Source organism: Fundulus heteroclitus, chromosome 14, assembly GCF_011125445.2.
Source record: "Fundulus heteroclitus isolate FHET01 chromosome 14, MU-UCD_Fhet_4.1, whole genome shotgun sequence".
In the NCBI taxonomy this organism is placed as follows: Eukaryota; Metazoa; Chordata; class Actinopteri; order Cyprinodontiformes; family Fundulidae; genus Fundulus; species Fundulus heteroclitus.
Window position 1 is genome coordinate 979376 of NC_046374.1, and position 70620 is coordinate 1049995.

General features: G+C 40.5%; 5 protein-coding genes and 1 long non-coding RNA gene across 9 annotated transcripts in view; 4 read left to right on the forward strand and 2 right to left on the reverse strand.

Moving 5' to 3' along the window:
• LOC118565603 (E3 ubiquitin-protein ligase TRIM39-like) overlaps positions 1-5640 on the forward strand; it is a 6020-nt gene extending 380 nt beyond the window's left edge. The window contains exons 2-7 of one of the 2 annotated variants that reach the window (XM_036146000.1): positions 2237-2808; positions 2920-3015; positions 4326-4559; positions 4679-4826; positions 4902-4928; positions 5018-5640. In XM_036146000.1, coding sequence (XP_036001893.1) covers positions 2242-2808; positions 2920-3015; positions 4326-4559; positions 4679-4826; positions 4902-4928; positions 5018-5607 — 1662 coding nt within the window. In that variant the 5' untranslated portion in view covers positions 2237-2241 and the 3' untranslated portion in view covers positions 5608-5640. The remainder of the gene's footprint in view (positions 1-2236; positions 2809-2919; positions 3016-4325; positions 4560-4678; positions 4827-4901; positions 4929-5017) is intronic. The other variant, XM_036146001.1, reaches the window with a different exon arrangement.
• Positions 5641-7418: 1778 nt separating this feature from the next.
• On the forward strand, positions 7419-13185 carry LOC110366680 (pyrin). The gene is made up of 7 exons (XM_021309195.2): positions 7419-7430; positions 9128-9556; positions 9689-9784; positions 11439-11666; positions 11779-11926; positions 12000-12026; positions 12119-13185. The coding sequence occupies exons 1-7, from the start codon at positions 7419-7421 to the stop codon at positions 12670-12672; spliced, it is 1494 nt and encodes a 497-aa protein (XP_021164870.2). The 3' UTR covers positions 12673-13185.
• Positions 13186-18944: 5759 nt separating this feature from the next.
• Positions 18945-30774, forward strand: LOC110366678 (neurofilament heavy polypeptide). 3 transcript variants are annotated; one of them, XM_036146002.1, is made up of 21 exons: positions 18945-19287; positions 19409-19611; positions 19705-19795; positions 19875-19927; positions 20352-20433; positions 20540-20625; positions 20727-20990; positions 21433-21600; positions 23661-23709; positions 23803-23867; positions 23973-24119; positions 24259-24348; positions 24440-24523; positions 25106-25273; positions 26841-26910; positions 27092-27132; positions 27205-27291; positions 27461-27556; positions 29458-29539; positions 29631-29674; positions 29806-30774. In XM_036146002.1, the coding sequence occupies exons 1-21, from the start codon at positions 19071-19073 to the stop codon at positions 29845-29847; spliced, it is 2229 nt and encodes a 742-aa protein (XP_036001895.1). In that variant the 5' UTR covers positions 18945-19070; the 3' UTR covers positions 29848-30774. The 3 variants fall into 3 exon arrangements, 2 of the variants coding, with proteins under 2 accessions (XP_036001895.1, XP_036001896.1); XM_036146003.1 differs by having other exon boundaries at positions 29634-29674; XR_004932472.1 differs by lacking the exons at positions 29631-29674; positions 29806-30774 and having other exon boundaries at positions 27461-28845.
• A 4459-nt stretch (positions 30775-35233) lies between these two features.
• On the forward strand, positions 35234-43653 carry LOC118565898 (E3 ubiquitin-protein ligase TRIM39-like). Its single transcript, XM_036146960.1, has 13 exons — positions 35234-35267; positions 35344-35583; positions 35971-36131; positions 36340-36421; positions 36520-36602; positions 36702-36795; positions 36868-36956; positions 38082-38174; positions 39795-39890; positions 39977-40080; positions 40356-40464; positions 40599-40743; positions 41512-43653. The coding sequence occupies exons 2-13, from the start codon at positions 35373-35375 to the stop codon at positions 42045-42047; spliced, it is 1803 nt and encodes a 600-aa protein (XP_036002853.1). The 5' UTR covers positions 35234-35267; positions 35344-35372; the 3' UTR covers positions 42048-43653.
• A 983-nt stretch (positions 43654-44636) lies between these two features.
• Positions 44637-50083, reverse strand: LOC105915712 (complement C1q tumor necrosis factor-related protein 3). The gene is made up of 3 exons (XM_012849904.3): positions 49831-50083; positions 49611-49739; positions 44637-45007 (listed from the first exon to the last, which is right to left on the reverse strand). The coding sequence occupies exons 1-3, from the start codon at positions 50042-50044 to the stop codon at positions 44727-44729; spliced, it is 624 nt and encodes a 207-aa protein (XP_012705358.2). The 5' UTR covers positions 50045-50083; the 3' UTR covers positions 44637-44726.
• A 14136-nt stretch (positions 50084-64219) lies between these two features.
• LOC118556529 lies at positions 64220-69143 on the reverse strand. The gene is made up of 3 exons (XR_004932682.1): positions 69027-69143; positions 66627-66804; positions 64220-65174 (listed from the first exon to the last, which is right to left on the reverse strand). It is a non-coding gene; the product is annotated as an uncharacterized LOC118556529 (long non-coding RNA).
• Positions 69144-70620: the final 1477 nt, after the last annotated feature.

Genomic DNA, 70620 nt, shown 5'->3' on the forward strand with positions numbered 1-70620 from the left:
CAAAAACACAAAAGGCACAGTTTCAAATGAGAGTTGTATATCACAAACTCAGAGCAAGAGGTCCAATATAAAGTTGCACAGCAAATGTATTGCTGGCCTTTGAATGGAGATCAGTAACCTTTGAGACTTCTTTGTTTACTCTTGCTGCCAGTTCCCCAGCTTTTCAGGTTAAGTCTGCACACACAAAACGCTTTCATATTGCACCACAGCAATTATTCAACATCTAATGATTTTAAATGTGCAACTTTCAAAGGAGGAAATTTACTTCATTTTTAATGTGGGTTAATAAATATTAGCAACTTAACATAACTTTCCTTTTCATGGATTTTGAAAAACACCGTAAGCTAAAAGATCCCACAAATCTTCCTACAGAAATGTACAGTTAAAAATAAATAACCGTATACATTGCCTTATAGTCAGTTTATTATTCAAACTGGTAGAAAGTACAACCATAGTCAGAACTGAGATGTGTACCTTACAAATGTTCTAACACCCATTGAATCGTTACACATTTTCTCACGTTACAAGCAAAAACATGTATATTTGTTTTATTGGGGTGTTATGATTGGTCAACAGAAATGGGTCCATAACTGTGAAGTGTTACAGTTATTATTTAAACGTAAAAGTGTGGCCTGCGTTTGTGCTTGGCACCTTTTACTCAAAGACACCCAAATAAAATCCAATGAAATCAATCCGAGTTGAGCAAAATGCGAGAACCATGGTTACTCCTCCAAAGTAACCATGGTTACTTTGGAGGAGCTGCGGAGAACACCAGCACAGATAAGGGTATCTATTGATGGGATAATTAGTAGTGCATTCTGCCTTTAGTCAAAAATGTCAAGAAGAAAGCCAGAGTTGAATAAGGGGTCTTTTCTGCAGTTTGCCCTGCAGCTGTATGAGGGAAACCCCTGAATATATTAAAGGAAAGCTAGCACATTACCCTGAACACATCGTCAAACTTGGTGGTGGCAGCATCATACCATGGGATTGTTTTTTTTCTTCTGCAGCAACAGGAAAGCTGGTCAGAGTTGATCAGAATAAAATAAGGCTAATTCCAAGGCACTGATAACAGTAAACGTGAAGCCTGAGGCTGAAAAAAGTCTAAATTGAGGTGGAAGTTCCCTTTCCAGCAAGATTATCACTCAGTTTACAAAATAAACCAAAATGTAATAAACATAAAACAAAAAAAGTCTGAATAAACCAACATTTCATTGGTTCCACTTCACAGTTAAGGAACACATTGAGGTTTATTGCATAAAATACCAACAAATTACATTAATGTTTGAGTCCAACATTAATACCATTGCAAGGCATCACACATGCAAAAGATAAAGCTGGTGAAGATTCTCAGTCATCCAGGTCATGGTCTTTCCAAAAATGTTTAAAGGGGGTGGACCTGTTTTGGTTCAATATGCATGTAATCTATACCATTACAAGGCCTTTGTTGGGCAGTACTATAAAGCTTGCAACTCCATACTACTCCAGACAATTGAGAAAGCTTTATGGATAGGAAGCAAAACATCTTCAAACTTCGGAAAGAAAGTCCAGTTTTTTTTTTTTTTACTTTTTTGGAAAAAGCTAAAGCCCCCCTACATATGTTCCAGCTAGAGCTGGGTCTAATTTTCCCTTTGCTACATTAGAGCACAGGCGACCAGCTCCAGTCAAGGTCCGGTGTCCTGCAACCTGGAGATGTCGTCCAGGCCCAACACATATGAATCTAATGGCTGAATTGGCTCCTCAGTATAAAATTCAAGTTCTCCAGAGTCCTGCTAATGACCTGATGATTAACTTAGGTGTATTGAAGCAGAGACACACATAGAAGTTGCAGGGCACCAGCCATGAGGACTGGCGCTGAAGACCTCTGTTTTATTGGGATAAATATGAGCTTTCTTAAAGTTATGGTTTAAAAAAGCACATAAGCGAATCAAACTTTAAACAGTAAAAACGCAAAAGAGGATCTCAAGAACTGTGAATGCAGTAGGCATTCACAGTAATAAACTAATGTTGAGGGTTGGGGAGGTGCCTTGTCTGGCAATGTACAGTATAAATCATCACTAATCAACATAGAAGAATCTTAACAGAAAATGGTTTAACTGCTGAAAAACGTTTGAAAAAAGTTCTTCTTATTGCTTGTGTTGCATCTAATGTGGGATATTTGTCATTAGCTAAAATAAAAACCAAAAAGAGATTTAAAATGTCAGGAAGCTTTAACTGCAGGTGAAATATTTTCTCGTAGCAGACATGGCCGCCGTCTGTGTCCAGCCCAGGGACTGCTCTCTGGAGAAGAATCTAACCTGCTCCATCTGCTTGGAAATATTCAAAGATCCAGTCACGACGCCTTGTGGTCACTCTTTCTGCAGTAGATGTCTAGAGCTCAGCATCTCCCCATATCGGGTGAACGACATGTGTCCTCTTTGCAAAAAGCACCTCAGCAGAGCTCCTGACGTCAACATTGTGCTGAGAGACATTTCCCAGGAGATGAAAAACTCAATAAGCAACAGGAGTTCGGGCGCAGCCGGGGAAGTAGTCTGTGACGTCTGCACGGAGCCGAAGCAGAAGGCTAAGAAGTCCTGCCTCGTGTGCCTCTCCTCGTATTGTTCCGATCACTTGGAAAACCATTCGGCTCAAAGGCTGAAGGGCCACAAGCTGGTGGAGCCGGTGGAGAACCTGGACGCAAGGGCCTGCCTGGTCCACGGACGCCCGCTTGAGCTGTACAGCAAGAAGCAGCAGATGTGCATCTGTGTTCGGTGCATAGAGGGAGGTCAGGAGGAAGTGGTCTCGACCGAACAGGAATGGCTCATGAGGAAGGTGTTGTAAACCTCATTCATAAGCAGCACTTTATCTATAGAACCACTTTGCTGTTAAAGAAATGGAAGAGTAAGTTCAATTGCACGATAACTATCTTGTTTTCTTTTACAGAATGAACTTGAGGACACCAAGACAGAGCTAGAAAAGAAGATTTCAATGAGAAAGGCAAAGATGGATGAGATTAACAAAGCGTTAAAGGATTGCAAGGTAGGCATACCAGCCATTATGTCTGACACTAGATAGATTCTCTAACAAGACCAGTCTGTCAACTAGAATTAAAGGGCTAGCACCAAAAACACTCCCAGGTTGACCAAAAATCTGATACTTGGTGTAAAAAAATAAAAATAAACTTCAATCAAAGATCAACTAACTCCTTCACTTTCCAAATGTCAACAGATCATTGCCACTTTTTGTATCGTGTTAATTTTTTTTAAAGTTCTCCCCATTCAAGTTAAACGTCTCAGAGGCTTTAAGGGTCAGAAAAAAGAAACCATAAATTGTCACTATAACCAAATAAGTTGCCTATTCTCTGTAAGTTTGAAAATGTGGCCATGAGTCCTGCACCTTAACTTAAAATTTATTCGAGAAGTTTTTACCATCACCATCTAATTTTAAGTATTAATCTTTGGAATATTTTGGGCTTTTAAGTTGCCATATTCAGCCATTGTAGCCCTTATCCCCCCAGAGGATTAGGGTTAGGGTAAATAAAGATTTTTTTTTCAAAACATTGTGGCTCCATAATGTGTTCTTACTAGTTATGGACACAGCAGTATGAAGTTAAAACCATATATTTGCATTCAAAGGCCAAAATCACTCTAACCCCTCTAAAAATCTAGCAGAGCTATGACTGATTTTGGGCTTATCTGTACAGGCTATAAAAAGGTGTCCTTTTTCAGCTGCTGGGATGTCTTTAGTTTTTCTCCCTAAATGCCAGAGTAACCAGGGCACACACCTTTATCACGTCATTATCAGCTTCCCCCTACATCTTCACATCATTTTTAGTATTTACTCTGGGGCTGACACCCATCACACCAGAACAGGTCCACCTCTGGGACACAGAACCCACCATATTTCGGAACCGTACCATCCCTGGACATCCCCATCGTGTTTATGCCCACATATTATGGGGCAAACCAGCCACCCTGCTATATCTGCAAATTGCAGTCAAGGATGAACCAGAACTATGGACTTCCACAAAATTATTTTTTTCCTTAAGGTGCATGAGAAAGCGGAGGTGCCTCAGCAAAATGTGAAAGTCATGACATCACCTGCGCTTTCTCGGTTGTTAAAGGCACAGTAACCTTATAGTGGATTCTCTGGCAGATCTTTAACAGCCTGGCCTAGGAGGAGATCATGGTGTGTGGGCTACTGCATGTGTATTATCTAAAGCCAACACATACCGTACAAAAAGCATTGGCAGATAAAACAATAGTGTGACTGGGATGTGACACCATAATTTGTTAGACAGAAATAAGATAAAGAAAAACAACTTCTGAAATTCTTATTCTCATCTCCAGGACCTGATTGACAATGAGTGGTGGGAAATCGAGTCTGTTTTCACAGCTATGGTTGCCATTGTGGAGGCAGCACAGAAGAAAGTCCTTAAGCCACTAGAAAACAAGAGGCAGATAATGGCTAAAGAAGCCGAAGGTCTTGAGGGTGAGCTGAAAGCAGAAATTGGCAAAATCGAGAAAACAATCTCAGAACTAGACGACATCTCGGCACTTGAAGATCACATCCTTTTCTTACAGGTCAGAGGGAAATCAATGGTTCTCCAAAGTCATCAATAATCTATCCTGGTTGTCTTGGAAGTTTTGAGGTTTTGTGAATGTGTTTGTCATCTCGTTGTCGTTTTTTCCTGGTTTTCCAGAAGTACCCGACTCTTGCTGTCCAGGAGGACATGAAAGACTGGACAGACGTTGAACTTGAAACCTCTCTGTGTTTTGGCTCCATGAGAGAAACCACGACAACAATGGTCAAACAGATTAAGCAGGAGCTGAAGAAGCTGGATGTCATTGGTAAAACCTGACTTTATTATAAGCTTATCATCATTTTTTACTAACATTGCTGAAAAACACATCTTCTCTTTGCAGAACTCAAACGATTCCCAAAGTTTTCAGGTAGGCAACACATTATACTTTCTCCTCAAGGTATCTCCTAAGTAATGCATCGTTGAGCTGATAAAATACTCTTGATTTGACCTCAACAGTGGACATAAAGCTGGACCCAGACACTGCACACCAACGTCTTGTAGTTTCACCTGATGGGAAGGCAGTACAAGATGGAGGAGAAAACCAGGAAGTGGCTGATACTCCTCAGAGGTTTGATGTGTTTGGCAGCGTCCTTGGACTCAACTCTTTGACGACTGGGAAGTCGTACTGGGAGGTGGAGGTCAACAACAAGACTGGATGGGACCTAGGAGTAGCCAGAGGCAGCGCCGACCGTAGGGGAAAGCTCTCACTGAACCCAGATAATGGTTACTGGGTTCTGGTCCATTATGAGGAGGAGAATTACGCAGCCATGACAACACCTCCCATCAGCCTTTCCCTTAAAGAGAAACCCAGGAAGGTTGGAGTGTTTGTGGACTACGAGGACGGTCTCGTCTCCTTTTATGATGTGACGAACCTGTCTCACATCTACTCGTTCACCGAGTGTCCGTTCAAAGACGAGCTTTACCCTTACTTCAGCCCGCACACCAAACAGGATAAGATGAACTCTGAGGCCTTGGTGATCTCTACCGGCAAGAATTTTGAAATGGAGAAAGAATTCAAGCGTTTGTCCTCCATTGAAAATGTGTGATTAGTTTTATTTAGCGATATGTTGTAAAAAAAATAATAATAATCTTAATGATGCATGGCAATAAATAGATTAGCGAGGATGTTCTTCTTGTTAAATTTAGCAAACCGATTTTTAAAGAAAGGTTTGCCATCACTCTTAAACACCACTTGCATGCTATTTCATGTTTAAATAGTTTGTGTCAACTAATCAGTGGAACAAATATTTGAGTGCAAGCTCAATATGTGGCAATGTTCCGTTAGTGTTTTAACGTATCAATTGGAGAGAAGTACATTGTTATTGCTTGTTTTGTTACCAGTAGATAGCACCACCGCAGCTAGTAAATCCCATCGCACCTAAAACTCAGATATGACGTTTCCAAGGTCTGTCTTTCAAAGCAAACGCAGCATTTTCTTCTGTGAGCAGTTTGGGAAGGTGAAAGCCGCTTATTTCAGACTGGGCCGTGGAAGGTGCAGAGTGCATGGTGAGCTCTGTTATTACTTACTATTTTTCATGGCAACTCTCAGAATGTAACAATGAATCATGCGTTTTACAGTTGCATCCTTCCATGAATATTTAGTTAGACTTTTCATTTTAAAATGTGATCATGAAAAAAAATCTAATTTAAAGTAAAAACACCTTTTAAAAATCAGGACATTGAAAAATGCAATGTAAATATTTATTAATGTATGCTGGTCTTAAGCTATATAACTCAGTAATAAAAATAAACAAATGAAACCAAACATTGTTTTCATGTTTTTTTTTTCTTTTTGTACATGCAAACTCATCTTGTTTTCACCTTCTCTTATGGCTTAAATGTACATAATGCAAATTTACGCGCAGTACAAGTCAAACAGGCTTTGAGCAACACACACTGTAAACATAAAACCTCTTTCTGGATCCCATCAACTCCTCTTGCCAAGTCTTGTTCTTTATCTGTGGCTCAACATGCAACACGCCCACCACCTGCAGGCAGATAACTGGGGTATTTATTTGGGTAGCAGCGTCCCTCTCTTAATAAGGTTGATCATCCTGGCTGGTCTTTTGATTAGAAATGAAACCTGCACAGGAAGGAAGTCCAAAAGAAGCACCCAAAAGGTAAAAGCCTGTGAACCTACTGTATTTATGCTCAAATCAGTCTGTTGTGTTTACGTCTTGCAAATATATGGTTAAACTTGACACCTTGCTCCACATTTTCAGTAGCCAAGTAATAGTTTTACACTATAAGGCAGTGTGTCTGTAATAAAGTGTTAAATGACAGCTGAGCTGCTCTTGAGCAAGGCTTTTCTTTTATAAATGTGAGTTATCTATCAGGAACAATTCACACAACAGGTGTGTCACTATAAGCTTAACGTATTAAAGTGTGATAGGTTTTAGGACTGGTTCTTTTAAAAAATAGGTGCGTAATAAATAATGATAATATAATAATAAAAATAATAATAATTATTATTATTATTATTAGTAGTAGTAGTAGTAGTAGTATTAATATAATTAATAATAATACTTATTATTATAATAATCATATTTTTGTAAACAAAATATAGATTCATCTACTTTTAGATTTTCAAGTAAGGGGCCATTATGTATTTGAAAACAGAATTCATAAATCCAATAAAGACTCAGATCTGATGAATAAATAACAGGAATTATAATTCATGCTTCTTCTACATCACACATAAGAGAGACTTGCACCATCACCTTAGCACCAGAAGGAATACAGATAATTGAGAAATGTTACATCACAACAGTACACACTACCATAAACAGATTATAATGGACCCTATCCACAAATGACCTAAATAACCTTCATGATGCATTAAAACTAACTTTCGATCATGGTGTGGAAGGTATTCCACAAACCAGAGCAGCATGTTCTTCCTAGTTTTGTTTTGACACTCGGTGCTTATCAGTATCCACCAGGCGATTGACTTTTTTATATAGTGGTTTGAAAAGGAAGGATCTGATGACCTTTTGAAACTTGCCTTATTTGTAGAAATATAATTTTTGACTTTAATTATTTAAGGTTGCTTGAAGAAGACAGATGTTCCTGCAGAACAACCGAACAGTCGCTATACGTTGCAGCTAATGCTGTGAAATGAATAAATGAATACAAAAAATAAAAAAAGAAAGAATTCCTGGAAACAAAAAAAGAAGTTGATGAAAAGAGGACAAAAAGCATTGTCTTGGATGAGTACAGCCTGCATTAGATCTCAAAATAATTAAGGTTTAGAACACAGAAAGCAAATTATTAATGTAATCTCATTCATTTAATGAGACGATACAATACAAAACTCAGGCTCACAAGAAGATGCAGGAGCGTTATTCTTGGCAAGCTTAGAAACTCCCGTTTCTTTTGTTTTTGCCATTTTTAAAGAAAAATCACAGGGTGTTTTAAATTCTCTTCTTACAAACATTCTGTGTTGGTTAGAGGTGTAGCGAGATCTTGCACCACATGACCTCGCGACAGACCAATTTAAAGCTATTACAAATTGTAGCTTCTCAGAAAATGTTGCTTAGTTGCTTCATTTTGAGTTAGAAATGGTCAAATATAGTCCAGATTCCTTAAAAAAATGGTAGGATTATAAATCAGATGCCATCTTCTGTGTCATTGTCCAGCTGTTGTGGACAACATCTATCCTGCAATAAATCATTTATGTCTTGTTATCATTCTGCTATCAATATTCCAGATTCCAGGCAACCAATCATCTGTCTCGTCACATCAGGACAACTCAAGAACTACTTCTTTTCTAATTTAATCTAATTTCAGAATAAGAGTCTCAGTTCAGGTCACAGGGTGTCAAGCTTAAAGCTCTCCTATTAAAGCTTATACTAATAGCATAAACTTAATTCATCAGATGTTACATGCTGTCAACAACCAATATTGTCATGTTTTAAGATTTCAAATATTAAGTATTCCAAGCACACCTAACATTCACTGGCATGTGGAGTTGGTGGTAGGTCTTCCTAAATAGTGAGAATTCTGAGCAACAGTGTATTTTTTTCTGTTTTTTTTTTTTTGTGGGGTAGCTGTTTTCTAGATATCAATATTCTAACATGTTGCAACACATAAAAAGAAACTAAAGAACACAATGCTCTTCTGAGAGCAGTTACTTTTCTAGTTGTTACTGCCGTCAGTATCAATGTTGGTTGGGAAACTCCAGAACTTTCTGTGATTGTGATCTTTACCAAGTTTGGCACAATCTGAAATTCACACCTGCTTGTTTAATTCTGAACTTTAGTAAACACAGTAACATTCCATAAAACTGCTACACTGCATCATGAATGGTGGTGAAGGACAGACTCCACAGCTTAAATATCTATCAATTAAACACCTGTCTTCTGATGTAACAGTCTAGGAGATTACAAAATATTAACAGACTTTACCTTCACCACGCTGTCTTTTTTAAACAGGCATGCTGTCCACCACTGACCTACTCAATGACCACTTGCTGAGAAGAATCTCACCATCTAACCTGCTCCTTCCACAAGACTGATTTTGCTGATCCGGCCACTACAGCTTGTAACTTCTGCAGAAGATACCTAGTATGCTGCATTTGTTCAGTTCAGATTAAAGCCATGTGTTCTCTTTAAGACAAAATCGCTGTTTTCAATCATTTTGCTGAAAGACATGGCCCAACAGATGAAAAGCCCAAAAAGCAAGAAGTATACTGGGGCAACCGGGGAAGTTGCTTGTGACGTCTGTACCGAGCCGAGGCTAAGGGCTGAGAAGTCCTGTCTTGTGTGCCTGGTCTCATATTGTTCAGCGCACTTGGAGACTCATTTTACAGCTAAAAGGCTGAGGGGCCACAAGCTGGTGGAACCGGTGAACAACCTGGATGCAAGAGCCTGCCTGGCCCATGGACGACCATTCGAGCTGTACAGCAGGAAGCTGCAGATGTGCATTTGTGTGCAATGTATAGAAGGAGGTTGGGAGGAAGTTGTCTCAACTGAAGAGGAATGGCAGAAGAAGAAGGTACTTCCCGATTTAAGAGTGTCCCTCATCTGTTGAGCTCATTGCCGTTTCTTCAACGGGCAGGTCCCAATGAAAGCAAGGATGGAGGATCATGTTTGAGTTTTGAAAATGTTCTATCTTTGTTCTCTGTAGGCTCAACTTGAGAGCACCAAGATGGAGTTACAAAAGAGAATAATGATAAGAAAAACAAAGATGGACGAGGTCAATAAGGCTCTGAAGAGTTGCAAGGTCAGTATGTGACAAAAGAGGCAGAGTCTCAGATCCTAGACGGGAAACCAAGTTACAGCAGTTTGTTAAAATATGCAACTAGAGTCGGTGTCAAAAGCAGACCTACAGTCTGACGTTGATCACATTTCAGAATCAGAATCAGATATACTTTAATAATCCCAGAGGGAAATTGCTTTTTCAGTACCATCACCATAACATAAACATCACAAATATTTCCGGGGGGGAGACGGTTCACTGAGGCCGTGCTGCCAAGGACACTAGTGTGTCCACAAGGTGCTGCCCTTATCTGTTGAAGGAAGAAGACAACAACATGGGGGAAGTGGAGGGAGAAAAAAAACAGATACTTGACAATTTATGCTCTCACAAATAAAGAGTCAAGCAACCGACAAAAAAACCTCATTGCACGAGAAGCACAAATAACACGAGACACATATATGCAGAAGGTCAACATTTGAGACTGGTCGGGTGCAGTTCATCTGTATTTATGAGCATCAGTTGTGTGTCTGTATGGGTGAAAATGTTTATATTTCCGTGGAGCTCTCCAGAGGCCATTTGTCCTTGGTCTTATCCGGCAGCCAACAGTTCAGAAAACATCCACAGATGTCAGCGGGGGGAGGAGGGGGGAGGGGGGTTGTGTGATCTCGCCATAACAACTCAGGGGAGAATTTAGATAGTGGGAAGTCTGATTAAAAACAGAATTTGTTGTGAGAACAAGCTGAACCCAACCTTTCCTTCAGCTTTAGAGTCTTTTCGTTGCTGTCTCCTGGATCCAATTCCAATATTCCAATCGATGGGCTAGTTAACGTTCACACTTCCAGGTTTTATCCCATCTCACCTCTGTGTACCACAACCGCGGTCAGCTTATCCAGCCTACCGTTTTGTTCATTTAACGCCTTAGTGATCACGTCGACTGCCGCCGGCAGTCTGCTCAAGGCCATGTTGACCGCCAGCAGCTTTTGAAGGTGTTGATACATTAAATATCCTCTGAGACCAAAAAAAAAGGAATCCAAGTATCGTAAATCCGAATAAGTAGATATCTTCGACATCCTCAACAGAAAGAATTGAGAGGCACACTGTGGACCATTTCTCCCACGAGTCCAAGATGTATCCCGCAAAAAAAGGTTCCGTCGGGACAGGCACGCTCCCCGGTCCTTTGCTTTCCAGTTGAAAAAATTTGATCAATAGCGTTGAGAGACCAGCTGACGAAATCCATAATTTCCTTAGAGCTTTCGGTTGTTATGAAGAAATGGCACAAAGGACACAAAACGAAGCAAGTAGCAGGAGAGAAGGGGAAGGTTAATAGCAGATAAGGAGCTTTGGAAAGCTGAAGAAAAAACCGACCGCCCTCGAAGAGAGACAGAGACAGAAAATAACATTTATAACATTTATTAGGTAATTGACAAATCACTTTACTCCAATTGCATTTCAGACTGTTATGCATTTTAGTAAATGACACAAACATTTAATTTACCTCAAGGAGTTCCCTGAGGTAGTAATAAAAATAAAGACAAACAATTGAAGTTAAACCTTTTGACTGGTAGTGTATGTCTTAAAAGGGTCTAAATGTTGTTGTTGTTGTGGTGACTGCAGAATACGTGACAGAAAAGAATCCAGTAATCTTCGTAAAGTAATGACTGTTTATACTCACTTTCAGGAGCAGCTTAACTGGTGGGATACTGAGGCTGTGTTCACAGCTGTGATTGCTATAGTGGAGGCAGCCAAGGCAGAAGTAGCGAAGCCACTAAAAATCAGGAGGCACGTACTTGAAAAAGAAGCAAAACACCTCAACGATCAGTTGGAAGCTGAAATCAACAGACTTGAGTCAACAGTTGCCGAAATGGACAACATTTCAGCCCTTGAAGATCACATCTATTTCTTACAGGTCTGGTATCTGAAACCTTGCTTTTTAGCTTTCATGCGGTCTACAATAAGGTCACTTTGGAGATTCTGCTTAGAGCCATGCGCAATGATATGTTTTCTCCTTCTCTTTGCAGAAGTACCCTTCTTTTTCAGTCCAGGATGAAATGAAAAACTGGACTAATGTGGATCTCGACACCTCTCTGTCTTTTGGCTTCACGAGAAAAACCACAGCAACTATGATTAAAAACATTGAGCAGGAGCTGGAGAAGCTGGCGGGCATTGGTAAGAGTTGTCTATATGGTAAGAAAAGTGGAGACTGTGATTACATCATTGATCTTCTGTCTTCTGTTCATAGAACTGAAGAAACTCCCAAAGTTCAGAGGTGTGTTAATAACTTATTTTACTTTTTCATAATATAGCACAACAGTAACAATAGTTTACCTCCTGAAATAAATGTTTATGTTGTTTTAACAGTGGACATAAAGCTGGACCCAGACACTGCACACCAACGCCTCATCGTTTCACCTGATGGGAAGGCAGTACAAGATGGAGGGGAAAACCAGGAAGTGGCTGATACTCCTCAGAGGTTTGATGTGTTTGGCAGCGTCCTTGGACTCAACTCTTTGACGACTGGGAAGTCGTACTGGGAGGTGGAGGTCAACAACAAGACTGGATGGGACCTAGGAGTAGCCAGAGGCAGCGCCGACCGTAGGGGAAAGCTCTCACTGAACCCAGATAATGGTTACTGGGTTCTGGTCCATTATGAGGAGGAGAATTACGCAGCCATGACAGCACCTCCCATCAGACTTTCCCTTGAAGAGAAACCCAGGAAGGTTGGGGTGTTTGTGGACTATGAGGACGGTCTCGTCTCCTTTTATGATGTGACGAACCTGTCTCACATCTACTCGTTCACCGAGTGTTCGTTTAGAGATGAGATCTATCCTTACTTCAGCCCGCACTTTAAACGGGATAAGATGAACTCTGAGGCTTTGGTGATTTCTACTGACAGACATTCCGAAACTGATTAAGGACGGACGAGTTTTTTCTCTTCAGGATATTTGGGGGAAAAACGAAGGAAATCTCCCAAGATCTTAGAGTTTCAGAGTTTGGTTTGTATTGTTTTCTTTTTTTAAGGCAACAAACTTTAGTGGATGTAAAATCACATGGGGCCACTATGTAATATGGATCTGTGGTCTGCCGATAACTCTCCGGTATTGTCAATCCTCTTAAATCAATGTGACTTACAGGTTTCACTTTTTATAGGTTTTTAATCTTAGTTCAGTTAACTTTGTTCCACATGACTTTAACACAGATCAAGTTTGAATTATGCAATGGAGGGTTTTTTATTGCTAGGGTAACTCCTTAATGCAACTATGTATTTACTCTTACTAAAAAGACTATCTTCAGTACAGATTTTGCATATTTTGCAGATGGCAGAAAAGCTGTACCTATACTGCTTATCACTGGTTACCTGAATGGTAATGATCGGGAATAGTATTTTGTCATTAACCTACTATAACCCATCTATTAACCTGTGAAGACTAATAACAGAAGATTACAAGATTACAGCCAATCTATAATACCAGCTACACCCTGAATACTTTATTGCTATACTGTCTCAAAGCGTGGTTTCTCTAATCTAATGCCAACTTGGCACATTTTATGAATTGGCACAGCAGAACAACTAAATGTAAGAAAACTGTGATTCAAGTTGGGTTTTTGTATTTTGGATTGTTATGACTCACGGTTTATAAAACGCCAAAATTGTCCAAGATCAAGTCCAAAATTTTAAATAAAAAATACACAATAGAATCTCTGTGGGGTTATGGTCACATCGGTTTTCTTCACCAAACAAACAGAGTGATACCCCAGCCATTAAAGCAGGTGTTGGTACTTTTGGTAGATGCCATGTCTGGTTGAAAAACGAAATTAGTATCTGCCCAAAGGTTGTCAGGAGAATGAAGCATGAGGTGCTCTAAAGTTTTCTGCGTGGCGGCTGTGCTGACTGTCTGCATATCTCACTTTTTTATATCTTTGCCCTTTTATTTGTGCCACTAAAGCAACAAAATAAAAAATTCCCAAAGCTTAAACCAGATGTGAATTGTTTACAACAAGGTACCTATGCCTTTTTTTCTTTTTCTTTTTACCAGACCAACATGTAGAAATGAAATGTATAGTTTCAAAATTCCCCTCATGTCTTTTCACTAATCATGCTTTGAAGTGTAATCAACCAACAATGAATAGATGTTATGTTGCTGAAAAACAATGCTGATATTTGGACTGTTTTGAGAGAACGAAAAAAAACAACAACAACATTTGTGTTCTTACATTATATAATAATAAAGTATATATAGTATAATCAGACAAAAAGACATACCTCTTTTGTTAGCCTTTACAGTTTTACTACAATTAGCCTCATTATGGCTGTGGATTTTGTTGATTGAAATCAAGCTGGGTTAAAAAATAAAAAGTATCCAAGTATTAATGCTGTTTTACGCGAGCATGAAATGTATTCCGCAACACACGTGTGCTCCAACAGATACCTGGAGAAACATCAGGCCTCTCAGTCCATAAGAGGAACAGCTAAGATCCCAAGAAGAACCCTGAAGCTTCCAGGCCTCTGGTAGAGAGACCCGAGCATGGGAGATGGAGAGGCACCCACCCTGCTCAGGCGTATAATGGGTGGGTGAGAGAGCAGTTTTATATATATATATATATATATATATATATATATAGCTATATAGCTATGTGTGTGTGTGTTTTAAGTTCCAACATTTTCAGGGGTCTTTGAACGCCTCACTATTTGTCTCTGAGGACAGAGGAAAAGCGGATGGTGAGGTTTACTAACACTTGGGGGCAGAAATGAAACTGAAAGCGCAACAGGCGGCCGTTAGACAGCATCACGTCGCTCTGGCAGAGAAGAAATAACGTTTTATTGTTACGGCGGAAGCGGCTCAGCGAAGAAGTTTTTGGGGTAAGGGGTGCGATATTTCTGCAAGGTTGGTCATTTTTAAAGTTATTTAATGAGCCCTGGACATGTTAACAGCAGGTTATCAATCAGCTTGACTAGAATCTGATCTTTGGGTAAATAAAAATGAACGTAAAATTGGTGTTTTGTGCTGTTTTTATCCCCTCTTATTTGAGTCAAATCCATGCTGCTCACATCAGGTCATTAAAGCATATCACAGCTCCATCTATCATCCATCAGGAGCACTTTCACTGGAGGTCACAGCCGTTCTGTTTTGATGACTTGTAAAACAGAGACGTTGTGGTGTCAGTGATTTTTACTTATTATTCCCCAATGATTTAAAAGCCTTTTTTTGTGAAACTGGGAAGAGGCTGCTAATGGGATAAATAGCTTTGCATTTGTAATCTGTGCTGACGCTTGCTGCAAAGGAAAATATACGCTCTTGTTTGTAAGTCCCACTACTTCAGATTCTGCAGCCATCACGCTTCTGTTTTTCTTTATTTCCTTTTTCCGCATCAAATGTGGTTTCCGCGTACACACAATGTAAAACTTGCAAAACTTTTGACTTCCTGTTTAGTTTTTGTTTCACCTTTCTACAAACACTGCATTATGATGCCTGTTCAACACAGTTAAAAGAACTGATAATATTTGTGCTATTTATAATTTAGTAACATATAATTTAGTCTTAGCTCACACTTTTAAATCTCTTTTTTGGAAGCTATTTTTTTTTTTTTTGCCTAGTTTTCTGTTTGGATGATCACACACTGCTTTGGTAATTTGGGAAATCTCCTGTTATTGTCATGTACCGTGGAGTTTATGGACCAAAGTGCATTGGATCTAGGAGTTGGGTGATTTAAAGGATTTAAAAGACACTTACAATATGTCAAATCACAGCAACATAATATTCAGAGCTTGGAGAAAACAGGGCAACATGCAACACAGCAGAAGAACCAACAGAGAGCAGAAAGAACCAGGAAGTATATATATATATATGAAAATGAAATGCCCTTATTTTTGAAGGAAAAGCACTACTTTTCAATGAAGATAACTTTAAACTAGTCTTAACTTTAAAGAAATGCACTCTATACATTGCTAATGTGGTAAATGACTATTCTAGCTGCAAATGTCTGGTTTTTGGTGCAATATCTACATAGGTGTATAGAGGCCCATTTCCAGCAACTATCACTCCAGTGTTCTAATGGTACAATGTGTTTGCTCATTGGCTCAGAAGGCTAATTGATGATTAGAAACCCCTTGTGCAATCATGTTCACACATATGAAAACAATTTAGCTCGTTACAGAAGCTACAAAACTGACCTTCCTTTGAGCAGATTGAGTTTCTGGAGCATCACATTTGTGGGGTCAATTAAACGCTCACCAGAAAAAGAGAACAGCGCTTGATTGGAGCCAATTTCATCCTACAACAGGACAATGACCCTAAACACACCTCCAAATTGTGCAAGAACTATTTAGAGCAGAAGCAGGCAGCTGGTATTTCGGTAATGGAGTAGCCAGCGCAGTCACCAGATCTGAACCTTTTTTTTTTACTTTTATGCTCTTTATTTATTTATTTTATTGCCTTTCTGGTTGCCGCATTCAGAATGCTGAATAAGTATTTATTCTTTCTGGTTAATGGTAGTGAGTGTGACCTCCCAAAGGGCAACTCATCCCATTAAAAAAATGTTTTTGACCCAAATACAATTCTTAGTTCTGTGCGTATATTCTGCCAAAATTTGGTTAGAACTGGGCAGGCCCAAAACAGGTGAAAACGATTAGCTTTCTTAGAGCTACATTACCTCCAACAATTGGATGAGCCTGATTTATGGGATTTCTGTATTGGCATAATAAAATCTCTGCATAGGCTTTTTCAGGCAAATGTTCTCCATGAGGTTGAGCTCTTTAACTCCACTGAGATTCACAAATATAAGCCAAATTTGTTCTGAAATTCATTTGTCTCTTTATCCCACTTTTGTTTTATATACAGGTACATCATGCTTGCGTTTTTAGCCTCCTATAGACCTTTGTATAATCTTGAAACCATTTTGAGTCCAGAATGCGTTGTATATGCACCAATAAACACTTTCAATAGCTCATTATCAAACACCCTCTGAGTATCAGGTATTAGACTGTTAATATATGATGTCGTACCTGGAGAAATCTGTAGAAATCACAATTATTTAATTTGTTCTGAGCCTTCACAGATTGAAAGTCACTCAATATGCCCTGATTTAAAATATGTACAATATGATGAAAGGCCATGTCCCTGTTTGATCTAAGGATATTATTTGGGGAATAATTTATTCAAGTCTTTTTGTTAAATTGTGTCTAAATTTCTTGCAATCTTGGTTCAACGCGCTTATTGGGCGACAACTCCCGCTATCAAGTTCATCCTTTTCTTCTTTAGGTATGAAGCAAATGACTGCCTCTTTCCAGGAGGGCGGTGTGTCACCTGTTTTAAGAATGTGACTGAAGGTATTTCAGCCAACTGTTTTAATTTCCTAAGTAACTCCGGTGCGTAATCGTGGTACAGCTGCAATCTCTTCCCTTGGAAGTTGAAACTCCTCTTCTGCCAAGCTCTCCTGATGATATCCTCCTTCATCTTGCAGATGGAGAACTGAACCACGATTGATCTGTGGTGTGTGTGTGTGTGTGTGTGTGTGTGTGGGGGGGGGGGGGGGGGGGGGGTATGGCTCTCTCAATGTTAAGCACTGTGGTAGGAGGAACTTCCAGACCTCCATAAATTCTGGCTGATGTCATTTCAGCCCCCTCTGTTACTCCGTGTATTCTGACATTTTCACGGCGTGTGCGACCCTCCAAGTCTGTTAGCGTAACTTAACTAGCTCCGTCAGCGCCTCCTCCGAGGATTGAATGCGCTCCTCTGAGGTTTTATTCCTCTATCCATCCTCTTATTGATCTTATGCATGTCTTCTCTTATGCCTCTCAGTTGCTGACCGAAATCTTTTCTAAATTCTCGCAGCTCTTTCACAATTACCCTCAGGTTGTCGTCACGTCTGGCCTCCGTGTCGTCCTCCAAGTTGCTGCTAGTCTGAAAGGGCTGATTGTCATCCTCTTGGACCAGTACTTTATTCTGTACCGCACTTTTCGTTCCTTTCTGGGGCAATTTTGATTGCCCGTAATGTCTGTGCTTAGATGCCTATGTCATTAAAAAATTCTAGTTTTATCGGGCAACATGTTACCTTGCTGTCAGGAGCTCAGCGCCTATGCTGCCATGGCTGCCATTGCTGCCTGTGCTCCACCGGGAGTCCCTTATTTGGATTTTTAAGTCTATTTAACATTGCAAACATTTCTCTGATGCTTAAATTTAAATAAATGTACAACAAACCTTATAGAACACTTGGCTTGGTATTAAAAACATGTTGTAGAATTCACAAAACAGTATAAGCAAAACATCTTCAAGTATTAAGTAGTAACTACAGAAGTATTAATTATTCAAAAAGATTGGTTGAACCAACTCAATGTGACTATAAAATGTCCCAAATATGTTTTTTTCTCACCAAGGTGGCATTCGATTGACATTAAACATTTAAATGATGCTGAAATAATGGCAGTTTAAGAAAAACATTAATTCAGTGTTAAAGGAACGTTGAACACCAAACTGTTAGATTAAAATTGTTACATTACTAACTAGGCTCAGAAGATTACTAGGCCCATTTATACTAATCATGATGAGATTATTTACCTTTGGCAACAACAGAGAAGACCTTTTATCTGCACAAACATTGTTCAATGAGCTAATCTCTCTTGCACACTCAGCTGTGCTACATGGAACGGCTTACATGCAAGCGATCAGTGGTTTAAGTTTTTTTTAAGGCACCCTGCTTTTGTCCCCAGTTGAATATCTCATGACATTACCAGCTTGGTAACAATTCAGCGTAATTCTGACAATTTTCATGCTTTTAGGTGGTTATACGGAAATGCCAAAGCTTTTTCAGTGGTTATACAGCTACACCACTGGTTGCCGAGATGGTATGATGGACACATCGGCTGCCTTGTGAAGATTTGTTAACTTCCTGGGGAATCAGGAACATTGGCTTTTTTGTGACACACAAAATAACCAGTAATTAAAGTTTTTTGCGTGCTTATCTGACTTGTGTTGACATATCAACACAACTCTATCCTTTGAGGCCACATCCACACAGAGCTGAATAGAAGAGACACAGAAAGGTTAAAGCCGGTAGACCCATACTAGATGTTAGTAGACCTGAGGTCTACGCTATAATGTAATGCTTTTAGACTAAGGAGTCCCAAATAGGCAAATAATATGATATAATCTAATTTCAAAGTGAGAGACCAGAAATATGTGGTTTTAATTATTCCACACAGCTACTCACGACTTCATGATTAATGTCATATTGAAAAGCCAGAGTGTTTGTTCTCGTCTGTAGCTGTTCCTAGTTGTAACAACTTGATTATTTATGTTTGGAGCTCATCTTCTCAATGCAGGTTACAGAAATGAGTCTTCAGGTTTGTCACTGCTGTGGCTGGTCCAAAGTGACGACCTATCAGGGCCTGCGGGTCCACCAGGGCAAAAACGGATGCACGCCGAAGGGTATGAGGATGGCAGAGCCCCAACAGCAGGACATGTGGGGCTTTACAGGACAGACAACCGCTCACAAGAGCTACAAGCTGGACGTCCCGACCACTATTAAATCTGGTAAGCTGTTCAAATTGATTGTGTTTTAAGACAATTTCTTAATCAATGATAAGAGCACATGTTTAATAAGAGGAGGTCATTCAATAATATGTCTTAAACATAATTACAAATTCCTATTCAGACGCGAGCCTACAGATATGCCACTGTGGCTGGACCCAAGTGACGAGCTATCATGGGCTGAGAGTCCACCAGGGGATGAAGGGCTGCACACCAAAGGGAGCAAGGATTCCAAAGGAAGAGCAGAAGGCCTGGGGGAATTACTGGAAACCACAAGTGGATGAGAAAAAACCTCCTGAATTGAAGAAGCTGAATAAAAAGCATGAGGTATAAAAAGGATAATTGTAAAATAGTCTCAGTTTAGTTAGGAAAATGTCTAATTCAAGCACCCAAAATAAACTTTCCTCCTTAACTTGACAGTATTTCCCAGAAAAACCAAGGATGAGAAAGCTCAGCAACCGTGCAGCGGCAGCCACAGTCAAAACGGAGAACAACTGGAGGACGTGTCATGGTAAAATTTGGTCCAAATAAGATTTTTCTGTTGAATCAGAAGGTTTTCTTCTGCATCACACCTTCTGCTCTTACTCCAGAAACAAGGTCAAAGCCGTGGCATCAGTCGGAGGAGTGCTCCACCCCTTTAAAGGTAAAGACGAGGCATAAACCATTGTGATTCCCTAGCTGTTCTAAATAAATCAGATTCCTTGGGGGGTTTAGGAGTGCTGGTGAGCTATATGGTAAGCTACCAAAGAAGAGTGATCATCTGTCAGGCAAATACTGTACGTTGCAGTTCTTTTCTCCTTTTTAGACATAAGTTTGGTTTCCTTTGTTTCCATCAAGTTAGAAAACAAAGCTTTTTTTCAGTGTTGATGAAATGGTCACTGGTTTTAAGGATTACACATGGCCAGGCAGCCACTGCTGTGGAAGCTAATGGGGATCCGAATAAAAGCTTGTTGGACCTATTATCGTGCATCATCTCCTGAGCTGGATTTATTGCCACACCCCTAGACATTTGTCATTACATAACTAGTTTTTTAAACGTTTTGTATATTTGTACGTTTTGTCTTCAGAGTTCTGAGGACTACTGGAACACTGGCAGCTGTTATAACTATGCAACAGCAGCCACTGCAGTCAAGGAAGAGCCCAAATCACGTATGGTCAAAAAATATTCCAGTTTTTTACAGCTTTGCAGAATTAGGAAAGAAATCACCAACTTCAGCCGTGGAGCATAATTCTTCTTCTATTGTTGTATTTGCAGCTCCAGCGGTGTCTCTTCGAAGATACCCAGATGACTGCAATGGAAGATCCGTCCATGAGTTTGAGGATTCCTCGCCTTATTTGCAGGTAGAGCAAATTAGCTGGAAATGTGTGCCACATTGATGCAATTTTTTAACATAATTACAAATCTACCTATATTTCTGCAACAATTTGCTTTTTACTTATAGATAAATCGTCGGCTCAAAGAGAATCCAGCTATGGTATTTGACAAACCAGCCGTCCCACCGAAGCAGCAATGTAGATCTGTCACCGACCCTCCAGCAACTCCCCCTGTTGACCCACACGAGGAGAAGGAGTCACTGTTGTCAACATCAGCGCAGGAAACGCCAAAGTCTCAGCTGCTGAAAGAAATTCACACATGTTTAGAAAAATTTATAATAAAGAGAGAGGGAAAGTTGAGAAACATCAGTCCATCAGATTCTGCTTGTGAGGTAAAAACACATGTTGCTAGTTTTGCGTTTGGTCTTTGTCACAGTGATTTGGTCCAAAACCAATTGACAAGACACAATAAAATAAATCTTCTCAAACTATCTTTTAATTTTAGCAAATCAGTGCATGTTTTTGATAACTAGCTGTTTCATTCGTGTAGCATCATATAACTGCTTTTTAAAGAAACAGTATTTTTCCGGTAGAGGGTAGTCACAGGTTAAAGCATTTATTTAAGATTTTTTTGGGTTTGTAGTGAACTTGTTCATTGTTCATGTTCAAAGTTAGAAAATATCATGCAGTGTCCCTAAATGCACCTGAGTGTACAAAAACAAAACCTGCTATTTTCAAAGTTTTGAGCTTTACTTCCTAACAGACTGCTAAAGTATATTCAAAATTCCCTCATAAAAAATGTATTAATTAATGTATTGATCTTTCTATTTTCAGATAAACAAATCAGTCAGCAAACATCCAACAGCTGGACCTCCTGTCCAACCTAAGAGGAAAGGCTTAATTTTATTAAACAGAACGCCAGAGAAAGCTGAAAAATCTTCAGCCACCGATGGAGCAATATTTGAGTCCAAGAAGGACAGCAAGGAAGAGGAAGTGGCGCAGGTTCAGTATTTGTGTTTTTTTTTCTTTTATGTCCAATGAAAAACAATAGTCTCTTATCTGTAAAGTCAGAAATGCCCCAAAAATGTTTTCATGGATTTTATTGAGCTTCATAGGTTCCCCAGAAAAGTGAACTTCTCTGGGGAACTAAGAATTGTTTTCTTCTACTGATCGTAAACCTTTTTCCAGCATTAAAAGTAGTAAACAAATAATGAAATTATCAGCAAATTGAACAACCTCTGCGTATGTAATGTGCAATGACGTTTGCTTGTGGGGTACCATTAGGAGGATATCAGCAGCATCCTGCTTGTAGAGGCCAACTCTCTCTGCGTTTTCGATTTGGTAAAAAAGAGATGAAGTTACTGGTTGATGAGCAGTCAAGGCGAAAAGTGGACTTCTTTTTTTCTGTCAGTTCTGGCCTGTAGGGGATGGAGCTTTCCTTCAGCAGGGACAGGGAAACTGGTCTGAGTTGGTCTAGAAGATGGAGGGAGCTGAATACGGGAGAATGGCTCTAGAAAATAGATTAGATGCTCCATAGGAACTGAAACTGGGGTGGAGGTTCACCTTTCAACAACACAGCTGGCCTGAAGCTACAGCCTAGGCTACAAAGATCAGTTAGAGCAACATGTTTAATGATGGCCTAGTCTGTCATGATGCAGTTTAGGGAGGATCCAAACAAAGCGCATGGTAGTCTCAAAAATAAAGTTTAATAATAAAAAGAAAACTCACTAAATTGTCTCACACAAGCAGATCAGGCTGTAACATGTCCATGATGAGAACATCGATTGTGCAGAGATAGAATAATTCCCCCACCTTCTGTGTTTTCCACTCGTCCTTGTGTCCCCGTCGTCTCGTCTCGTGGAGAAGCCGAGTCAGTTCACGCCGGAGTCCAGTATGCCGTCATTCAGCCAGATCTCTACAAAGCACGCGAGACAACACTCCGCTTACTCAGAGCAGCTCACACTACAGCTCACAGTCACATTAGTGTGGGAAAACTGAAAAAGAAGTGCATAACACTTTATCAAGTGCATTGATAAAGTTTCTACTGTTCGTTTTTTGGGTGTTCAACTTGATGACAAACTCCTTTGGAGAGAACAAATTGGTACAGTCTGCAAAAAAGTCACTAAATCTCTAGGTATTTTGAGAAGGATTAGAAGTTTTGTTCACAATAAAGTGATGTTAACTCTATATTATTCATTAATCTATCCATACCTGTCATACTGTAATATTGTTTGGGCAAGTACATTTCCTAGTTATCTTAAAAAAATACTACTTTTACAAAAAGCTTTTGTTCGCTTAGCAACATTTTCTAAAGTTGATGCAGCTAGTGCTCCTCTTTTTTCCAAATTACAGCTGTTGAATATTTTTGAAATTAATATTTATCAAACATGTACCTTTGTTTTTATGATAAAACAAGGTCAGTCTCATGATACTTTCAAGAATTATTTTGTTAAGAACTGCCAAGTGCATTCTTATAATACTAAGCTTTGTCTTTTCATTTACCGTTAAGTATTAAAACTCAAGTGCAATTTTCTTTTCGGCATCGTGGTGCAAAATTATGGAATGAATATGGTAAATATTTGGAATCTTCAGAAATAAATGGTAGAAAGTCCTTGAAAAAAATACTGTTATCCAAAAAAGACAGTGATGTATGATTTTACAAATATTGACTCCCTGAAATCTGAAAGCTAAAATGTAAAAATAATGTTACTGTACATGTCTATTCTGTTTTCTCTCTTGAATGAAAGGACTTTCATAAAGTGAGCTGCCTGATGTTTTGTTGGTTTAGGGGTGTGGCCTTTGGTATAAGCCCTAAGGGGTTTCTGTCACACTCCATCACATTTTTTATTCTATTGATGTATTCTGAGTTTCTATCTTGATCTGTGAAAATAAATAAATAAATAAAAATAAATAAATAACACTTGGAATATATCAGCACTTATTTCAGCAGATGGGAGTTTTCTGCTCAAAACACTTTTTTCCCCCGCGTCTTCTCTGCCATCCTGAAACGTCCTCATCGCACCTCCACAGCACGTTGTAACAGCCTATTTCTTATGTGTCAGCATGCGGGGACATCAGCAAGAGTCAGATCACCACCGGCAAACAAGTCACGTATGTCAGAACACGATCATTCATCATCAACACCAGAATGAAGTTATCAGCCTAGAAAATAAAAATCAGAATGACTCTCATCTTTACCTGCAGCTTTCACAACCCCTTCCCACCCCTTCAAAAAACCCACGGACAGAAAGGTAGCAGCAGCTGAGCAGGTAAACCATCATCTTCTACACAGTCTTACTTTTCCCTCAATGTTATCTTTGCAAACCTCCATGTCTTTATCTTTGTGTGATGACACACATTTGTCATCTTTTCAGTTGAGCAGCCGGGCATCTGAGCGTCCTCTAGCGCCTCCTGTTGTGCCGCCGAAGAGGAACCCGCGTTCATTCACAGTGAAGCAACTGAGCAGTCGAGACATTCCTAATGACCTGCAAGGAGCAAATAAGACGAGGGAGGGAATGAAGGTGCAGAGCAGTATACTCCTGCTTGTGAATAACCGATCAACACCACACCAGATATTCTTTGGTTTCTCTGAAAGCTGTGAGGCTCCTTTCATCATAGCTGTCCCCTCAGCCCTCGTTCTTAGTGTTCTACTTATTTCAGGTGAAGGAACTGGTGCAGATGTTTTCTGTCCCTGCAGCCCAAGAGAAAACAGCCGTACCAACGGAGAAACTCAGACCGGAAAACCCACAGGTTGTAGGTTTATGTTCAGTTTCAGGAAGCGCAGTAAAGGTTATGTTCCCGTTAATACTTGGATTGTATTTGAATGGGTTGAATGTTTCAGGGGAAGCTTCTCGCTCAAAGACGTACCACCATCCCGGCCCGGGAAACCGGAGTCCAACCAAAGTTGGAAGACAGGAAGGAGCAGGTATATGTGCCGTGCCTCCGTTGCCTTAAATGAATAGATATTGTGTTAAAACCAATATTAATGTCCCTATGTAGAGGCCTGTTCTAGTTCAGCATGTGTAGAAGAAAAGTAAAATGCTAGGGATGGTCTGGTGTTAATTTTAATGTCATGTTGCTATGTCCAGTTTTAAGAAAACTTTTTTTTTCTTCTCATTTTTAACAGGGCAAACCTGCAATGTCCTATTTATTATGTGTTTTCTAATAATTTACGGATGTCTTTTCTACTGAAGAGACTACTTTAACAGTTTCATTAAAAATAATGTGGGTTTAATTTACTGTTGAGCAGCTAAAAGTTTCCCGTCAGAGCAGGAAACAGGTTAAAGCATTTATTTAAGATTTTTTTGGTTTTATAGTGAACTTGTTCATTGTTCATGTTTAAAGTTAGAAAACATCATGCAGTGTCCCTAAATGCACCTGAGTGTACAAAAACAAAACCTGCTATTTTCAAAGTTTTGAGCTTTACTTCCTAACAGACTGCTAAAGTATATTCAAAATTTCCTCATAAAAAATGTATTAATTAATCTATTGATCTGTCTTTTTTCAGATAAACAAATCAGTCAGCAAACATCCAACAGCTGGACCTCCTGTCCAACCTAAGAGGAAGGACTTAATTTTATTAAACAGAACGCCAGAGAAAGCTGAAAAGTCTTCAGCCACCGATGGAGCAATATTTGAGTCCAAGAAGGACAGCAAGGAAGAGGAAGTGGCGCAGGTTCAGTATTTGTGTTTTTTTTTTGTTTTATGTCCAATGAAAAACAATAGTCTCTTATCTGTAAAGTCAGAAATGCCCCAAAAATGTTTTCATGGATTTTATTGAGCTTTAAAGGTTCCCCAGAAAAGTGAACTTCTCTGGGGAACTAAGAATTGTTTTCTTCTACTGATCGTAAACCTTTTTCCAGCATTAAAAGTAGTAAACAAATAATGATTTTTTTAGCAAATTGAACAACCTCTGTGTATGTGATGCGCAATGACATTTGCTCCATCCCCTTGTAGGGGGCAGGGACAGGGAAACGGGTCTGAGTTGATTAGAAGATGGATGGAGCTGAATACGGGGGAATTGCTGTAGAGAATAGATTAGATGCTCCATAGGAACTGAGACTGGGGTGGAGGTTCACCTTTCAACAACACAGCTGGCCTAAAGCTACAGCCTAGGCTACAAAGATCAGTTAGAGCAACATGTTTAATGATGGCCTAGTCTGTCATGATGCAGTTTAGGGAGGATCAACCCCTCCCATTGACAAAAATGTCGGACATCACTGCTCTTAACTGATCACATCAAGGAGTGGGTTATTGATGCATTAACTGACCAAAGGACCTTGAAGGTTTTAGTTGATTATTTATTGCCAAGCGGGATAATCTGCTGATTCTGATTGTTGAGCATGTGACTGGTAACCTGACCCTAGCCAGCTGAATTTCGCTCCGCCTAGCTTCACTCACATCCATCTGGGACATCTCCCATAGAAAGTGATTTCTTCAACCAATTTTATTGTCTGGCCAATCAGGACGCAGGGCTGGAGTTTCATAGATGTGACGTAGTGGAGAAGCGACCGTGACGTGAGACTGTTTTGATTCTACAGTGGTGGCTCGCATCGAGGAAGCAAGCGTTAACATTGATGCTGCTATTTCTTCCATGTTGTCCAATCTACCTAATATTGTTTCATTAAAAGAACATCAGAGAACGGCTCTGAAGGCTTTTGTTGGTGGAAACAATGTTTTCGCCCTTCTCCTGACCGGATATGGCAAGTTTTGTTTTTTCCTCTCATCAGCGTCACGGGTTAGCTTCGGTGTGAGTGGTTGAAATAGCACGTCGATAACGATGACAGACAAGTGCCTTATCCAATCATATGCAAGGATTTTTGATAAGGCCCAGCCTTCTGAAATGCCATTCCTATGGATCTGTTCCAGATGGATGAGTGGAGCTAGGCGGAGCGAAATCCATCTGGCTGGGCTCAGGTTATGTGACTGGTGCATCATCAGAAAAGATAGGTGTGGTAATTCATGGCGCCCTAGAGCTCATTAACACTAATATCAGTCCTAGTTTTTCTGTGTATCGACGACTTCGCTGCTTTCATCAAACTCCACTCATGTGATCTGATCTTTTTACTGTTTGCACGAGTTTGATGTGAAGGATTGTGCTCGATAAACCAAAGCTCATCGTTCTCAGGTCCAGGCTGAGCTCTGGTTTGGTGTCATGGTGTGTTGGTTTTGTGAAGGACCTAAGTGGCGACAGAGTAGCGGCTAATTTACCAATATAAACCTTTTTCTTTTATTTATGACAGAATGCTACAGATATGGCACCTGAGCCAACACCAACAGCAGCAAAACGGTCACAGAAGGAGGACCTATCGAGTACGTACCAGCGTCGTTCATCACATCATCTAAACCAGGGGTCCTCAATTCCGGTCCTCAACGTCCGGTGTCCTGGAACTTTTAGATGTGCCCCTGAGACTGGACCTCGAGGACCGGAATCGAGGACTCCTGATCTAAACGATCAAGAAAATGATGCTGTCATTGTTGCCGTTATCTGTAGTGATTGAAGCAGCCGAGCCTGACGTCTCTACGAGCAGGAAGGTACGACAGGTTCTTAGTTGAGTGTCCTGCAGAGGGAACCCGTGTTTCACTCCATGTGGAAATGTTTTCCAGGTGAAGGAACTGGCTCAGATGTTTGCGGTTCAGGAAAGAGCCGCACGGCCCCAGCCGAAACGCGGACAAGAGCGCCGACCATCACAGGTGTTTGGTGTATATAATATATTATTTGCTATATACTACTATTACCCCTGAAAGTATCTTTCTCTTATTTGTTCCTGCTTTGTAGTTTGCATTTCTTATGATGTAGCTGTGGGAATTTTTTGCTCCGTCATTCTTTGCCGTATTTACTTAGATGCTTCAAATCTTATAGTTAAAATTTAGGGCTGAAAGATTTCTACAAACCAAACCCCAGGAAACCATTGTTCAACTAAAGGAGGAGGAACATGGCGGAGTAAAACCAGCACAGGTACAGCACTGATTTCTCTTTCTTCTTCGTCGCCGCCTGCTGAGAATCAATGAACCACCAACCCAGTTCATAGTCTCTTGCATGTTGACAAACATAATACTGGTTCTGCAGGTTTTACATCCATGAGATTTATTTAAACTGTCTCTCAAATGCAAATGTCTATTTGCACACTTCAGTTTATCAGGGAATGTGTGTTTAGACATCCGTGCAAACTGCAGTCCTGTAACCTGAAGACCTAAATTTATTGCACAGTAGTTTACTATGTGCATGAGTGTATCAAACGGCAGAGCGTTCGTGTGACACACGAGGGCAACTGCACAGTAATCTATGTCGTCAGTATAGGAACCGCTATCCGACTTTTAGACTCAAAAATGTGTCTACTAGAGGCAAATGACTATTTCCACGCTTTAAGCTTCTCAGGGAGTCTTGTTGGTCAGTGAAATCAACTGATTTCAGAAGATTGTCTTGTTGGATCGGAATATTATGCCTTTGTGTGCATTCTGTAAGACATCATCAAAAATTCATTATGGTAGCACATATTGGCAGTAAAGATTCTCGAGTCTTGACTCTTGAAACATAGCGGTAGCAGCATAATGATGTGGATATGGTTCACTTTAGCAGGGACTGGGAAGCTGATCAGGGTTGATGGATGGAGCTAAATAGCGGGCAATGCTGCAGGGAAACTTCTAAGGCCTAAGCCTCAAAACCTCTGCCTGGATAATTTGGCTTATTTTGACTGGATAAAGGCCATTAAATGGCATATGGACCTATGAGTAAATAATTTTGCCCATTTCTCTATAACAACTGGAAGTTTCAAGATCTACCGGGTTTTTTTTTACAATTAAAATTCTATTTATAGAGAGTTTTATCAGGTTAAAATGAAGAAAAACAAAGATTGCAAATAGTTTTTAGAAGTTTAGTGGTAAAGAAAATACTATAGATGTACACAACGAAATGCTTTTGCCTTCTGAATTAGATATTTAGACGGTATTGAAAATATTTACAACAGTTACAGTCCATCAACCTCTCAGTTTTGGTGGTACGGCCAGTAGCAGTTTCTGTCCAGCTCCAGACAGAGGCCCACGTCACACCCTCTACACTTCCAGGCAGTGTTCTACTTTCTGTTTCAGTTCTCCATCTTGCATGATGTGGTGAGTGGCTTTCGTCTCTCTCAGCATCATCACCAGCATCTCCAGTAGCCTGTGGGCTCTCCACTTATGGATGGCTGAGCCTAACTAAAAGACAAAAGGAAGGATATTCAGCTCGAAATATGCAATCTTACTGACTTGGTAGGCTGTTCTAAAAGTCACAATTCGAAATAAAAACTCTGGCTTACACATATGATGTGATAAAGTCAAAAAAGATACCATAGAGCTTCATTCTGCTATATGAAGCTCTCATTTCATTGACAATTCAACTCGGAAGTTTAATCGATCAAACGTCACCTTTCTCCACCAGAAACTGCTCCTTCAACTTATTTGTTAGTCTCAAAATCCTTTCTGAACCTTTGTGGTAGTTTTCTTACCCTTGATGACTGTATCTCAGAAATTATTTCTATGTCTCCGCTCTCTAAGGCTCGAATAGACTGAGCCAGAGGCTTACTGCTCTATATGACAAAAGCTGCTTCTACAAAGTATTAACTCTGTGTTCCTGAATACAAACGTACACTTAACATTTTTAAAGTAAAATCACTCATCTCCACTCTTCCGCTATACATTTATCTGTTTTTTTGTGTTGGTATGCTACACAGAATCCCAGTAAAATATACCAAGGCTTGTGGGTTTAACATGACAAGATGTTAAAAAAAGATAAAAGCTATATATCTGTTAAGCAAATTATGTTTCCTATCATTGCTTAGCTGACTCTAATCTGTTAACCGCTGTTTTTTTTTTCCCTAACAGAAGTTACCAGACCCAACAAGTACTCCTACCACAATGAAAACTGCTTCATCAAAGGCCACCAAGCATCAGGACCACAAACCCTGTGTGTAAATTCTGCTGAATAATCATACGCTTTTAACATTGTGTCACTACTCTGAGGTTTCTTCCTGTAATGTACTGCCTTTTGGCTACAGCAGGTGAAGCGTCTGAGCTGGCAGGTTTCTGCGCTGGTCCAAAGGTGAGACATCACTTCTGCCCACTTAAACTGCTCTTTAGACTCTGTTGCACTCCTTCTATAGTACACCTGTCATGGGAACAATTAGTTTACGGTGGCACCAGAAGGTTGGCTCATTGTTTGATGGGTTTCAGGTGAAGGATCTGGCGCGGATGTTCTCAGCCAAGACCTACTAGGCACAAGGTGCCCAAATAAGGTCAGAGAAAGGAGAAATGTCTGCAAGCATTGTTTTAAAGATTTTTTTTTTTTTTTTGGCACAACTTGATTTCACACAGTGTTTACACAGGGAATTCTGACATCAGAAGTCAAACCCAAACAATATTCTTTGGTAATTATAGTGTTTAGGAAGAGTGTAAAAGGCCACAGAAGGTGCCAATCAGTGAGGAGTAAAAATTTAAAACGGAATACTGTAATATTGAACTAAGTCTAAGCGCATATGTAGTCATGAGTGCTTTGAAAAACATCCATTTATCAACCGAAACCAGCAGTTATTCCCAAGCTCCCTTCGTGCAAACTCCCAGTGTGAGCTGGAAAGTAGCAGCCAGACCGGTTGGTGTGTAGGCGTGTCAGACCACAGAGGAAAACGGCTTTCCGTGCGATTCCTCATTATTTAATGTAAACAATATGCAGATCCACAGCATTTAAGTTTCTGTTTCCCTTGAAAAAGAAACCACAGAATGTGGGTGTGTTCTCATCTGAAACACAATGTTTCTGGACAGATTGTTTGATCATTAGTACCTCACTGTGTTGATAAGTGAGAATGCTTTTTACGACTTTTGATTTTGTTTATTTTGGTTTATACCTTTTGGTTTTTGTACAGAATCAGAAGCCTGTAGGATCGTCAGGGCACACAGTGAAGAACATTACTTTATGTTAATGTTTAGGACATTGTGAATGTTAAAACTTTTATAGCTGTATTTTTTTTTTCCTGTGGTAAAGGTTGTATAATGTCTTGTAAAGTTATTCCTACTCTTTGAACTGTTCCATATTTTTGCCCTGTGGTGTTACTGCGCTTTTTATGACTTTAACATGACATGCATAATCTTTTTGTGAAAATTAAAAAGGTTTAAATAATAAGTGGGATAAAGGATTTCTAAAACCAACTCTCTTCCAGTATTTTTATTTCGGGTTCTTAATATATCTTTACATATTCCTAAAGGTTTTTGAAGGTTTTGTCTATAATATAACTGAGTATAATATAATGATTATGTATTTGTGCTTAAGTTCTGAATGGGTTCCCTGTGAAGAAAGGCCAATAAAAACTATCCTTATAGCTAAATCCGATAATTACATCATAGGATGAGTGGCTCATCATGATTTATTATCTCTGTAAAATAATAATGATTATTACAAGTGAATCTCAATAAACAATTTTTAATAATACATCATTTATGGCCAATTAGATCCATAGCCAGTCGATACAACCTAAAAAGCTCAGGGAAAACAGGTGGGACAACTTTCTGTAAGATCTTTTAAGGACTGAAACGCATCCAGTGGTGGTTGGTGTTTTAGACATTTGCAGTAATGTTTTGGATTTTTCCCCCCTTCACCCTGGTTCAGCTGTGAAACTGATTGAAAATCCCAACATGCATTTGACTCCTGACATGATCGCCATAGAGTTGAGTCAATGGAAAAAACGTGACAGAAAATGAAAACGTTAAACGTTCCTTCTGTCAAGCGCCACTCCTAAAACAGAAAGCACGTCAGACGCATCTCAAGAGGAAATGGAACCAGAAGTCAGGGTCCAAGAGTCTGGAGGGATGGAGGCGAAGTCCAGAGTCCGAGCTGTTTGAGTTCCTCTGGGAAAGTTACACGATCAGTGATGCTGTTGAAATTAGCTGTGATGAATATTGTTTTGGAACACTGATTTGCCCAGGCCAGATTACTACCAGACTTGTTGAATAAAAAAAAAACAGTTTGTAAGATCTGATAACGAAGAACTGGGTAAAAATGGCTTCCATGGCAGAGATCCAAGGTGACAACACCTGCTAACCACGAAGAACGCAAAGGTCCATCTCACATCTGTCAAAGCCATCCAGATGATCCCCAAAGTTCATTAAGATATTCTGTGAAGAGACAAACAAGGAACTGTTTGGAAGATATGCAGCAGAATAACTGATGTGATGGACAGGCACTGCAAACGCTTGACTGCAGTTGTTGCCAACGAGAGGGGGAGTACCGGAATGCTTTCAGAAACTTTTCCCTGGAACACATGATCAACAGGTACTGCTTAGCACTTCAGCAAGTTTTGCCCTGCTCTCAACTTGTTGCTGAAATGAAAGCGAAAGCGCTCAGCGGGCAGAGCAGAAGAGGAGAGGCAGAGAGAGGAGGAATCAGATCTCCCAGACGTGCACAGACGGGAGGCAGCGTCAGGTAGGTGTCTGCGTCAGTTGGTGCTTTACATGGAAATCTGTTTTATAAGCTTTCACAGCGACTACATATAGCACTGTTTTGTTTAACTGTACAAATGCTTTGCTGGTAACGAAGGGCCACAAATCATTAAATGGTGATAACGTCCTTGGATAGGCACTCAGTGAAATAGAAAAGGCAAACAGAATTATACAGGCTGTATGGGCTTGTCTCAAGTAGGAAGAGCAAAAATGTGACTTCTTGATCCGATGTGACACACAGGACAAGGTGCCACGTTGTCCCTAGGTGAAAGAAACTTTAAAGTAAGAGCTTCGAAAATTCAAGGGAGCGGCGTCTGCTTTCCGTCTTAAACAAATCAGATGCAGAATCCAGAGAGCAGAGACAATGATTCTTTGTAGCAGGTCCAATGTCCAGTTAGGGCTGGATTGTGTACCGCACCTGTGTGTTTACTCACAAGGTTCACCTCATGGGCATTTCAACAGGCCTGCTTTAAAACAAAGAGAAGAAGAAATATTTATACAACAAATAATTGTCAATTAAGCATTATGTTGAATACTTATTGATGAATGCAAAGGCTGTTTGGACATTTATTGTGCCCCACCACCCCTGGAAATAAATGATAAATTGGGGTAAGACTCAACTCAGCATGGTACAGTAAGTGATTTAAAAAAGCCTCACATGTTGTCAAGTACCATCCACATATAGGGATATTTTTTTTAGGAGTTTATGCAACAGACCAACATAAAACAACATCTTATAGTTGAAGGTAAACGAGTCACGGTTTTATAAAGTCACAAACAAAAATCTGAAAAGTGTGGCGGGCATTTGCATTTGGCCCCCTTCACTCTGATAGGCTTAACTCTAAATCACATCCAACCAATCAGCTCAACAGGTCACATAATCAGGAGACAGACACCCCCCCCCCCCCCCCAACAAAATGAATTGTTGTTGAAAAAGTATCTATAAGAGGTCCTGGCAGTTTATCACGTGCCATATAAGGGGCACAGTCAATTTTTAGGAAAATGTCCTCTAGTCTAGATGAGCCCAAATCATCTTGACCATACTATCCTTAGAGTAAAACGGTGGTGGCTGAATCATGCTGTGGGGATGCTATGTTAAGGGAAGTTGGTCGGAGATGATGGTAAGATGGATATAGATAAAAACAGGGCAATTTTAGGAGAAAGAATGGGTAACCTGCACAGTAGACATGAAATGTAAACATTGATGCAAGAATATGATCAACTCCGTTCCACTGGAACATGGCTTCCTCATCTGGTCAGAGTCAGGATGTTCATTGGAATTTAGACTGAGAAGTTGGTTGGCTTATTTAACTGTGTAAACATTTGGAGTCTGCTCCCTTAGCAAATATGGAGCAGTCATCCTAAAGGGTGTTTGCCTTTTCACTGTTTTTTATGCAGACGCATATAATAGCCTTCAAAAATTTATTTCAATATGGTCCCCTTTTACACTTCATTATGATGTGCTTCGCAAAGTAAATCTGGGTTGCCTGGGTTACCTAGCAAATAAAGATTCAAAGATTTAAAGAGTGTTACCATGGCCGCTCTGGTTCAAAGTACACATAATGAAGGCAAACAAACAGGTGATGAACAAGGGTTAAATTTTTTTCTTTTACCATGTGTGTTTTGTTTGATGCTGCAAGTTCATTCAGCTGATTGAGGCTTATTGTTTTTCTTTGTCTTTTTACATAGTGTCCTCACTGGAAGTTCTTCGTTTCCTTTTGTTCTGCAGTTTGTGTTTAATTAAACGTGTATAATGTGCAACAAGTTTTACTCCAGTTTCTGTAAAACAATCAGTACCAGTAGAGGGAGACAAATCACATCCATACGCATCCAGGTTTCCATCACAATTTAAACTCAACTCACACTTTGTTTCAAGAGCTCTTATAAAATAGCACGAGCTGACCAACATAAGTAAGTCCATAAAATCAAATATATTTTTCTGTAGTGGTCCAAACTGATTACTAAACATATTTCATTAGAGTTAACCAAATTAGCATTGTGGAAATCCCACTCAACCTGAGTTAAAAACCATAAAGAAATATTATGCCCTTAGCAAATATATTTGCAAGTCTCAACTACTGGGGTACATCTGATGAGCCATGTTCCAAAGTTGACCCAAGGTCATGGTTGCCTGTGTTCTTCATGGTGATCTCAACATTCATTCTCCAACCCACTCATATTTTCCTTTAAGTGGGTAGAGCTAATGTTTAGTTTATCAATCATTATATTAGTGTGATTATTAATAGTCTAATTAGTAATTGTTTGTCTGACTAGATGCAAAATGATAATTCGGTTTTAAACTAAGTTGTTTATATAGATATTCTAATAACAAATTTACATTCCTAATAAGATCATCTGGTTCCTTTTATGCAATCCATGCAAATATTTAAAGATCTGAGACTAATAAATACTATTTTTATTGAGATGGATATGATTTTTAATACATACTGAAACTACCTGTGCAAAGTGTTTGAAGTTTAAATCAAATCGGCTTATTTATAGAGAGCCAATTTCTAAGACGTCATCTCAAGGCACTTTACAGAGGCGATTCAATCAAATCATCCAGATTGGTTCCTATCTAAGGAAACCCAGCAGATTGCATCGAGTTATTGACTTGCAGCATTCACTCCTCCTGTATGCGAATGGAGCCGCAGTAGACGGCCACCAGCATTGTGTCGTTGACTTTTCAGGAATCCCTCATTCTAGAGACAGTGGAGAGGAAATTCCCCATTAACAGGAAGAAACCTCCAGCAGAACCACAGCCAGGCTCAGAGTGAACGGTTATCTGCCACGACACACTGGGGGTTTGAGAAGACGGAGGAGAGACACAAAAAGAACACAGCAGTACAATAGTAGCTCCTTAAGGTGCTCCATCTAGGAGAGAGATTTGTCTCTCCTAGATGTACCAGAATGAAACTTTTTATAGATTTTGTGGACATCCACATAAAATTATGAATGATTCAAAATCACCTCCCCTAACAACGTTGAATAAGGTTAAAAAAGCAACCTTATGCTAAATTGCATAAAAATCAATAAATTGTTGTTTGTTGATAAGTGACTGTACCTAAGCATGTTTAAAGGAAAAGTGCCAATCCAGCCTCATTATAACCAAAGGTGCATTAACATTTTCAAACTAGGTTTTATTCTCTTTCTAAAATGTGTTGAACAGGAGCTTCAGAGAAGACTCGACAGACCCAACAAAGAAGGTAAATATTAGTCATTGGTTTGATACAGGTGTGCCCATGTGGGTGGAAAGAACTTAATTTTCTGTATTTCGTTCAGGCCAGAAATCTGAACCCATCCGGTCCGACATGAGCCTCCAGATTTGCCACTGCGGCTGGTCCAAAGTGACCACCTACCAAGGCCTGAGGACTCACCAGGGGAAGAAGGGATGCACACCGAAGGGAATGCACATCCCACAGAACAAACTATTTAGTTACTTTCCACCGACCTTGACCCCACCAAGTCTAATCAAAATAGAAGACATATCTTCGGATATCTACAGGACTCCTGCGAAGTCTGGTCAGTGCTACACATCAGGGCGGCAACACATTCCTAATTTAGTTAAATAAGCTTAATATTTGTCATGATTGGACAAAGATCATTTCAACAACCTTAGCTTCCTTTGTACGCATTCAGTTGTGTAAAGAAATTATTGTACATTGTTGTCCGAAACTTATTCAATACACACGAATGCAGGCCTGAACATTATGATAGAGTCTCAGGGTAAATTAAAACAATCTGTTATCTGGAAAAGTCCAGAACAAACAAACAAAAACCTAAATCATGATACAATTATTACAATCAAACAACAATTTGAAAGTACGTTTATTTATTTTACTAAGACCATACTGTCCCTACTGAAATCATACTGTCCCTATCCAATAAGTATCTGCTTTGTCTTCAAAGTATCCACTTACCATGACCTGAGAACTGAACAGGGGATGATGGGATATGCGCCACAAGAAATAAGAGTCCCAGAGAGAAACCAGAACCTCTGGAGCAACAAATGGGAACAATCTCATCCAAAGGACAACTGGGCAGTACAGAGCACTCCAGTGAAGGAGGAGGTATACTCAAATGCAGATGCTAATAACTGATAGACAAACATGCCAATGTGTATTTGAGCTGCTGTCTTGGCCAGGTCCCTCATGGAAAAGAGGTTTAAATCTCCATGAGATTTTATTTTTACCTGGTTAAATAAAGGAATCTAATCCTACCAATCCACTGTCTGATTAACATTAGAGTCAAGAAACATATTTTACTTCTGTCTGACAGAGCGTGTTCATGTCTCCAAACCTCATCACTCAAATGAATTCTGTACTCACACAAGTCCCAGCACAGGACATGTACACACCAAGTACGTACGAAGTATTGCCAGTTATATTATAACAGGACACAAGATGGAAAAACATATGCTGCTTTAATTTATACCATCCAATTGTATTTCTCCTACAGTGCTCCATGCTGAAGGAGATTCTCAACAACTGGTTGCGAAATTGAGGACCTCTAAAACACTTGAGTTCAAAATTGGTTTTCAGGTACAATTCTTTCTGAGTTGAAGTTTTTTTAGAATTATGTGGATGGAACTGTGCTTTTAAAAGTGATTCCTGACATCTCAACTTCTTTTTGGTCGGCAGAGAGATACGCCAGCGATATCCCAGTCAGACTTCTTTACCACTCAGATGAGCTCAGCGCCAACGCAAATCTCGCTAACCCAGTCCGACACATCATGTAGGTGTCATAAACACTATGTTTAATGTATTTGGAGCAACTTATTGTGCAATCGATATTTCTCCTGTGTAGTTTTTCAGACTCCACCACGCTCCCAGCAAGGTTCTGCTTTCTCAGACAAGGCCAGCCGAATGCTTGACTTCTCCTTTGTTGACCCCAAGGTATGGCAACTTTCTGATGCAGTTTAGAGTGTTGCTCAAAGTCACATTGATTCTGTATACTGCACCCCTCTCCTGAACTAAGTGATTAATCTGGGCGTGGTGGCTGGTTCTGGGGGAGCCTGGGTCTTGGGAGTCTGGGGGGTACCCGGAGTGGGAAGTCTGATGGGTTTGGGGTTTGTGGCCCCTGCTGGGGTGGGGCTTTGGGGGCCTCGAGGGGTGGCTACTTGCTCTTGGAGTAAGGATCTGCACCAGTAGACGTGGGTTACTAACCTGATAGCTGTGGTGCTCCTAGGTGCATCTGGGATTGGCTCTAGGGTTCCAGGGGTATGGCTAGCAAGGATAACAAACACTAGATGGCTGCACACAACAAACGTAACGCAGTTATGCAGTATTTTCTATTCCAGGATGATCTGAGCTTGGGGCCGTACAAGTTGTGCCCCACAGCTGTCTACTGAGAGCATGTTGGGCATGCGCACAATGATTTCAGATCTTCCTCATTTAAACAAAAGTTGTTGGGCTGGTCCCAATTTCACGGTGCCTCAAGAGTATTTAGCCTGCTGAGCTTGACAGTATTCTGGCAAAGACTTAGATATATATACACAAATGTTTATAACAGAATCCTATTTGTAATGGAATTGATCTTTGTAGATTATTATTCCATAAAGAACAATCCTGTTCTCCTGATTAAGTGAGCATAGAGCTCCACAGTGACATCTGGTGGCTCCGTTGGCCCAAACTCTCATTTTGCCTTGAGGCTTCGGTTTTATTTTGGTGAATCACTTCCTGACATGCTTTTCTTTTCTTTAGTACATTAATTCTAGCAGAATTAATAAAACCACTTTTCTAAAAAATATACATGAACAGGGTCATAATTTGTAACCCAAGTTTTCCTAAGTAAAAAGTTTAAGCCTCACCTGTAGATTGACCTTTTTAATAAAATCTGGTACAGTGAAACTGGACCATTCTGGTAACGTCTGTAACCCATGGACCATTTGACTAACAATTTAATTTGTTGTGATATGTGACCGTATTACTATCCTCTCATCAATTAATACAGATTTGAATAAAACAGTCTAATGTTGGTTTGCTGTTTTATGTTGAAATAATTGTCCTTTCATCATACAGGCCTCCAAAAACGCACAGTTTATGATAAATACTGACAAGGATGCCCTGAGTGATAAAAGAGAGAAAGAAAGAGAGACTGAAAGACGTCTGCAGGTATAACATGTCTATTATATTATATATCATACAAGGTGACACAAGTAGATTGAGATATATCACATTTTTATATGTAATTTATCTTATACAGTCACATAAATGTTGAGCTTTTTACATATATATTTGTTGGATTATCCTGATATTATTTCAATATTTTCTTGGTTTATGATCTGTGAAATGCCAGCATGCACATAAGATTGGATATTAGTCTTGACTTTGTTTAATTTAAAAAAACTCTACTTATCGTCTTTGCCAGTGTGTGGTTGACTTTAGGTTTCTTATGACACCACTGTGTCTCCTTTCAGTTTAAAATTACTTGTGTGTGCTTTTAATTCTGAAACTTTGGGCAAACATAGATCTGACAAACATACAATCTCTCACTGTGCTGACAGTTCGCCCCCATTTAGATGAGGAATTATGTGTCAATTTTTGTGTTTTATTCACCTCACAGCCACAGTCAGAGCAAATTAACTCTAAATATATGCAGGATGCCAAACATTGTGCTGAGAAAATAGGAACTTATACAAGTTGGTGGTAATTTCAGTGCCAGAGAAGATAAAAGGGGAAAAAAGGAATTGTGCTGTCCTGTCAGCATCACAAATTGGGACAAAGATGTTGCAGAAGGAAGAATCGATCCTGATGATTTGCAAGTTATTTTCTACTTAAATTAATTCCCTGAACTGCGATTGAAATTATTTTGCTGCTTCATTAAAATACAGAATCCAAACAATAGAAACGATGAAAGTTCCAACAGATGCTTTCCAAGCTGAGCTCAACAAACAGATTAGAAAATCAGCTTTCTGAAAAAGCTCTATCTATATTGTGCAAGTTGAGGGGCTTGCATGTCTCAGGGCAGACGAAGTGAGCAAGTGTACAGATCGCGCCTCACTACAGAAACCATACAGAAAGATCATTATTTTATTGATTATGTAGAAATTTAGAAGACAAATTAGGATGAAAAAAGTTTTTTGGAATATATTTATGAAATGTATTACATTTGTATTCTATTTGTAAAGATTAAATACAGACTACATTTAAGTTTACAGTTGAAGTTTTAACTCAAGTTGATGCTTATTTGTATTTCTTGATGAATCAGTAAAACATAATGCCTTAGCCATCTGTCTTACACCTTGCTGCACCAATTATTGATTTATAAACATTAATACAATAATACTCCACTTAAATATAACTGGCCAAATGTTAGGCCATTGGCATCCACTCAACCAAAATTATGCAAAAATAAAGTAAAAAAAAAACAAAGAAAAAAAGTCATGGGAACTGAAAGGGTTAATTAGAAATAAAATAATAAAGCAAACATTTTTATATACTATTTTCAACACTTCAGCAACTGCTAGGTTTGTAGCTGAACAGAGAACAACTGTGACCCAATAAAAATAATAATAGGTACAAATTGCTGCCATCTGTCATTGGATGATTTGATGGGTAGGGATGCTCCTATGTGTATTTAGTGCAAACTGCTTTGTGAATCCAGTGCAGAAAACTGGCAAACAGTAGGAGCAAAACAATTACACGTAATGGAGGAGATTGTCCAATGGCACTGCTTTCTGTTCTGTTAGTCACTTAGGAATATTTCTGCTTTTACCTTTGCCCTCTGTGAAGGCCACACACGACTTGATGAAGGTCCAGTTACAGCAGAAGATTTACATCCGAGAGCAAAAGATGGCTGAAGTGAGATCAGCTGCAAAAAGCTGCAAGGTGAGCTGCAGAGACTGCTGCCATGCTGGATTTCCGTTAAACTTCCGCAAACTTACTGTACTGTACGTCTCCGTCCCTGTCTTCAGGGCAGTCTGGATGCCGAGTGGTTGCAGATCAACACGGTGTTCTCAGAGGTGATCAGAGCAGTGGAGGACGCTCAGCAGAAAGCCCTGGAGCCTCTGGAGAAGAGGTCAGCCCTGTTTGTCTCAGTGATAGTTTTACCTCATTGAATCATGACGTGTAAGTGGGCTGGTCTAGCAATGCATACTATGACGATGGAGCATCACTTCCCTTAAGCATTGTAGCATCCTACGCCGCTGAAACGCATGGCAGATATGCAGTAATGTGACACTGCTCGGTTTAAATACTGTTCAAACATGACTTCACAACAGACCCTTTTTTTTAGAGTTGATGAAGCACATTCTGTTTCACTTAAACTAACAGCCTCAGGGGTTCTGTTCTTAGGAGACAAGAAGTTAAAAAAGAGGCACAAAATCTTCTGCAGACGCTGCAAGGAGAGATTGATAGACTTAAAATCTCCATCGATGAACTGGACAGAAACCCAGACTTGCAGGTAGGGGAAGTCCCTTTTTATCGTTTTAGCATAAAAAAAGCTCTTTTTAAATTAAGTCTTATCCTTTTTTGCATCTCCTTGATGGTTATTAATCTTGATTTTGTCCAATTTACACCTCCCTCTGAAACACACAGGCCTCTCCACCTCCAGCCCCGGCTGACTCCGAAGAGGTGAACAATCTAAATATCGACACCTCCTTCTCGTTTGGCACCCTCAGAGCTACAATATCAACCATGATGAAAGAGATCCAGCAGCATTTGGAAAACCTCTCATCCCTCGGTGAATCTTTTGGTTTTTTGCAATTTGTGTTTTTATTTCAGTTTCTGTCTTTGACTCGCTGCTTCTTCTGTTCCATTTGTAATTTACTTCTATTTCCACAGAGCTGAAGAGGATTGCCACATTTGCAGGTGTGTATGCCAAAAAATGAACATTTAAGTCACAACATACAGTGCTTTTAAAGATTTCGCCTGTGTTTGCTTTTTATCTCAGTTAAATGTTTTAAATTCAGAATTAGCAGCTATAACTCATGAATAAATACCTCTTTATAATGCTTGAATAGTCTTGACAGTCTGTCAGAGAACTTTGACATTTATGTGAAGTTTGGCCCATCTGCTTTGTCGCTGCTTTGTAACTATTTTTTACCTTCTTCCTTCATATCTAACATTATACGGTCTTTAAATAAAGTACAGGAGCTGAACATTGACGTTTGCTGACACAATTAGTATCGATTATTGGCCTTTGATGTTTTATGTGAGTTGTATTTCAGTATTGTCTTGAGTTTCCGTCATATTGGCCAGGACCCCATTGTAAATGTAATTTTACTTTTTAAAGATATCTTTCTTGGTTAAGGAAAGTACAAAAAAAATAAATATACCTGCACGGGGCCAAATACTTTTTCAAGGCACTGCATTTTACTATATCGAGTTTCCTTGATATATTAAAATAACTTAAACTGAAGCTAATAACCCTTGGTGTCTACTTCCATCCCTGATTCTTAGCAGGATTTCATTGGTTCTAACCCTTCAGCTGTTTTCTGTTTGACCACAGTGGATGTAAAGCTGGACTCTGCCACGGCCCATCAGTGCCTCGTACTGTCCAAAGACGGGAAGAGAGTACAAGATGGAGGTGAGAAGCTGAAGAGTCCCGACACTCCGGAGAGGTTCGACTTGTTCGGCAGCGTACTCGGGGTCAACAGCTTGAACCGTGGGAGGTCATACTGGGAAGTAGAGGTGAAAAACAAAACAGGCTGGGATCTGGGTGTGGCACGGCGCAGTGCAAACCGCAAGGGGATCCTTAAGGTGAACCCGGACAACGGTTACTGGGTCGCTGTGCATTTTGAAGGCAGAAAGTACGCAGCTCTGACGGTACCCCCCACAAGCCTTCCTCTGAAGGAGAATCCCCAGAAGGTTGGAGTGTTTGTCGATTACGAGGAAGGTGTCGTGTCGTTTTATGACGTGACGAAGGGGTCGCACATTTTTTCCTTTACAGAGTGTTTGTTCCGTGATGACATTTTTCCATATTTCAGCCCACATCTTAAGATGAATGACAAAAACGCCGATCCGTTGATTATATCAGCAGTGTAAAAGCAGTGCTCATTATGTAAAGTGCACAATACAGATGTGCTGAGTTCACAATGTAATAATAGGCACCTCTGGCAAATATGTGTAAAAAGCTTTAAAAGTATAATTTATTGCAGTAGGATATGCTTACCATATAAAATGTAGAAAAATGCAACCTTCAACTTGAGTGTATTAATTCAGTGGCGGTAAAACAACATGTAATGGATTAGCTGTCATTTATAAAATCACTGGTGTCCTACCTGCTGGCAAATGAATACAACCAAAGCATGTTTTAATGTACACTTTGCAATTTAAGTTGATCCAAGTGTGTGGGGATTTTTAAATAGGTATCCATGTCATCACGTTTCAATGGAGTGTAAAGATTATGCTCCACAGGCCCCGTTGTCTCAGCCACTCTTCAAAGTGAGAAAGATGAGCGTACAGGCCATTCATGTAGATATTTGTGTCTTGATTTTTACGAGTTAGTAAATTGCAACAAGTAACTAACTACTCACCTAACCCATATCTACAGTAAGTCCAAAATTTACCAATTTCAAAACCACAACATTGGTAGATAAGGTTCATTGAGGACTAGGTAAGGGTCGATTGTAACTAGGCAACATTTCCCCTCACATCATTCCTATGGTTTAAATGTACTTTAGATGGGAGGCCTCAGAAAGAGCCAGATTCACTTGATTTTTCTCTAGTTGCATGAAGCATAGTAAGACACATATCCCCTTCACCTGCATGCTGCTGAGCTTCACCACTACTCAGGCTGGCCAGCTAAGGCTATCAAACGATTCCCTCCCTCACAACATACAAGAACAACATGTTTTCTATATGGAAATACTGTATTTTCCAGTAATCCAAAACTATTACAGTCATAGTGTGAAATGTGAAGTAGCACCTTAGAAAAATGTGAGTAGCAGCCAACAGCAGGCTGTCCTCATGACCATACAGCTTATCTGATAAGTCATCTAATATCACCTGGTTTATGTTATATGCCTTAGATAAATAGCAGCAAAGCCAAACACGTTAGTTTTGGATAGAGAAAGCCAAACTGGCAACACTAGCATTACACTGTTCTTGAAAACACTTCAATAGCAATAACTGTTACTGATGTAAACACTTTTTTGGGTTGAGTTTAGGCTTTGACATTTTTTTTTTATATATAATCAAAGCAATATATTTTGTAGACAAGTAAAGCTGTGTGACTTAACGCATAAGCGTCCAACATTCCCTAACTAGAGTATTTGAAGCCTTGTTAGCTTATTTCCCTGATTTATGACTTATTGTTAGAAAATGTATATGTATGTGGGAAAATGTATATGTATAGTAGGAAATACTTTTTCTTCTAACTTTATTTAGACAGGGTTTAGGAGTACGTAATGTAGAAGTTCCAAATAAAGTAACTGTTTTACTTTAAAAAACAACTTAAAATACCTTGTTTTGGTAACCCATGCAGCATCAACTTCTTAGGCTACCAAATTAACCAACTTAACTGTTTGCTTGCCATTACAGTTTTTTAATGATCATTTGTCTATAAAATGTTGTTGTTTCTTTGGTTTCCTGTGGATACAAATAAAAAAAAAATGTCTGCTCTGTCAGCACACAAAAATAAAACCAGCATTGACAGCTATATGGGAGTGACAATAAAGCTACAATGTCAACACGCCATTGGTTGTTTTGTTATTGCTTCCTATGTACTCGATGAATACCTGTAGACTTTTTAAGTCATCCCTTTTAAGGTTTTCAAGTAGCTGATTAGATATTTTGACCAAATGAACTTTGTGGCAATTATAGTAATTAAATCAATGAATAATATCCTGTAGCCTTTTACACATGCAATATAGGCAACCTCCTGTAGCATCAACAAATCACTTATACAAGAGGTGTCCCACTCCCGTTCTCAGGGGCCAGCGTCCTGCATGGCTCAGAGACCTTTCTCATCCAAAGATGATTCAAAGGATTTCAGTAGCTCCTCAGCATAACTTTAGGTTCTGCAGGAACATGCTAATGGCCTATTCATTACATTCATGTGTGGTAAAACAATACAACACACTGGCCATTAAGGATTGTCTTTTGTGATATCCAGACAGAATAGAAAACCAAGGTGTTTGAGAAAACACAGAAGAGTTGAGAATATTCCAAGGTGTGAAACACAGCATTTCAGAAAACTACATCATAAGGTCCAACTAGGACCTTAAGCTTTAGCTGTAAATATAGATATGAAGATGTACAGATTAATATTGTGCAAAGGAACACTCTTGCATGGTAACAAAGTAACAACATTGCTCTAAGTGGAGGAGGAAGATGGAGGTGTTACAGGGATATTCTTCAGCCAAACCTGTCAGTCTGCCTGTGGCTGGGAAGGAGATTCCAGCCGGAAACTAGATTCAGGGGAAACATTTTGATGTATCAGAATGGTCTAGTCTAACTCCAATTGAGAATCTGTGGTTAGACTTTATGATCATACATTATAAGGCCCAAACAAAGTGTTAGCATTGTGATAGACTGTGGGTTTGCTACTCCAGGACCTTGACAATGTGACAGTGTTGATGAAACCATGATTGATCAAGTGTGCAGACACAATAGGATTTGACTCAAGGAAGGTTAACGTGATCATGCAAATTTTATTCAGAGATATACAGTCAGATATGTTCTGACACAACTTTATTTCTTAAAACTCTTACACAGTTGATTTCAGAGAGGATGCAGAAGAGCACCACTAAAAGTGGTGATATGGTTGTTTCCCCAGACATGAGTGCTGGCAATCAGCCGCATATACACGTGGTCTCCCTGCTGTAGTTGCAGGAATGCTGCGTTGCCTCCATTATCAGCCCCGTCATGCGATGTTTTATGGTCATAGGCTGTAGAAATAACCTCACTGTTCTTCATAAGGGCCAGACTCACAAGTTCACTTCCTCCAGCATGATAAAAGAAGGTGAAGTAATATACACCTGCAACAGGTGCACTAAAAATACCTGAGGAAGCAAATTTAAAATGTCAAAAATGTTGCAAACTGTGATTGAATTTTTAGATTTCAATCTGCAAAACAGTTACACCGAAAACAATAGACTAAATAGAGAAAAATCCATAGAATGTCAGTTTAGATTGTAAAAATGTTCTTGTTAGTGTCTAGGTTTTCTGTAACTTGTTTTGGGTTCCTAAGTAGACCATGCAGTTAAAAACCATCCATCTACTCTGATCAGTGGGTGTCAGTGGGTAGTAAGCCAGTGGGTGTCCACGCAGTAGCGTGGACACCCACTGGCTTACTACCAGATGACTTCTCAATGAAGTTGAAGATGAACACATTCTCTGATGTAAATCCTGACATTGAGAAAACTGTAACTATCAATTCTGGTGCTGCAAATTGCCAAGGAAATCCAGAAAAACTTACAAGTGCTCATTGTGCAGCAAATAAACAAAAAGAGCTGAAATATTTTCAAACTGTAAACCATGCAAAAGTAATCTGGGATTCTGCAACAAAACCAAAAGGAATTTTTGGGGGGCATCTTAACATTCGAAGCCTACTATCAAAACTAAATGAAGTTCACCATTTACTGAGCAATTCAAACATTGACTTTTTGGCACTGAGTGAAACTTGGCTAAATATTAATGTTCCTACAAGCATGATTGATGTTCCTGGATACACATGCTATAGGAAGGATCGTACAAATGGGAAAGGGGGAGGTGTTTTGATTTATATCAAAGATGGTTTAAATTGTTCTGTCACTGTACTGGATACTTTAGGAATTGAATGCCTTGTTTTAAAAGTTTTACTGTCACCTACAATGAAATTTAACTTACTAGTTGTATATAATCCACCATCTCATGGTGCATCTTTTTATCAAGACTTTGATGAAATGTTAAAACAAATTAATATTAAATGTGAAACAATTTTAATCGGAGATATGAACATAAATTGGATGGAGAAAAACAAAAGGGATAAATTAAAAGCTGTGTTATCAAAACATAAACTTGTCCAAATTCTTGAAAAACCAACTAGGATCACCAAAACTAGTCAAACTCTGATAGACTTAATAATCACAAATAAACCAGAACGAATCATCAAAACATATAACCTTGTGACAGGTCTATCAGATCATAATATGACACTGTTAGTCAGGAAATTAACAAAGAAACGACTAGAGGGAGTTTTCACAGTGCCTAATGCAACAAAAAGTCAAATGTCTATTCCAAAAAACAAACTACCCTTATTTGAAAATGAACTGAAAAACATGAATTGGGATAATGTGATACAAACAGAAAGTGTAAATAAATGCTGTGATCAGTTAACTGAGACTCTAACAAATATTATTCAAAGATTTAGTTGTGTCATAAAAAACAATAGAAAACAAACTGGTCTACCTTGGGTAAACCATGCTATTATTCAACTTATGAAAAAGCGAGATCTTGCTCTGAAAATTTCACTAAAAACTAAATTGCAAACAGACACACTTGTCTTTAAAGGACTACGAAATAAAGTTGTTAATGAAATCAGAAAGTCAAGGTCCACATATTTTATGCAATTGTTTGCTGAATCAAGTGGAAATAGCTCAGAAATATGGAAGCAGATTAACAAGTTGACCAATCGCAAGTGCAATTTGAGAAAATGTGTAACAAAGCTCAATATAAATGGAATGGTTTGCAATGACTCTGCCAAAATTGCAAATGAATTCAATTCATATTTTATTAATTCAGTAGAGCAACTTGCTGGAAATTTCAATCCAATTTTACCTCCAAAAAATGTTGCTGAAGATTCAGCCTCACCTTTTCACATCAAAGAGGTTGACCAAAGTGAAATAAGGACAATTATCAATCAATTAAATTCATCCAAAGCAAAAGATATATTTGGTTTAGATACATTTTTAATCAAAAAGTATAGTGCAGATCTAGTAAAACCAATATCTCATCTAGTGAACTTGTCAATTAAAAAATGTGAATTTCCACAAGGTTTTAAGACAGCTGTTGTGACTCCAATTTTTAAGTCTGGATCAGCTGATGCGGTCTGTAATTATCGACCCATTGCAATTCTACCTGTCATCTCTAAGGTGCTAGAGAAGCTAGTTGCTGAACAATTAATGGCCTATTTAGAGGAGAAAAGAATACTTAACTCCAAACAATTTGGATTTAGACCAAGGTATTCCACGGAAATGGCTGTATGCCATTTTATGGAATACATAAAAAGTAGTTTGGATGGAGGAAAATGTGTTGGGGCAGTATTTCTAGATTTTACAAAAGCGTTCGATACTGTAAATCATACAGTTCTGCTCAGGAAACTGGAACAACTACATATTTCGAAACAAACCCTAAGTTGGTTTAAATCTTATCTTGAGCAACGACATCAGTGCGTTAAAATTAATGGCGTCAAATCTGGGATCCAAAAATGTAATGTGGGTGTACCACAGGGGTCCATTTTGGGCCCATTACTTTTCTGTTTGTACATAAATGATATTCCAAACATCTGCAAAGATGCCAACTGTCAAATGTATGCAGATGATACAATAATTTATGTGGCAGCAGACACACCTGAAAAGGCCTCTGATCTTTTAAATAGACAGTTGTGCATCTTATCAGAGTGGCTCCAAAATAACTGCTTAACTCTGAATTACACCAAGACTGTCTCCATGTGTTTCTCCCTTAAGAAAATTACAAACAATGAACTCAAAATAATTATTAATCAACATGAAATAAAGCCGGCTGGTGAATTTAAGTATCTGGGGGTAGTTGTAGATTCAAAATTGAAATTTGATGCCCATATTAAGAAAATGACGAAAACTATAAAGACAAATATAAATTGCTTTCGAATGATTCGACCATGTGTATCAAATCAAGCTGCACAAGTATATTTACATGCAATGATTTTATCCCATATGTCTTATTGTTCCATCGTTTGGGCCCAGGCCACAAAGTCTGTTTTAAAACCTTTACTCTCACTTTACAAACAAGCACTAAAAATATTCGATCAAAAACCGGTAAAGTGGCATCACTGCAAAATTATTAAAAAATACAACATGATGACATTTGACAATTTTATAAATTTCTCATTTTTAAAAGCTATTTTTAAATGCCTTAATGGTCTTGCCCCTGAAGTAATCTGTAAATTTGTTCTAAAGTATGCAAATGAAGGAATCAGGACAAGAGCTGGAGCTAGTGGGAACTGCAGGATTAAAAGATGTCGGACATCTATGGGTCAGTCCGCCTTCTCAGTGAAAGCATCACATTTATGGAACTCTTTGCCTCTGGAGCTTAAGTCACAGACTGATGTTAAACTTTTCTCCACAAGATTGAAAAAATGGCTCAAAGACAATCAAAAGTGTGAACACTAAACTGGCTTGTACTGTATTGTTTCTTTTAACTTTTCTTGTTTTTTATGTATTTGTGTGTTTTTACTAACCTCCCTCCCCCTTATTGCTTACACCTTTTAAAAGCCTAACCAGGGACGAAGGCTGCAAATTAGCCCATGGCTACAAGCCTTATGTACTTGGACATCGGCCACCTGTTTGGTTGCAATGTTTAATTGTACTGTCCCTGTCAAATAAATAAATAAATAAAATCATGATCAGGTGCCCAAACTCCTCAACTAACTTCTTTTGATGCTGAGGAAGAATGGCTTTCCTTTCTGTCTATAGCTGAACCTAGTCACTCTTCAAAGGAGGGTAATTTCAGCTGCTGGAATACAGGATCTTGTTTTGTCAGTCATGGTCCATCTCTCCTGATCGTAGGTGCGAGATTCAATGCAGTACGGAAAATCAAAACCTTTACTTTTTGGCTCAACTCCTTTTACACAGTGACAGACTAAAGCAATTCCAGCATACACTCCTTGAGAGCCTGTTCATAACCATCACAGACAGAAGCAGGGACAAGGCCAGCCCAGGTGTGGTCTGACCCACACTAACAAAAGGTTTGACTTTGTACCAAGAATCGGAATAGGCCTGACTGGAATGCAGATAACATATCAACAACAGATTAAACAGATCCATGGCACACCTTACTCAAGTGCACTTTTTTTTTCCCTCGACGTCATAGCTGTCCTAATTTCACCAAATGTAAACAACCTCTACCACAAACACTTCAGACATATAAATGACTGAGAAAGGACGATAAAAAATCTTGTTAAGTTTTAGTCCGGCTGTATGAAGAGACACTGCAGTCGTATAAACTGTACAAACTACACTTTACTGGACCAATAGAGAAATAAGGTCCGAATGGCATTGTATATTGTATTTTAAAAAGAAATGATTTAAGATTGAAAGAATATTACATTTAGTTTTTATTGCCACACATCTTTTAAAAAGGTAAGGTCCCATATTTGAGGATAAAATGGCATATAAATTAAATCACAACAGCTTCTTTCAAATCAAAACTGCAAAAAGGTGATGCTCCGGCACACAGCGGAGAATTCCAACACAAAGATACGAAGCCTCAAGAACCACCTCTAGAATCTTTCCCCTGGCCAAATTTGGAGTAGGAGAGTCCATGAACGCCTCCCCTATATTAAGGTGCCATTTCTAGGAAGGAGAACTGATACTAGAAATATTATATTGTAGAATAGAAACAAAAATGGATAAAATATTGACTCACCTGTGTGATGATTGTAGGCGTTGCCCACATTTGTTATCACTGTGCTGTATATCAGTGTTGTGTCGATGTTGAAGGTCCCAACATGCCCATTTCCACCTAATGCAGCACTGAATGCTATCTTGGATGCTTCTGAATTCAAAATATTAAAAAAATTGCTGAACTGTTCCATTTATTAAACGGTATATTTTAAATTAATTCAGGACACAGGCTTTTTTTTTACCTTTCTTCTTCAGTTCTGAAACCTGGGTTTCAGTCTCCTTGAGTCTTGTTTCCAAACCTTCTTGCTTTTCTTTCATGGCCCCAAACTCTTTGAGGAATTTGCACATATCTGGAAAGCATGACCCTGTTTCAGTGGCAACATCTGTTTCAGGTACAACATCCTGGGCCAAAGTTAGACCACAGAACCACAGTAATATCCAAAACATGACATTCATCCTGGTTCTGTTACGGCGGGACTGGAAAGTGACTAATGTGTTGCTGCGTCCTGCTTGTCATGTGGTTTCAAGATACCTGGTTAATGTTTAACTACAGGAAAACACATTGAAAAAGGTCTGTTTGCTTATCAGGGATTTTGCAGGAATGAAACAGGTTTTGAGGTCAGTGTTTGTGCACACTTTTTTAAAAAACGAAAGAGCTAAGTATCACAACAATTGTTGGACGGACAAACAGGAAGCCAAATATTCATGTGTTGCTTTATGTTATAAGATGTGGGAGATAAACCAATGGGCATCTTAACCTTCAGCTGTACTAGTAAATATCCTGCTCAAAAACTAAAGGGAACACTAAAATTACACATCCTAGATCTGAATAAATGAAATACTATTTTTAAATACTTTGTTCTTTACATAGTTAATTGTGCTGACAACAGAATCACACAAAAATTATCAATGGAAATCACACGATTAAAAAAAACTCACTACACATGGATCCAACTTTAATGTAATGTCCTTGAAACAAGTCAAAATGAGCCTCAGTAGCGTGTGTGGCCTCCACGTGCCTGTATGACCTGGGCAGCTCCTGATGAGGTGGAGGATGGTCTCCTGAGGGATCTCCTCCCAGACCTGGACTAACACATCCACCAACTCCTGGACAGTCTGGAGCGAGACATGATGTTCCAGATCAGGTCTGGGGAACAGGCGGCCCAGTCCACAGCATCAATGCCTTTGTCTTGCAGGAACTGCTGACACTCCAGCCACAGTATGTCTAGCATTGTTTTGCATTAGGAGGAACCCAGGGCCATCCGCACCAGCATATGGCCTCACAATGGGTCTGAGGATCTCATCTCTGTACCTAATGACAGTCAGAACTATTTTACTTTGGATAGGGATTTTATGCAAGGTGTGTGTTTCATGTTCTGAGATAAATGAAAAAAAATTAAAATGTTTTCATGATACCTTATGCAGCCATACTGTACAAAACCATCCATCCATCCATTTTCTAACCCGCTTGGTTCCTCATGGGGTCGCGAGGGGTGCTGGTGCCTATCTCCAGCATTCACTGGGCGAGAGGCGGGGTTCACCCTGGACAGGTCACCAGTCTGTCGCAGGGCAACACAGAGACAAACAGGACAAACAACCATTCACACACACACTCACACCTAAGGACAATTTAGAGAGGCCAATTAACCTAACAGCCATGGTTTTGGACTGTGGGAGGAAGCCGAAGTACCCGGAGAGAACCCACGTATGCACAGGGAGAACATGCAAACTCCATGCAGAAAGACCCAGGGTTGGTGTACAAAACCACTGAAAGCCATTTATCAATTATGAAGCAAAAGTTCACATTCTTCTATCCTGCAGTATATATTTTGTTAGTGTCAGGGTTTTGTTTACTGATGAACTCAGGACGCACACACGGGACTAAAAGTTTGAGTCTTTATTGAAGGAAGTATGCTGGGTGGTGAATGATGAAGACCGGAGGTTCAGGACTGCAGAAGGTCAGGGATGAATGTGATGGCAGGAGCTGACGGCCCGGAGACAGAGAGTCCACTCTTGCAAGGTGCTGCTCGGCTAGCAGGCCTCATAGCACTCAGGTTAGCCGTTCATTGGAGACACCAGGGCACAGAGCTGAGCTTCACCAGGGCGGCTAGTCAGGTTAGCAGAACTTGAGAGACACCAGGGCACAGAGCTGAGCTTCTCCAGTGCGGCTAGTCAGGTTATCAGAACTTGAGAGACACCAGGGCACAGAGCAGAGCCTTTCCAGGATGGCTAGTCCAGTTAGCAGTTCTCTGGAGACACCAGGACACAGAGCAGAACCTCTCCAGGAACAAACAGTGAACAAACAGTCTTTAGAGTGACTGACAGGACTAACCTTAACAAGAGGAGCAAAACAAAGCTTCCAAGGCAAAACGGGGACTGGCATGGAGAGGTGTGGAATGATGACGGCCCAGTGCTGAACTGAAGACAGAGGGAGGTTTAAATAGAGCACTAACAGGTGAAACAAGGGTCTGACTAATTAACTGGTAAATGATTATCAGGTGTGACTGACTGCTGAGGAGGTGAAGTGAAAATTGACAGAAAATAACTGATGACTGAAAACTAACAATAAATAAAGTCAAACCTAACCCAAAAGAGATGACAAAATTAAAACAGAAAAACAAAGCCAAACCAAAACTCAACCATGACATTACCCCCCCCTCAAGGCCGGACTCCGGACGGCCTAAAATCAAACAAAACAAACTACAAAAGTGACCGAACCAGGGTGGGTGGAGGGAAGGCAGGATGGCGGGCTAAAAATCAAACCAAAACTACCCACTAGGGCGAACTAAAAGGGGGTTTTCTAACAACCCCTGGTAAACCAAACAAAGGGCATCTAACAGATGTTGGCAGGCGAACATCGCCACAAGGCAAAAACGGGCATGACAGGCGAACACAAGGCAAAAACGGGCAGAACAGGCGTACGACAACGCCCGAGGGAAGAACAGGCGTACGACAACGCCAGAGGGAAGAACAGGTGTACGACAACGCCAGAGGGAAGAACAGGCGTACGACAACGCCAGAGGGAAGAACAGGCGTACGACAACGCCAGAGGGAAGAACAGGCGTACGACAACGCCAAAGGGAAGGAACGGGCGCACGACAGCGCCAAAGGGAAGGAACGGGCGCACGACAGCGCCAAAGGGAAGGAACGGGCGCACGACAGCGCCAAAGGGAAGGAACGGGCGCACGACAGCGCCAAAGGGAAAACGCCAGGGCTTGGGGAAGAGAACGTCGGGATGTGAGGGAAGCAGGAACATCTAAAATGCCTAGGAACAAGAACGGAGGGCGTACTTACACGCCGGGGAACCGAGAACAGAGGGCGTCCTAACACGCCGGGGAACCAAGAGTCAGAGAGCGTCCTAACACGCCGGGGAAACCGAGAACAGAGGGCGTCCTAACACGCCGGGGAACCGAAAACAGAGGGCGTCCTAACACGCCGGAGAACCGAAAACAGAGGGCGTCCTAACACGCCGGGGAACCGAAAACAGAGGGCGTCCTAACACGCCGGGAAACCAAGAACAGAGCGCGTCTAAACACGCCGGGAACACTAAATCTAAACGCTAGAAATCTAAACACCAGGGAACCAAGAACAAAGGGCATCCTAATACGCCAGGAAACAAAAATACCAGGAACTAAGGGCGTCTAAATTCCGGAGAATGGAGAGCGTCAAACACGCCAGGGGACTAAGAGCTAGGGGGCCAAAACAAAACTAAGAAGCGCTGGGACCTAAAGAGCGCTGGGAAACTACAGATCTAAACCAAAAACTAGAAAACCAGGCATGAACTAACCTATAGAACAAAACCAGAAGAACTAGGGTAGGGATAACAAAAGAAAAACCGAAGCAAAAAACTACTAAATCAAAACAAAATACTAAACAGAACTATGAGACTAAAGCTAAACTAGAAATTAAGGCAAAACAAGAAAACTAGGACATGAACAAGTAAACTAACGAGAAAACCAGAGAACTAAGGCTATAAATGAGGAAGCAAAGCAAAGCTTGGAAACTAAGGCAAAATCTAGAATCCTAAAACGGAGCAGGAAAAACAAAAGCAAAACAGAGACTAAGAACTCTAAGAAAACAAGAACCCCTAAGTAACTCTAAAACCCCAAAATCCTAAGTAAATCAAAAACTGAAATCGAGCCCAAAAAATAACAGAAGGCACTGGCCTTAAGGGCTCAGGCAAAAACGGCTGCTAAGCAAAAAAGAAAAAGTCTTCGTGGAGGTCGTCCTGGACGAGGCAGGCGGCGGAGCAGCATCGCCCGACTAAACCCTCGAGGAGGGCGGCCCCGACGAGGCAAAGTCAAGCGGCCCGGAGACCGCGGTCGGCGGCTCTGGCCGAACAAAAAAGTAAGAGGCGGCCGCCGTGGTGGGCGGCCCCGACAAGGCAGAGTCGAGCGGCTCGAAGTCCGCAGTCTGCGGCTCCGGCCAAACAGAGAAGTCAGAGGCAGGGCCAAGCTACCGGTCTCGGCGGAAACCGAGGCCAGAGGCGGGTCCTCCTGCACCTCCTCACGAGGCTTGGGCGGAGGCAGGTCCTCCTGGACCTCCTCACGAGGCTTGGGCGGAGGCAGGTCCTCCTGGACCTCCTCACGAGGCTTGGGCGGAGGCAGGTCCTCCTGGACCTCCTCACGAGGCTTGGGCGGAGGCAGGTCCTCCTGGACCTCCTCACGAGGCTTGGGCGGAGGCAGGTCCTCCTGGACCTCCTCACGAGGCTTGGGCTGAGGCAAAGCGGCTCCCTCGGAGGCCTCGGGCTGAGGCAAAGCGGCTCCCTCGGAGGCCTCGGGCTGAGGCAAAGCGGCTCCCTCGGAGGCCTCGGGCTGAGGCAAAGCGGCTCCCTCGGAGGCCTCGGGCTGAGGCAAAGCGGCTCCCTCGGAGGCCTCGGGCTGAGGCAAAGCGGCTCCCTCGGAGGCCTCGGGCTGAGGCAAAGCGGCTCCCTCGGAGGCCTCGGGCTGAGGCAAAGCGGCTCCCTCGGAGGCCTCGGGCTGAGGCAAAGCGGCTCCCTCGGAGACCTTGGGCTCATCCTCGTCGGCCGGCGGATCTATTTTCTTGGCGGCCGGCAGAGCGGAGCCTTCAGTGGTCGGCAGAGCAGATCCTTCAGCGGCCGGCAGAGCGGAGCTTACTGGTGGAGGCGGAACCCTCTCCTCGGCTACTTCAGGCAGTGACGGGCAACAGGCTTCAGAAAGCGGATTTAGATCTCAAATCATTTTTATTTAACTGCGCTCTGAATGGACAGTGTTGTCAATGGATCATCTGTAGCCCATTCCTTATGGGCTTTATTTTTCTGCGTGAGGAATGCAATGTGTGTGAAGTCAGGGCAATGCGTAAGGTATTTGAGAGAGCTGAGAACCCTTTGATGAGGCAGACAAGTTCCCTTGGAGCTTTTTGATGATGTATTGGTTTCTTTTCATGTCATTTTTTGATACAGACAACAGCGGATTGACGGCTCACTAGAAGTGCTAAGACAAAACGGAAGTGCTGATGTTAAACAAGTAGGTGGGGCTGAATAGGGTGAATAGGGTTTTATCAAGTCCGACACCAAAGGCGTTTTACATTACAATTAGTCATTCACCCACTCACTCATACATTCACACCCTATAGAGTTGAGCTATGTTAATAGCCACAGCTGCCTTGGGGCAGACTGACATAAGCGTGGGTGCCATACATCGGCGCCACTGAATCCTCTGACCACCATCAGCAGGCAGTAGCTCAGGTGATCTGCCCCCCAAGGATGTTGGCGAAACAGAACGGCAAGTCATATATAGCTCCTATGAAGAGTTGCTAATCAAGTATGTGAACATTTACACCATAATGACCTGTTTAAAGAGTTTCAGTCAGGCTTCAGAGCTCATTATAGTACCGAAACCGCTCTGGTGAAAGTCATTAATAATATTGTCATGGCCTCAGATAATGGACTTGTGTCTTATGGCTGGAGGTTTTAGGCCTATTGGATCTCAGTGCTGCATTTGACACACAATATTCTCCTAGAAAGACTAGAACATACTCTAGGGAAAAGCATTAGACTGGTTTAAATCTTATTCATCTGGCTGATTCCACTATGTTCATGTGTATTAAATCGTCTTCAAAGTCCAGGGTCACTTATGGAGTACCATGAGGCTCAGTTATTGGGCCAATTTGCTTTACTATATATGCTTCCAATTTAAAAATGATCAGCCAGCATAGCTATAGATTCTGTACATATATCTATTTTGTCTGCACCATCAACACCAAGTCAAATTCCTTGTAAGTGCAAACCTACTTGGCAAGAAACTTGATTCTGATTCTGAAGCAATTATGCCATAGCTTTGCAAACATTTTAAGCAAAAGAATAATTTAAACAACAACTTATTTAACATACTTTTTTGGATGCAGAGAAACCACTTTAAAATTATAAAATATTTTTGAATCATGATTATATGGTGCAAATCAAATATATAAATGTGTTTCAGGGATGTGCCAACTAATAATAAGAAAAATGCATGCTTAGCACTTCTCTGTGGTTTAGTGTAACCCGGTTAAAAATGTTAAACGGTACTATTTCATTCAAATAGAAAAATAGTCTGAGTAAGAAGGTTGAAATGTGTTGAAATGTTAAAAACATTATAAAAGCAGTTTAAATGTATATATTATGTTATTATTTGTCTGAGAGATGTATTTGTGTAAATTTAGGGGGTTAATAGAAATGGGTGGGGGTGTGGCTACGGCGGGACAGCAGAGAGGGAGAGAGGCGAGGGAGAGGGAGAAAAGACGAAGAAAAAAGAGAGAAACGAAAAAGCTGGCGAACGGTATCAAAAAGAGACTGTTAAGCAGTTTTGTGACCAAAGTCGTGGAGGAGTACTACCTGGACTCTCCAGAGGACTTAATGGTACCTTTCCAGTTTGTTTGGGTGGACTACTCAACCTGAGCTGAGAGGTAAATGAGGAGCTAGCAGCTAACTGAGGTGCTAGTGTGTTGCCGTGGCTTTGTTAAGCTAACAGCCCGCTCAGACGGTGGGAACGGAGGGGGAGCTGCAGACGGAGAGCTGCAGACGGAGAGCAAGCGACGCGACTTCGGCAGTGACGAGCCTTCATATCCTCCAGACGGATTTTCCTCTTTAACTCACTTCTTCCACTGCCATTCGCCTTGGGGTTTTGAGGTCATCGAACTCCAGCTACAATTAGGCCTGCACCGAGCTCTAAAGGGTACCCATTTAGGTTTTAAAAAGTAAAACTAATAAGATTGCCGGCTTTAATAATAAGGTGTGTGGGCCCACAAATTGCATGTTTTTGTTAATTATGTGTATGTGTGGTATAGTGTTTGCCTGAAGAAAAGAGAGGCAATTTATTCTGAAGATTGTTAATTGAAAGAAAAAGAACACTGGTATTTTCATTTAATTTGTTTCATTTAATTTGTTATTATTTATATTTAAATTTTCATATAAATAGTTGAATACAGAGTTTCTAGAAATCTTGTGATGTGTTTTATTCTTACCTTAACAGAGGAATTCATCTGATTCTGGGTTTGACTTGTTTATTGGTTTTCTGAGCTAACTGAAATGTCACAGGTAAGATAAAATAGGCACATCAATAAGGTTAAAAGAGAGATCCAAAACTACAATTAAAGCTGAGTACATCAGGGTTAAGCACAAGTGATATTTTAAAAGAACCCAAATGCACTGCCCTCATCTTTATGGTAACTGAGGGGAGCGCTACATAAAATGGAGGCACCGCTGGGATTGTTTTGGATTGCTCAGAAGGAAAAAAAAGAGGTTAATTTAAAACGTTACTGAGTTAAAGTAACTAATTAAAGTGCTAAGCTATTTACAAACAGCATAAACATGGACAAATCAGAACTAGTGTAAGAGTTAAAACGCTGGCGCCGTGGTGAGGGTTTGGATCAGACTCATTCGCTTATGACCATCATCCCAAAAGATGTAAGGATCAGTGAAGTAGAAGAAACACTGGGAACTATCAAGTCTTTGGGACGGGTGCGTGTCCGTGGGAGAAACTTCAGTGCCAGACTAAACAGACGGATGGTTTTGTGCGAGTGTAAAGAGACTGTGAATGAGGAGAGAGTTCCTCCTGAAGTTGTGGTGATTGATGGTGGAGAGATGTGGCCTGTTATCATCATTGGAAATGCACAGGCAGCTGCTGAAGAGTTTAATAGTAAACTGCAAGGGTTGCTGCAGACTGAAGGGAAAACAATGGAGGACGTCAAAAGCTTATTTCCCAGTACACACCAGCCCACTAGCTCCTCTGAATCTATCTTTCGTGCTGTTGGAGATTTTTTGGACAAGACAAGCAAACCAGCTGATGGTGGGAGCTACGGCCGACTACGCATATTCTCAGGAACCTTACCAACGCCACCAGGTGATGAACCATTTGATCATTGGCTAGGGCAAGCATGGCTCTGACCGAGAAAAAAGACGCAGACTTATTGGAAGTTTAAAGGGGCCTGCACTAGAAATTGTGAAAGCAATACGGCATGCCAACCCTAACGCCAGCGTAAAAGAATGCTTGGAAGCCCTTGAAAGGGCTTTTGGAAGTGCTGAGTCCGGCGATGATCTCTACTTTGCTTTCCGATTGATGCAACAGCAAAAAGGAGAGAAATTATCCGATTTTCTTCGACATCTGGAGAGGTATCTAGAGAAGGTGATTCAATGAGGTGGTCTTTCTGCAAGCTGCACGGATCGAGCTCGACTGGAACCACTGCAAAGAGGTGCTATCACTTCAGACCTGATGTTGATCCAGCTGCGCTTGAGAGAAAGGAAGACTGCACCCCCAAACTTTCTACAGCTTTTGAATGAGATCCGTGCTGAGGAAGAGTATGAAAGTTCTAGAAAGAAGCTCAGTGCCTCAGTACACAAAGTACATGCTAATCCTGAAGTGGATACAAGGCAGGCCGAGATCAAGAGCTTAAAGGCGGAAATAAAAGAACTAAAGTCCATCGTTGCATCAGTGGTGACCCAATACACTCCAGTCAAAGAGGATTATAGGGAGGTTACACCATCATTGCACCGCCTGGTCCCGAGAACCGGCAAGACGCCGAACTGGCTGCCTTGAAAAAACAACTGAAACGTCTAAAGCAGATAACAAGATGTCTGAGCAACATGTGGCGGTTTCAACCTTAGAAGCTTCTAAACAGGTCTCCCACACACCCAAAGGAACACCAAAAAAGTCAGAGCAGAATTTCTGCTACAGGTGTGGTGAGAGCGAACATTTTGCCACCAAGTGTCACAACCCTGAAGATCAAACCAAGGTTATCAGAAAGCTAATCCATGCTTTAAAGGTGACAAAAGGCCAACAGCAGTCTGGTGTTTCCCCCGCCAGTGAAGTGAACTGTGGGGTCAAAAAAAGTGCTGTTACCTCATCTGAGCCAGCTGGCATTCCTGAAGGCCTAATTGGCCCACCCAGCATCGTACCGGTGAAAGTAAATGGTCATTGCTGTGATGCCTTGATTGATAGTGGCTCTCAGGTCACCTTTATTTTTGAGTATTGGTATCAGTCTTACCTGTCTGATGTCCTAATACGCCCCGTGTCTGGTTTAGCCCTGTGGGGACTAAGTGAATCTGAGGGCAGTTATCCCTACTGTGGGTACGTAGTGGTCGTTGTTGAATATCCAGCAAAAGTTGCAGGGACCGACCAGACTATGACAATCCTCGCTCTTATCTGCCCCCAGCCCCGAACTGCAGATTAGACTCCTGTCATTGTAGGGACCAATACAAGTCACATCCGACGTCTAGTGCAGCAATGTAGAGACAGTGGCATTGACATCACCCAGAAACTGGGAATACGGTGTTACAGAGACAATAATCTAACATCGACTAACACAGACACCGGTCTGAAAGAGAAGGATAATATTTCCCGTGTGTTATGGCAAGGCCCTGGTCCACTGACTCTGCCCCCTGGTGGTGATTGTAGTGCAGTCTGCAAAGTCGAGTACACACACCATGTCGACAAAGAAATTGTGATGGTTGACTCGTCTCCTTTAACTCCACCACCTGCTGGTGTACTATTTCAACCCATGGTGGTGCCCAGCGAAGACGTGAATGTCAGCCATTTTAGAATCCTGGTCCAAAATGAGTCCTTGACAGAGACAATCATACCAGTGGGAACAGTTATCGGGCATATGTATCTGACAGATGCAGTTACTCACCTCTCTCCATCTAAGGCAGCTAACACCCAGTTTGATCCGAACCTGATCAACTTTGGAGACTCACCAGTTTAGGAGGAGTGAAAACAGAGACTCCGTCAGAAGCTATCCAAAAGGTCTCAGGTGTTATTGCTGCACGAATTGGATGTTGGATTGGCAAAGGGAGTAGAACATACAATCCGGATGTCAGATCCACAGCCGTTCAGAGAGCGCTCTCGACGCCTGGCTCCAGCTGACCTGGAAGACGTGAGAAAGCACCTCCAAGAACTGTTGTGTGCGGGCATCATTAAGGAGTCGTGTAGCCTCTATGCCTCCCCAATCATGATTGTTCGCAAAAAGAATGGTTCCATGAGAATGTGTATTGATTACCGTTTGTGGAACAGCCGAACAATTCCTGATCAGTACACAACACCTTGTATTGATTATGTGTTGTATTCAATGACTGGAAGCAGGTGGTTCTTGGCCACAGCCTACGCACCTGAAGGCAATTGTCTGAACTGACAAAAGGCTATGCTCCAACCCAGAAAGGAAAAAAGCCTGAGAAAGACAACACAAAGACTTATCTCAAAGAGTCTGAGCCTTTTGGTGAGCGATGGGACCAGTCCTGCACTGAGGCTTTCCGCAAGATTATCCATTGCCTTACCCATGCACCTGTTTTGGCTTTTGCGTATCCCAACAAGCCATACATCCTGCATGTGGACGCCAGTTTGAAAGGACTTGGCACTGTCTTGTATCAAGAACACAGTGAGGGTCTGAGACCAGTTGCCTTTGCCAGCCAGAAGCTAAAACTATCTGAGAGGAACTCCCCAGTTCACCAACTGGAGTTCCTGGCCCTTAAGTGGGCTGTTGTGGATAAATTCCATGATTATTTCTATGGAGTCAGATTCACTGTACGTACAACCCGCTCACATGCGTGCTATCGACTGCCAAGCTCAGTGCTGTGGGGCACAGATGGCTCTCTGCCTTGTCCACATACGACATCACGCAGTGATATATATATATATATATATATATATATATATATATATATATATATCACTGGATTGGACCCCCTTATTCACCTCTGTAGAAATTGATGCACACACACAGGCGCCATTGCTAGGCATTGAGTCTTGTCACCAAAACCATACTTTTCTAATGTAGAATGAGCCCACATCTGTCAAAAAAGTGGTTGTAGCACTCTTAAAGCCAAGTTTTATACATGGCTCAAATTAAAGCTGATAAAATTGTTGATGGTATGATACATAGGAATATGCAATATGCACTCTCCATAAACACAAAACCAAAAGCAGTGTGAGAATTATGCAATTATAGTGTTGAGAGGTATACTTACTGTGCTACGAAGATCGCCTTTATTTTTTACAGCTATAGCTTCATTATTGTATCACAATTTGTTGGCTTCTGGCCTTGAAGCTGAAATTTCTAAACTGATATCGCAGACCTCTCAACTTTTATCAAAAGTTAAGAGTGAGATTATGCTAATTTGGGGGCGGGGCTTGTTTGGGGGCGGGGCTAACTGGACCCTGGAAGAGCCGGTGGAGTCAACTCCATCTCATTTTTATCCCACCAGACAACGAAGTAGACATGTATTACGTTTGTTAAAAAGAGAAAGAGACGTATTAATACTTTATTGTTCAGTTAATGGATTAAAACATAAAAAATACACAATTGTTCAAATAATACTGAATAAAATTAAGTAGTTTTAAGTTATTGACCGAATTATTATACTGTTACACATTCATCTATGGGTTGTTTATCACTGTAAATCTATAACCTGATTGGTGATTCAGGCTGAGTTTCATCAAGCCTTTATGGTCAACATTTTACCCTCAGCAGCAACACTGAAGCACACAGAGGTTCCAGCTGCGTCTTTACGCACGATCCAGCTGCCTATGTGTCCCTCTTTTCAGCTCAATGCACTTCTAGACTGTTACAGTTTATAACCATTATCACCTTTCACAGTGACAGGTTTCTCAGTCAGTCGCCGCGCTGAACAGACAAATCTCTATTGCTCTCGTCAGTGCGGCGGTGCGGTGGGCGGATTTTACCCCCGTTGTTGCACTGCGGGGAAAATGCATAACTAAATACTGTAAAGTGCTTCTATAAAGGGAACAGGGGTACTGACAAGTCTGAGATGAAGCCCCTAATGTTACAAGTTCTTTAAAATGACCCTTAAAAGTGCGGACCTGAATTAAAGCGCGAGGCAGCACACCCACCGAAGCGCCACTGATTCTATGTTGTTAAAAACAAAACAGCATGAAATACAGCTACCAACTCTCCTATTGACTTTAACTGGCACACGTTGCTACCGATGTGAGGACATTAAACGTAGTGATTCACGTTTTGAATGGTTAACGGTGATAAAAGCACCTGCTCCGAGGGAAAGGAGGGGGGGGGTGAGAGGAGCAAGCGCTGAGGCACAGAAATACGGTGCATGTAGTTAAAAAATGCAGAATTAATAAAAACTAAACTTATAAACAGACCAAGTGGCTTTTTAAACTGCATCTGGTTAGCAGAACTGTTTTATTATCCAGCGTGCAGCCATGACTGGTTCTGAATAAATTGGGCATCTAGCAGCAGCAGCTCCCCCCCCTCCCCTCCCCTCCTGTGTACGCGGTACAGGACCTTACCGGCTCACTTTCACCACTGTTAAGACTAAAATTATTCATAACTCTGATCACTCTTCCTGCTGCTCTGTTAAAAAGAACTGCAGCAGGAATTACTGATGGCCACAAGCTGTGAAAGAAGCTGAAACAGCTCAGCAGAAGGCGGAGTTTTGTCGTCCGCAGCCCAGACGGGCTTTGTGATTTTTATGCATGAGAAATGCCATGTTTGCGTGTGAAATGCCATGTGTTGCGTGTGAGCATGTGAAGTCAGTGAAATGCGTTTGTCACACGGTCAATGCGTGAGAGTTGAGAGCTATGATATCGGCTAATAGAAGGGGGGTTCAGGGATGGACTGGCCATTGGGACATTTCCTGATATGTCCTGGTGCTCCAGAAGACCTGTCCAGCTAAACTATAAACGATGGGCAAAACTGAAGGCTCGGTTCGGATCATGCTTTATTTTTTCAAATAAAAAATACATGCAGTCTGCGGCTCAGTTGGGTTGGGTTGTCTCGTGGAAGCTCCCAGACTATAAGGACACACACCTTCTCGTCTCCTGGCTGTCAGACCAACATAGAGACATAAAGAGACAGCTGGAGAGGAAAGGAGGAGCAGTGAGGGAGAGGATATGAAATAAATAAGCTCTGGTCAGCTGGGAATTTATGATTGTTTAAAATGGAGAAAGTAAGACACACACTAAGTCAAAACACAGGCATAGCCTATTCAACACAACTAGTTTAATTTGTTTAATCCTAACATGTTCATTAATTCAGATTTTGTATACCATTCATAAACTCCACAAATAAATTACTATGAATAAATAGACATTATATTTTATTTAATCTTTATTTAACCAGGTAACATGTTTTGTTTAGTATTTGAAACACCGTATTACATTTAATGGCTTACCTGTGTACATCACTTATTTTTGCTAAAGTTTCTCACAATAATTCTGTATGTTAATTGCAAAGAGGCATACAGTTCATCACCTCTCCCTTCCCTGAGCTGCTCAGACCACAACTTGGTTTACCGCCAACCTGTGTACAAACCTCTGGTGCACAGAGAACCAGTTATAACACACACCGTGAGGAAATAGTCTGAGGAGGCGGAAGAAGTCCTCAGAGACTGCTTCAGCTCCACTGTGTGGAATGAGCTATCCTCATGGGGAGGACATAGATAAAATAACAAAACTTCACAGACCACATCCACTTTAGTGTGGACTCTACTGTGCCCCTTATGAAGGTGCTTCTCCAATAGAAAGTCCTGGATAAACCCTGACTTGATAGCATTGCTAAAGGAGAAGAAGAGGGCTTTCAGGTCAAAAAATAAAGTACAACTGACATATGTACAGAAAAACGTATTGGAAAAGCTGTTTCAACAGTTAAATAGCTTCCTTAAAATGACCAACCACTTTGTTGTTTTTCAGTCTAGTTTCCGTGCACATCACAGGGCTGAGACTGCCCTCGACAAAGTGTTCAATGACATCCATATAAATACAGACTGTGGAAGAACCACTGTGCTAGTTCTGTTGGACCCCAGCCCTGCATTTGACACTGTTGACCATGATATATTATTAGAGTGACTGGAGAGCTTGGTTGGACTCTGGTAAAGCACCCAATTAGTTCAAATCCTACCTAAAGAATATGCTATGATAATGCCCTATCCATAAGGAACTGACCAAGGAAACCAAAAACACCATATTTGTTTGTCTTGATGAATGCCACAGTGTTCATACTCTAAATCTTTACGTAATTGCTCTGATTGCGCTCCCTTATAGATATTTATTGTCAGGAAAATCTAAATCATGAGCTAAGAGGGAAAAAAGATTAATCAGAATTACTATGGAGCTTATGAAAAAAATGTGAATGACAGCAGAAATGAGAATTAATGCAGGATTGTGAACTTCATCAGATTTTTATTAGATAAAAGCAAAGAACAAAACAGTTGTAGCAGAGCTTTGCAAACATCTCAAGTATTTAACGTAATCATGTAACATCACTTATACATTTCTATGGCTGCAGAAAAGCCTTTACTGTACATTGTAAAAGATCTTTTAATTGAATTTTAATGATTCTATGGTGCACATCACATACATATATGTGTGTCAGGGATGGGCCAGTTAACAATTAGAACGTAGCCCATGCTTAGCATTTCTCTGTGTTTTAGAAAAGGCTGATCTTTTAAAGGATATTTCTGCTGTCAATGTGAATAGCTGGTTGCCATGGTGACCTGATGCACTACACATATAGGAACTTCAATCACGAATGACAGAAAACCGACTTCTCAAGTACTAAACCTCAAATTAAAACACACATGATTTACAGAAGAAATTATTTGTGATGCATCAACAAATATTCCTAAGAGTGGTATTTTAAAAATCGTAAACCCAAGGTTTTTCTTTTCACTGATGATGTGGTATCTCTAGAGTAGTTTACAAAATAAAGACAAATGTTTAAGCAAAGCTGGTAAAATGTTGACCCTAAGCTTGGTATGGAGATATAACAGAGAAGCATTGCTTAGCAGAACTCTGGAAGCTAGAGAGAAGGGTGTGCTCTGCAGGTTTCACCTGTTCTTGGCCTTCTGCCTTGGCTGCCGTCAAAGTGAACAGGGCGGCAGCGGTTGTCAACTTTGTCACAAGCAACAGTCACATATCTATTTCGCTTCCTTATTTTAGTGACTCTGCAACCACTCCTTTGCACTCTGAGATCATACAGGAAAATTGGACGAGTGCTGGTGCACAGGTTGCCACTCTGACGCTTCCCATGGCCGTTGCAGATCTGTACATAACTTCCCCGGTCTTCATTCTTAACAAAGGACTGCCTCGGTCTGTCACAGAGACGTCTCTCTCTCAGGTAACTGAAAAGAAAAGAAAAAAACTGTCAACAACCTGAGGTTATTTGTTATCTTAGTTTGGAAGAAATTTCCGCAAGTTAAGAAACTGAACATCGTTTTGTACAAAAACTAAAAATACCTTAACTTCTTACAGCCCTAACTGATATGTATCAGACTCCTTCTTATCAAGCAGAAAGCAGCCGATCAGGGTGGAAACTGAGCCCTTCCTCAAACTCCCCAGTGCACCCAGAATATTAGGATTGCTTCAAATTTTCCTTTAAGTTTATTCTTAAATTACATCCTCAAACACCAAGATCCTGATCACATTAATAAAGTACATTTGTTGATGGTAGAATAACATGTCTGAAAATGCTAGAAGTTCAATCGAAGAAACTCTATTGCCTGCCTCCATCCAATCAGAGACTCATCCGCCTCCGACGCAAGCCAATCAGCTTTGAACTGCTCCTCCACGAAGCCAATCAGCATCCTGGGTTCATCTTAAAATAACTTCAAATCCACATCTCAGCCTTCTACCCAGCAAGCAAGCAGTGGCTGCGCAATGTCTGATTTGGACTCTGATGACCGGATTCAACCCACCTCCGTCCCCTTCTCCACCATCGTAGCAAGCTCCGTCTGGCTTCCTATGGTCCTCCTTCAACCTCGTCCCTACCAGAGTGTAATTCCTGCTGGACTCTCATGGAATTCCCTGTTACTCCTTAAAACGGTCCGGCAGAAGACCGCCATGTTGAGCCTGGTTCTGCCAGAGGTTTCTTCCCAAAGGGGAGTTTTTCCTCTCCACAGTCGCTTCATGCTTGCTCATCATGGACAGTTCATGCAAACCTGTGTTTATCCAAGTTGGACATCTATCTTTCTGGGTCCCTGAGTGAAGTACTGGTACCAGCTCTCCCAGTCTACTGGATTCCACCAATTCAGCTCATGCAGATCAAATCGCAAACCAGCGTCTATGGACTGAACAAACTTCATCTATCTCCACTCCACCACCAGTTTCAGGCCTGGGGGAAACATCTCTATTCTCATTCACCTGCTTATGCATATTGAAGTATAATTCAGCGTGAATGTTTCCTGCCGAGGTCTGAGCGCCAAAGTCTTAAAATATTGTATCAATAAAATTCTTCTAATTGGCTTTTCTTTCCGTGTGAGTTTTTTAGATTGAAACTGGGAAACTATTAGTAAACCTGATTCAGCAGTGGGGTAGCCAAGTCTGTATTTTACAGTACAAATATGATGTGCTGCAGGCAATATGACAGCTAAAATTTGTACCCACTAATTATTCGGAACACTGTAAAATGTGTTAAAGAAGAAATTGTCATATGTTCTTACTCGGGTATGTGAGTAGCATGCCTCATTATTTCCCTTTAGTATAAAAAAAGCCTGTCATTTCAGTCTGATATGTATAATAATTTACTCCCATCAAATTGGGTTGATGAATGGTCTCTTTTACTTAGTATAACTTACTTTTCCCATGCAGTCATTGAGTTAGTTGCAAAATTCTCCGGCAGAACATGTTTAGAAACAAACTTCTTGTACGCATTGTTGTCGCGAGCCCTCCGCTGACATGGAGCAAGACCAAGGGCTGGGTTCCCTCCAGCAACCAGAGCAAGGACGGCAATCAGAAGAACAACGTCCATCTTTTCTAAACAGACAGAAACGAAAATGAGTGACCTACTTCTGGTTGGCTAGAAAATACAAGAACTGGTAAGATGAAAACCTCAGCAACACATGAAGTATAAGGAGCAGACTTTATTAGCAAACCAACACGTTTCGGCTTGTGTTCTTCAGAAGAACTCAGGAAATTAACCACGAGATCAATGGCATATATTCATACTTATTTCACAAAATTACATGCAAATCGATTTATAATCATGCATCATGTTTTTTGTGGTTTGTGGCTGATAAACTATGTCTTGAACATAAAGCAACATACAACAAATAAGTAACTGTTTTACTTTTTAGAACGAAAACTAACCAATGCAGTAAACCTGTAAATCTTTGTGTATTTTTATGTCAGGGACTCCAGCAAGAAGTCGCTGATAGATTTAAAATAAACATGAATGCTGCAGATAAGGTTTTGAAGAAGATTTTGTCCTGATTGTTAGCTTGTAAAACTTAAAGGTAATCATGGTCTCCACAGTCATCTTGTGCCTGCACAGAACAGCATATTGAAATGGGTTGATACAATTAAACAGTTTTACAATAATTATTTATTTTCTTGTAAATTTCCTTAATCTTGAATTTAATTAGTTACTGTGATTTGGGATTAAACAAAATATGACTGCTGCAACTTGAGTCAAAACTGGTTTTCGATGGAACCTGGATCTTTTTATGTAAAGTGCACAGTGTCAACTATCTGTAAAGATTTGAACCAGAATATGTAAAATGATTTTAATTGGATTTACTTGCCCTATTTTAGGGCTTCTACGGGTGTTGTGGTTCCTGTAAATTCAAAAATGTAGAATATCACTAATTTTGCAAAACTAGTGATATTATAAGACTTCATTTAGTTGGTTTGGATTTTCTTTAGTTCTTTTTTTTATTTTTTATAAAAGAAACTGTTAATAAAGTTGCAACACAGCAAAGCAGGGCATGTCAACTATGTCACAAGGAACAGTCACACATCTATTTTGCAACTTTGCAACCCCTCCTTTGCACTCCGAGCCCATGGACGGGTATTGGTGACCATGTCGTCACTCTGACCCTCCCCACGGCTGTTGCAGATCTGTGCTTAACAGTTTTGATCTTCCTTCCTAACGAAAGACTGCCTAGGTCTATCACAGTGATCTCTCTCTCTCTCTCTCTCTCTCTCTCTCTCTCTCTCTCAGGAACCTGAAAAAAAACAATCAAGACCTGGCGTTATATAAAATATTAATTTGGAACACAATTCAGCAAGTTAAGAACTTTTTTACAAAAACTCTCTTAACTCCTTATTGCCTTAACTCATGTTTGGTACTTTTTTCAGTGTCGTCTACTCTAAATTGATTTGGCGTTAATTTGTATATAACCTGTACAACAAGAAATAAATTTAGGCATCATGGGGGTTGTGGCCGAGTCGTTAGAGCAGTGCGCTTGCGCTCAGCGAAGTATGTAAGTACACGGTCTGATCCCCGGTCATGGCACTCTGGGTCCCTGAGCAAGATCCTTGGCCCCTGATTGCTCCCCAGGCGCCGCACAGTGGCAGCCCACTGTAACCCAAGGGGATGGGTTAAGATGCAGAAGTGAATTTCTCTATTGTGAGATCAATAAAGTTCAATTGTTATTATTATTTTGTATAAAAAATGGCCAAATTAGACTTACTAACTCTGACCACTAGGTGGTGACAGATTACCGCACAATATTAGTGGCCTGTTGATGCACGTTCCACACATACTCATGACCATATTAAAAGCACTTTAATGAAAAAGTGATAATAGTCTACAACACATAGTCTACAATCATGCGTAGTGCATAGTTTTTCTTTTTAACTTGAACATAGCATTTTCATCTGAATATGCCATATTATCAATTAATCATTGCGCATTTTTTTCTTTCTTTTTCCCTCCTTTCTAATAAGCTCTTTCTCTTTTGCTTAAAAACTTAACTTTAGATAAGCTTTTTATTCACATTATTAATCTAGTGTGTAACTCTCAGTGTTTTTGCCCCTGTCACACCTGAATATCTAAGTTTAGTTGTTTTGTTGTAGTGTTTGTTTCTTTGTGCCCAGGTACCTTGTGCAATCTTCCTTATATTAATAAAGATGCAATACAACAAAGGAAGGGGTGTTGATTGGCTAAATAAGAATATCTAAAAACCCAAATGGTTCTGTTTGATAAAACAGTTTATTTTTTTAATATGGGTTCAGTGTGAAGAGAAGTTGCTCACCTCAACCCGTCTCTGTGGATGAAGAGAATCCGTGTCACCAGAAATCCGTGTCATCCCCTGCTTTTAAGAACAGATACTTATTCTCATTTATCCTATCAACCCTACTATCCACCCAACGAAGAGCACCAGCCAATCAAATCTCTCTAAACTATTTAATAACCTTTCTGTCTGTTAAAGTGACACAGGGAAGTGGTTGCAAGGGCTTCCTTTTAGTGTCAACTCTGCAACGTATTTCACTTGCCACACTGTTTTCTAATTGGTGTTTGGAAACAGTGTAACAAGCATCAGTTGTAAGAAAACAGAAGTTCCTCCATGATTTGCAAAATATTGATAAAGACTTTTGGAACGTCCTAAGCAACTGCTTAAAAAAAAGAAAGACCAACCTGCATAGCTTTACAGTTAGTTCAGTTGTAACCTGGATATACTGCTTTTACTAATGCATTATGTCTATATAACAGTCAGTACCAAAGCTCTAGAGAAATACAGGCAAGGTCCCAAAATATAATAAAATAATTTAAATATTAAATCAAATAAAAGATTGTTTTAAGAATACATACTCAGAAAGAAAAGTAGCGAAACTGCTATGCAAGTTTTGTAGAGCTGAATACATTTGCAGGACATTCCATCAACAACAGTGCCTTTCAAAATGTGTATAACCACTTGGGTTCTTTCACAGTTTGTCGCATCAAAACCACAAAGGTTCATGTGTTATATCGGTGATTTACACCAAAGTATTACATAACTGTGAAGTGGAGGAAACAGGATGCATGTTTTTGAAGTTTGTTCTACACCAAAAAATCTGGGAAACCCATTGTGATGCTTTTGAGATAGGCGTTCTTTTAGATGTTAAAAGTCTTGGTCTGAAGCTCATTTTAAAATATTGAAATTTGATACTTAAGAATTGACTCTTCAAACACCCCTGCACTCGCTTTACCATACATTTCCATACTCTACGGGTATGTCATCCTTTTCTACACTACATGCTATCCAAAGTCCATACTCACCATTTCCCCCTGTGATTCACTATCTCTGCTCCATCTCTTCTCCCCTCTCTCATTTTCCTTATTCATGAGCTTCTCAAAGTAACCCTTCCACCTCCTTTACACAGTACTATTTATTATCTAACACATCCCTCTATCCTTTATCCTAACCCACTGTACCGCTTTTCCTTTGTTTCGATAATCAGTACTGATCAGTTTCACCTTGTTTACTGTCAAACGTCTCATAGCTCAGTATAAATGTTCTCTGCTTTGTGCTTAGCCTTACAGTACTCGTGTTTTTTTTCCTGCACTTTCTCACCCCACCACCTACTTTCCTTTTTCTTTTCTTCAGTCTTAATTCTGTGGAACACACATTATTTCCAGTTTTTTCACACTGCCTTCCTCTCAAAGTAATTTACTCCCCTTAACTAATAGTCACTTTCTGTGATAGCTACTCCTTTTTTTACTTTCCACCATCTAATCCTTGGGTCTGCCTTTTCTCTCAACTAACCTGCATAAATTAGTTTAGCTTAGTCCTTATAAACATGGTAAATTGTGTCTCTGAAATCTCGGCTAAAGCTAAAGCTCTGTCAATGCGAAGACAGTACCCACCT

Coding starts and splice junctions, on each gene's coding strand:
- LOC110366680 (XM_021309195.2), top strand. Junction 9,557..9,688: donor AGGAATGGCAGAAGAAGAAG/GTACTTCCCGAT, acceptor TGTTCTCTGTAG/GCTCAACTTGAGAGCACCAA. Junction 12,027..12,118: donor GAAACTCCCAAAGTTCAGAG/GTGTGTTAATAA, acceptor TTGTTTTAACAG/TGGACATAAAGCTGGACCCA.
- LOC110366678 (XM_036146002.1), top strand. CDS start 19,071: ATGCAGGTTACAGAAATGAGTCTTCAGGTTTGTCACTGCTGTGGCTGG. Junction 19,612..19,704: donor AGCTGAATAAAAAGCATGAG/GTATAAAAAGGA, acceptor TTAACTTGACAG/TATTTCCCAGAAAAACCAAG. Junction 20,434..20,539: donor CAAGGAAGAGCCCAAATCAC/GTATGGTCAAAA, acceptor TTGTATTTGCAG/CTCCAGCGGTGTCTCTTCGA.
- LOC118565898 (XM_036146960.1), top strand. CDS start 35,373: ATGAGCCTCCAGATTTGCCACTGCGGCTGGTCCAAAGTGACCACCTAC. Junction 36,796..36,867: donor AACCCAGTCCGACACATCAT/GTAGGTGTCATA, acceptor TCTCCTGTGTAG/TTTTTCAGACTCCACCACGC. Junction 40,465..40,598: donor ACAGAAACCCAGACTTGCAG/GTAGGGGAAGTC, acceptor TGAAACACACAG/GCCTCTCCACCTCCAGCCCC.
- LOC105915712 (XM_012849904.3), bottom strand. CDS start 50,044: ATGAATGTCATGTTTTGGATATTACTGTGGTTCTGTGGTCTAACTTTG. Junction 49,740..49,830: donor TTCAGAACTGAAGAAGAAAG/GTAAAAAAAAAG, acceptor TTTTGAATTCAG/AAGCATCCAAGATAGCATTC. Junction 45,008..49,610: donor CGCCTACAATCATCACACAG/GTGAGTCAATAT, acceptor TTGCTTCCTCAG/GTATTTTTAGTGCACCTGTT.